The sequence below is a fragment of the Oncorhynchus tshawytscha genome, linkage group LG04 (genome assembly GCF_018296145.1).
Source record: "Oncorhynchus tshawytscha isolate Ot180627B linkage group LG04, Otsh_v2.0, whole genome shotgun sequence".
NCBI classification, from domain to species: domain Eukaryota; kingdom Metazoa; phylum Chordata; class Actinopteri; order Salmoniformes; family Salmonidae; genus Oncorhynchus; species Oncorhynchus tshawytscha.
Genome location: NC_056432.1, coordinates 36,953,740 through 37,024,692, shown reverse-complemented (window position 1 = coordinate 37,024,692; position 70,953 = coordinate 36,953,740). Strand labels below are relative to the sequence as shown.

At 43.9% G+C, this 70,953-nt stretch overlaps 4 protein-coding genes across 17 annotated transcripts in view; all 4 read right to left on the bottom strand.

Annotated features, from left to right (window-relative positions):
• LOC112248652 (low molecular weight neuronal intermediate filament-like) overlaps positions 1-6,022 on the bottom strand; it is a 6,571-nt gene extending 549 nt beyond the window's left edge. Inside the window, exons 1-4 of the mRNA XM_024417863.2 lie at positions 5,139-6,022; positions 3,243-3,566; positions 2,855-2,979; positions 1-2,552 (exon numbers count right to left, since the gene is read on the bottom strand). The exon at positions 1-2,552 is cut by the window's left edge and continues 549 nt beyond it. Coding sequence (XP_024273631.1) covers positions 2,195-2,552; positions 2,855-2,979; positions 3,243-3,566; positions 5,139-5,882 — 1,551 coding nt within the window. The 5' untranslated portion in view covers positions 5,883-6,022 and the 3' untranslated portion in view covers positions 1-2,194. The remainder of the gene's footprint in view (positions 2,553-2,854; positions 2,980-3,242; positions 3,567-5,138) is intronic.
• Positions 6,023-14,837: 8,815 nt separating this feature from the next.
• On the bottom strand, positions 14,838-37,649 carry LOC112248651 (max dimerization protein 1-like). Its single transcript, XM_024417862.2, has 6 exons — positions 36,803-37,649; positions 35,981-36,080; positions 28,807-28,836; positions 22,503-22,617; positions 18,878-19,037; positions 14,838-18,596 (listed from the first exon to the last, which is right to left on the bottom strand). The coding sequence occupies exons 1-6, from the start codon at positions 36,867-36,869 to the stop codon at positions 18,391-18,393; spliced, it is 678 nt and encodes a 225-aa protein (XP_024273630.1). The 5' UTR covers positions 36,870-37,649; the 3' UTR covers positions 14,838-18,390.
• A 3,274-nt stretch (positions 37,650-40,923) lies between these two features.
• Positions 40,924-44,241, bottom strand: LOC112249700 (U4/U6.U5 small nuclear ribonucleoprotein 27 kDa protein-like). Of its 4 annotated transcripts, none has more exons than XR_006083227.1 (5): positions 44,024-44,241; positions 43,688-43,767; positions 42,654-42,733; positions 41,730-41,829; positions 40,924-41,299 (listed from the first exon to the last, which is right to left on the bottom strand). XR_006083227.1 is itself a non-coding variant. In XM_024419478.2 (4 exons), the coding sequence occupies exons 1-4, from the start codon at positions 44,058-44,060 to the stop codon at positions 41,235-41,237; spliced, it is 282 nt and encodes a 93-aa protein (XP_024275246.1). In that variant the 5' UTR covers positions 44,061-44,237; the 3' UTR covers positions 40,924-41,234. The 4 variants fall into 4 exon arrangements, 1 of the variants encoding a protein (XP_024275246.1); XR_002953390.2 differs by having other exon boundaries at positions 43,587-43,767; positions 44,024-44,234; XR_006083226.1 differs by having other exon boundaries at positions 43,688-44,234.
• A 2,049-nt stretch (positions 44,242-46,290) lies between these two features.
• On the bottom strand, positions 46,291-70,566 carry add2 (adducin 2 (beta)). Of its 11 annotated transcripts, none has more exons than XM_042320692.1 (17): positions 70,174-70,566; positions 68,124-68,301; positions 58,738-58,949; positions 57,659-57,806; positions 57,257-57,408; positions 54,525-54,605; positions 54,041-54,190; positions 53,650-53,793; positions 53,278-53,376; positions 52,716-52,892; positions 52,058-52,303; positions 50,859-50,966; positions 50,654-50,740; positions 50,262-50,330; positions 49,892-50,018; positions 48,954-49,040; positions 47,011-47,429 (listed from the first exon to the last, which is right to left on the bottom strand). In XM_042320692.1, exons 3-17 carry the CDS (start codon positions 58,900-58,902, stop codon positions 47,152-47,154), a joined length of 2,118 nt encoding a protein of 705 aa, XP_042176626.1. In that variant the 5' UTR covers positions 58,903-58,949; positions 68,124-68,301; positions 70,174-70,566; the 3' UTR covers positions 47,011-47,151. The 11 variants fall into 11 exon arrangements, with proteins under 11 accessions (XP_042176629.1, XP_042176626.1, XP_042176625.1 ...); XM_042320698.1 differs by lacking the exon at positions 68,124-68,301 and adding an exon at positions 48,458-48,495 and having other exon boundaries at positions 47,291-47,429; XM_042320699.1 differs by lacking the exon at positions 68,124-68,301 and adding an exon at positions 48,462-48,495 and having other exon boundaries at positions 47,400-47,429.
• Between the last annotated feature and the right edge of the window lie 387 nt (positions 70,567-70,953).

The following is a 70,953-nucleotide window of genomic DNA, read 5'->3' as shown; positions in this document are numbered from 1 at the left end:
TACAGTATAGGATTCTAGAGTACATTCCATTTTACTACAGTATAGGATTCTAGAGTACATTCCATTTTACTACAGTATAGGATTCTAGAGTACATTCCATTTTACTACAGTATAGGATTCTAGAGTACATTCCATTTTACTACAGTATAGGATTCTAGAGTACATTCCATTTGGGGTTTTCCGTGTATTTTTCTTTCCCTAAACATACTTCCTGCAACACTTTTCCTTTTATCACTAGAAATCATAAATGTCTCCTTCTTTAACATTTTCACTCATTCTTTATAACCTTACATATCTATGCAGTCACTCACTGTATCCTGACCCACAGATAGTCCTGATATCGATAGCTTAGCACCTTGATGGAAGCTAGCCTGCCATATAACTTACAGTATGCTATTATGGTCCCTCTCGTGCAGCTACGATATGTCTGCCTAGAGTGTCCTGTGTACATACTGTTGCTGTCCATCTCAGACTGTGGTAGTGGGGGGGGGTATGGTGATAATAGCCCTTATCTGTGGCGCAGCACCATGTGACCACCCATGACCCCAGTGGCGTCTGCACCGTCTGCCACTTGGTCCTGCAGTCCACATGAGGCTGCTTAGGGGAGGATGGCTCATAAGGACTGGAATTGAGTGAATGGAATGTTATCAACCACATGGAAACCATGTGTTTGGTGTGTTTGATACCATTCCATTCCAGCCATTACTATGAGACCGTACTCCCCAATTAAGGTGCCACCGGCCGGCCGCCTGTGATGCAGTCAGAGTGCAGGGCTGTCTCTCACTCATTGTCACCTCCAGCTGTCCTTCACAGCAGCCACAGGCCTGTTAACTGTCTGGAGCAGAGCACACTGCTAAAGGCAAACACAGGCTGCATCCCGATGGGCTCTGATCAAAAGTAGTGCAGAAAATACGGAATAGGGTACCATTTGGGACTTAACAACACACACTCTACCACTCAAACCACCAGCCAGAAGGTCGTAGGGTACAGAGCAGTAAACGACCGCAGATAGTAAACAAACAAGACTTAGGCTGCTCTGGGGAAAGGAAGGGACTAGGAGAGACATTTACCTCAGGTTTAGAGAGAGTTATCTTACTTTGAGGGTATATCCATTCAGTGACAAATGAATCAATCAAGAGAGGGTATCTCAACATCAAATATAAGGGTATAGTGTGATAAATAGCAGCATTTTAAAACTCTACATTTCTCAGTCCTGAATGTTGTCCTTCTGAATACAGAAGAGGTGCTGCACAATGCACAATCTCCTACCTTTGAAATTAGAACCCTCCCAAATAAACGCTATGATTTCATGTACTTTGTTTGAGAATCCATGCTGTCATTTTGCCGTGCTATGACATTCGCAGTGACAGAGAGAGGGGGGAAGGTGAGTGGGGAAATATAGACTTTTCTGGTGATGAAAAGTGATGGAAAAGAAAGTAGCTCAATGGACAGAGCATTCCATATCTTTCTCCTGTGAATGAAAAAGAGAGGAGGGAGGAGCATTCAGTGTGCCAGTTGATATCTTCAGCTCAGAATATGGCATGGCACCCATGGGCATGATCTTTACGTATTTCTTCAAAAAGCACCTTAAATGTTGGACTGGTAAAAGTTGGTAAAGCTCTATGCTCTAGACCTTTGTGCATATAGTCGACATAGTCTGTGTGCTACTACCAGTATCCTACTATTACCTTCAAGATTACAATAGAATTGCTCTTAATAACCACATCTCATATCCTTAATGGCACATAAAGACGGGACCTTACTGGGCGATATCATCCCTGACTTCTTAATCTGACATCATACTTGCTTTAAGGCATTCTCTTTTGCTGACTGACTGGCTTAATGCTGTAACGTTGACCACCTTCCCTCTGCTCCCTGTGGTAACCATCATCTATGGAGTAAAACCGTGACATAGAATACTGAGAAAATGTAGCTGCAGGTTTATCTTCTGGCAGGGTAATGCACCTCTCTGCGTTGTCTGTCTTTCTGTTTTCCACCACACAGCTGATTATTGATACCCAGAGAGCGAGAGGAGAAGGTACGTGTGTGTGAGGCATCTGGCGTGAGTACGGTAAGTGTGTGTGCGTGTGTGTCCTTGTGAATCAGAAATGAGGTGACAGGGAAGGGATCCATATGAGTGAATGAGTGGACTGTAGTAGGGCGAAAGGCATTGATGATCAATGACACAAGCAGTTTAGCTCTTGGTGCTCTTGCTGGGAGCACCCCCCTTCTCTTCCTTCTTCTTCTGAATGTCATCCTCCTCTTCCTCATCTTCCTCCTCATCTCCCTCTCCATTCTCCACCGCATTCTCATCTCCATTCCCCTCTCCATCCCCTCCCTCCTCTCCTTCCTCCTCGTTCTCCTCTTCCTCCTTCTCTTCCTCATCCTCCTCCTTCTCTGGTTCCTCAGGCCTGGCTCCCCTCATCCTGTAAGGGGCGGAGGAACCCAGGGCATAGGAGCGGCTGGACGAATAGGAGAAGCCAGAGTAACCTGACTGCAAGATATTTCCGCCAACTGTACTCAGACGGCACTCTTCACCTTCCAGCAGCTTCCTGAAGAGGGGGATGAAGATGGAGAGATGGAGATAAAGAGAAAGTCAGTTTACAAACATTTATTAAATCCTATTGCTGTGCTGACGAGGTGTTCAAATGTTTAGAAAAGGGGGGGAAGAGAGTCAGTTTACAAATGTAACAAATTCCAACCTTTCATACTTTTCGAAGCACTGCTGACTTGGAATTCAAATATTGAAAAGGTGTTTAGAGTACAGGAAAGGCACTGTGGTTTGGATCAACGATATGCTGAATGCGGACTTAACTTTATCAGACATATAGACTCAGACTAGGTGATGACTAACCTGTAAGCAGCGATCTCAATGTCCAGGGCCATCTTGACATTCAACAGGTCCTGGTACTCACGCAAGTGACGGGACATCTCCCCCTTGGTGCTGCGGAGGGCAGACTCAAGCTCCTGGATGGTCTCCTGCAGGCAGATTAACATCAGGATGTGTTACTAATGATAAATACCTCACTATGTTCATTTCCTAATACCTCACAACGTACATTTCCTAATACCTTTTTACATCTGTTGTGCTACAGTGCAATTGAAATGACATCACACATACCATCTGTGATATACACCTGTTACTTAGGAGGGGATAATTCTATAGAATCCATAGGGTAAAGCCTGTACTGTAGCAATTACTGTGGTATACAGTAATAGCCAGCCTGTCCTACTTCATGTACCTGCATCTCTCCCATCTCGTTGCTATGGCGGTCCTCCAGCTCAGCCATCTGCCTCTCCAGGGCCTCGTTGTGGCCCCTAAGAGCCTCGATCTCCAGGCTGCGGGCCTGCACCTGCCTGCGATACTCATTTAGCTCCTCCCTGCTATGCTTCGCCTGGTCTTGGTTGCGGGAGGCCGCCTCGTTCACACTGGCAAACTTAGAGCGGTACCACTCCTCGGCCTGGTTCTGATTCTTGGCTGACAGGACCTCGTACTGGGCACGGATGTCCTTCAGGGCCACGGCCAGGTCGGGTTTATCATCCCTCATGTCCATCTCCACTGAAACCTGGGACCAGGTAGGGACAGAAGGGAGTTAGGGTTGGGTATGGTTACCAGGTGTGAAGAGAATGCTTCAATGGCTACATATATACATATTTGTAGTGTAGCGGAGATTCAGATATGATAATATTTCGCTTTAGTATTCGTTATTATATTAATATTTTTATGTTCGTATTAATGCTAATTTATGTGAAGTAGGCTATTATAATAAATCCAAACCAAAATTGTTGCAACATCCATTTTTTTTCCATTTTTTTTTTTTTTTTTACTAAATATAGTAAAAGGTTTGATAATCACTATTGAAATCTATGTCAAACCACACAGACCATCATGGGCTTATAGTAGACACATGGGAGCTATGAGCCCTGGGCTAATGTGATCTATCCAGTGAGGTAAAATACTGAGGGCTGATGTATTGAGCCCTGAGTCAGGGCTCTGTGCACCACCATGGGTGTTGCTTTCAATCGCTTCCATGGCAATCATATCTCGAGCAGGGCAATAGAAAACCCCTGGAGAAAACAAACACTTAATTATCTTTCCAATAATGAAGATTCTCTGTTGCATCAATTGATATTAAATTGTAGATAAGACTTATTTTTTATTTAGTGAAAAGCATTTAGAGTACTATCACCTTATCCAATGATCTATCCAAAATGCCACTGCCTTCTAAAACACTGTAAGCTACAATAGTGTTGTTTAATTGTTACCTTGATGAATGATTATATTTTAATGAACCTTGTGTGTGACAACATGAATCAGTACCATGTTGACAATCTTGTAAATAACAACAGCTAGGCTATGTGCCAGCAGTAATCAACCTATCGAAATCGTCCTGTAAAATGTTTTTACAAAGTGTGATCGTGATAGTTGATCATCGTGATAGTTGACCCCCTACATGCTAGGTCGACCACACCTGCTAGGTCGACCACACCTAGATAATGCGCTACTATTTCTCTGCATCATCAGTGGGAGCGCTAGCATCCCTATCAACTCATATGCTCTCCCTCTCTCTCCTACCTCTCGATCTCCCTCCTATTCCCTATTTTTAGCACACTGGCTCTTGCTTTAGACTGTATAACACTTTCAGACTATGCACAGCATCGATTTTCAGTAACCATTACACCATTTCAATTATATTTTATAGTTATACAACTTCCCTCATAGTTTATATATAGTTAGTGTCCTATGTCAATGCTAGGTTTGAATTGACAGAAGAGAGGGAGTACTGCATGGTGCTGTTTTACGCAGAACCGCAGTGCCGTAAAATTTACTGCCACTTATCGCAGTGCGCAGTGTTCACTGGCTTCAGCACCAAGGACAGCGCATGTGCTGTGAATGAACTTTGACTCAGTGAATGTGGATCCACAGTTAGATAGCCATATGATAACAAGCTATGAACAGTGTTAGTTATTTGGCACTGGTTATCACCATAAATGATAAAAGTTATCATCAAAACATACATTGCCTAACTTTTCCCTTCGTGTTTATTTGGTAGGCTATTTGGTGGCGGCGAGATGGGGAGATGAGGGTGACAAGTGACAACTGATGGGGGTCATGAAGGGTGATGTGATGTTGGCACCTGTGTGGCTTGCAGGGAAGCCTGCAGCTCTTGCTGCTCCTCTTCGTGCACTTTCCTGAGGAAGGCGATCTCATCCAGCAGTGACTCGACTTTCTTCTCCAGCTCGAGTCGGGACATCGTGGCGTCATCCACGTCCTTACGGTAGCTCTTCAAGGTGCCCTCCGCCTCCTCGCGGAGCCTCGTCTCCTCGTCCAGCTTCTCCTTCACGCGGTCCAGCATCTCGTTCATCTGCACGCAGTCTAGGTGCATCTGGCTCTTTTCGTGCGTCAGCTCCTCGACCCGCGCCCTCAACTCCCGGATCTCCTGCTCGTACAAGTCGTGCAGACGGGAGGGCTCTGTGTGGCGCTGGCGCAGTAGAGTCACCTCGGCTTCCAGAACCTTGTTCTGTTGCTCCAGGTTGTGGACCTTCTCAATGAAGGAGACGAAGCGGTCGTTCAAGCCCTGGAGCTGCTCCTTCTCGTTGGTGCGGATGATTTTCATCTCGTTGGTGACGGCCGTGGACTGGGTCAAGTCCATGGAGTCGGGCATGGAGGAGTGGAAGTTGCGCCCGGCACCCGCCTTGCGGTAGCCGGAGGATGTGACCATGGATGGGGAGCCATAGTTGCGGTGTGAGCCGCTGGAGCGGTATCCGCCGGACAGGCGAGAGGGGCTGCTGCCCACCGACATGCGGCCGGAGCTCCGGGGCGCATCCCCGAAGATCTTCCGATAGGAACTGCTGGAGTAGACGTCTCCGGAGTAACTCATGTTTCCAGGTGGAGAAGTGGAAATCTAGTCTGACCTTTGCTGCTTGCGGAGTCCCTTCTCACTGCCCGGTGTGAGAGTGTGTGGGAGAGAGAAAGAGAGAGGAAGTGAGATACGAGTGATGCCTGGCAAAGACAGGTGCTTTTATAGTGATGAAACTCGAGCATCATTTGACGCAGGGGCAGGAGCAGGGTAAGGGAAACCTGCAAGCTCCTGCAAAAAGAGCTATTCTCAGGGGAACACGAATTCAACTTGTAAGTATTTCAGGCTAATCCATGCTGCACAGACAAGCCAAGATAGACCTTTGGTCAATGCGAGAGCATAAAATGATAACTTGTAGGGGACATGTAAATAGTTATTTTTAATAAGACCAAAAGGCTAGGTCTACTAATATCCTGATGATAATGATTGTACCAATTAAAGCGAAAAATTACTTTTCTATTAAATGTTGATACTGAGGCCAACGTAGGACATAATAGGCCAAACTGTTTCCGATGAAGTATTGTGAAACTTCCCATGCAGGTTATCCAATCCTAGTAAACACTGTCATTACAGTTTTGCCGTGCTGTCCCAGCAGTCCAGGCATGGGATCGATGCATGTTAACTGTGTGCCAGGACTGAGTATGTATAAACGGTACTGCTGTATTGCAGTCTGCAGCCATGCACTTTTCGTGGCCGACCACCGCAGTGTCAGAATACAGGAAAAGACACAGACACAAAGGCCTGTTTGCATGACTCCCCAATGCCCACACATCATATTAAATAAATGCAAGTCACTTAATAGCCTAACACCTATTATCAAGTTTAGCCTAAACTATATTGAAAACACAAGCCTGTGAAATGGGTCAGTCCTGCAGACATTTTCCAGAATCACAAAGCACTTTTGGGGGATGATTCAGCATATGAGAGAGGATTATTGATGGTGCAGCGCTGTCTTCTTCTCGCGCGATGACTCGACCTGCTGGATCTGGCCTTGGCCCTGATCCAGGTTACCGACCACTCCATTTAGAGGGTAAAACACACGCACCCAGAGCTGTCGGGACTGCAGAATGCATAGCTCAATAGCTATCTTATCCCATATAGTAAACATTCAACACATTTTTAATTTGCATTTCCAATCACTTTGACATTGTTTAAGTATTCATGAAGCTAACACATTCTAAACTAGTTGTTTAGTCACTTTTAATGTTGATGGGGTAGCCTAGCCCTTGAAGATTTATGAGATATTGATATCTTGAACTATATGCTATTATAAGATTGCAGCAGATTGTAACTTGGGCAAGGGCATGTCATGATGGTCAAGTTATTCCTAATCAAATTTAATCATGTCACTGAGGCTTTACATATGGAACCACAAATGCACCAATAGGGAGTAATCATGGTTATTATCTGAACAGAAAATAAAATACTGTTGAAAAAATAAAAAATAAACATATTTACACTGTAGATGCCTTGTTTACCATGATGTAATACAAATGTTAAAGTCGATGCAATGCATTTTCAAACGTCCCATTTTAACCACTAGAGGGCAGAATATTCTTAGTAATGTGCAACATCTCCACTTGGCTTTGAGAGATGCCAGGCCAAGTAAACAATGGGATAACCTCATCTCTACTTCTACACTGACCAATCACCATCAGCAGCTAGACAGGCTGTCTGTCCTGAGATCTTCCTTCATAAGAAAAAATGATTGTCCTTTTCTTTCTTTCATACCATTCACTCTTTCACTCACAACTGTCTCTTCATAGACATCGCATTGTTTGCTTATGGCATGTATTTGAATCCTCTCTCTGTTTTATAGCAGGTAACTCTCAGCTCATATGCTCCCAGACATAATCACCAGACTTCAACCAAAGTCACCTTGACATCCCGAACACAGTGTCACCCACATGTACAGACATGTACATTCAGCACTCCCACATAGTTCCAGCCTACACCTCCTCTATCAAAAACACCTTTTATTATTTGCGTGTGAGACATACACACATCCCACACCCCAACTATACCAGTGGAGGCTGCTGAGGGGAGGACGGCTTACAATAATGGCTGGAATGGAGTAAATGAAATGGCATCAAACACTCGGAGACAATGTGTTTGATGTATTTGATACCATTCTACTAACTCCGCTCCAGCCATTACCACCAGCCCGTCCTCCCCAATGAAGGTGCCACCAACCGCCTGTGCTACACACACCCTGCCGCCACCTCACCAGCGAGCTCAGGCCAGCCATTTCCAGCAGCTCCAACAGCAGGCGGTAACAAAAGGCCCATTGAGACAGGAGACGACTGGGAGTGACTCAGCAGCAAATGACAGGTAGAGGTATCACCTCTTTCTCGGCCAACGTTTGTATCGTCCAGTCTTCCTTTCTCCTGCTCCAGTTCAGCAAGTCAGTGAACCTCGAAATGGGAACATTTGTTGTACTGAAAGAGAGAAACTGAAAACAACTCACTCCTGTCAAGGTGTAAAGGTGTAAATCTATGAGATTTGTAAATGAAATGTGTGATTCACATGCATTCACTTTGCAGTCTGCAGTTCCTTTCCCGTTGGGACAAATATCATCTTTGAAAAGCAGTACCACTTTGAGAGCAATTTCCTTTGAATGCTGCAGTATTGATCTACAATGTCTGTAGTATCTCCATGCTTAGGCTCTCACTCAAAAGGCTACTTTAAAACGTTCCTATCCCAGGTGCTTTGATTTGCCAGGTGCTCATGAAGTAGCTGTACCAAGACCAACTGTATGTTACTGACCAGTAACCATTCTGTTCATATTTTTTTCTTCCTGAAAAACAACTGATCCTGTCGTATGTGCACTACCTCGTCTCTCTTGTCCCAAGAGACCCTCCTCCCAATGCAGACTATCAGCTCCATCTGTCAACAAGACCCCTCATTCACAGCACGGCTACTACCTTACCTACATGTTTTCTCAGTGTAGGGATGGGATTGTCAGTCACGTCCTCTGTCTCGCTTAACACATCCTTTATATTCTACGATACGTAATAACTATGAGACAGAAGGGTCCTTCTACCAATTCGGCAACATTTGTATTTCACTTTTTTAAAACGTAATTTTAACATTCTGTCATAAAGAACATGTTCAACTACATAAAAACACGTTTTCACATCTCAAGAGGTGAAATAACAATGTAAATTGTCCGATGGCAATTTTCATGAATTGTTCAGCAGTCTAATGGCTTTGGGGTAGAAATTGTTGAGGAGCCTTTTTGTCCTAGACTTGGCGCTCCGGTACCGCTTGCCGTGCAGTAACAGAGAAAACAGTCTATATCTTGGGTGACTGGAGTCTCTGACAATTTTATCTGGCTTTCCTCTGAGACCGCCTATTATATAGGTCCTGGATGGCAGGAAGCTTGGCCCTCGGCCGTTCGCACTACCCCCTTTAGCGCCTTATGGTCAGATACCGAGCAGTTGCCATACCAGGTGGTGATGCAACCGGTCAGGATGATCTCAATGGTGTAGCTGTAGAACTTTTTGAGGAACTGGGGGCCCATGCCAAATCTTTTCAGTCTCCTGAGGGGGAAAAGATTTTGTCGTGCCCTCTTCAAGACTGTCTTTGTATGTTTGGACCATGATAGTTTGTTGGTGATGTGGACACCAAGGAACTTGAAACTCTCGACCCGCTCCACTACAGCCCCGTCGATGTTATTGGGGGCCTGTTCGGCCCACCTTATTCTATAGTCCACGATCAGCTCCTTTGTCTTGCTCACATTGAGGGAGAGGTTGTTGTCCTGGCACCACATTGCCAGTTCTCTGACCTCATCCCTATAGGCCGTCTTATCGTTGTCAATGGTCAGGCCTACCACGGTTGTCTCATCGGCAAACTTAATGGTGGTGTTGGAGTCGTGTTTGGCCACGCAGTCGTGGGTGAACAGGGATTACAGGAGGGGACTAAGTACACACCCCTGAGGGGCCCCAGTGTTAAGGATCCGTGTGGCAGATGTTTTGTTGCCTACTCTTACCACCGGCGGCGGCCCACCACCGGCGGCGGCCCATGTGATTGAGATTACGTCATCTGTGGATCTGTTGGGGCGGTATGCGAATTGGAGTGGGTCTAGGGTGTCCGGGAGGATGCTGTTGATGTAAGCCATGACCAGCCTTTCAAAGCACTTCATGGCTACCGATGTGAGTGCCATGGGGCGGTAATCATTTAGCCAGGTTACCTTAGGGTTCTTCGGCACAGGGACTATGGTGGTCTGCTTGAAACATGTTGGTATTACAGACTCAGACAAGGAGAGGTTGAAAATGTCAGTGAAGACACTTGCCAGTTGGTCTGCGCATACTCGGAGTACACGTCCTGGTAATCCGTCTGGCCCTGCGGCCTTGTGAATGTTGACCTGTTTAAAAGGTCTTACTCACATCGGCTGCGGAGAGCGTGATCACACAGTCGTCCAGAACAGCTGATTCTCTCAAGCATGTTTTAGTGTTACTTGCCTCGAAGCGAGCATAGAAGTTACTTAGCTCGTCTGGTAGGCTCGTGTCACTGGGCAGCTCTCAGCTGTGCTTCCCTTTGTCGTCTGTAATAGTTTGCAAGCCCTCCCACATTCGATGAGCGTCGGAGCCGGTAGAGTACGATTCGATCTTAGCCCTGTACGCTTTGCCTGTTTGATGGTTTGTCGGAGGGCATACCAGGATTTAGCATATCCTTCATCTGATCACTTTTTTATAGACTGAGTCACTGGTGCGTCCTGCTTTAAGCAGGAATCAGGAGGATAGAATTATGGTCAGATTTGCCAAATGGATGGCGAGGGAGAGCTTTGTACACGTCTCTGTGTGTGGAGTAAAGGTGGTTGCACATTTAACATGCTGATAGAAATGATGTAAAACAGATTTGTTTCCCTGCATTAAAGTCCCCGGCCACTAGGAGCGCCGTCTCTGGATGAGCGTTTTTCTGTTTGCTTCTGGCGGTATACAGCACATTGAGTGTGGTTTTAGTGCCAGCATTGGTCTGTGGTGGTATATAGACAGCTATGAAAAATACAGATGAAAACTCTCTAGGTAGATAATGTGGTCTACCTCAGGCGAGCAAAACCTTGAGACTTCCTTAGATATTGTGCACCAGCTGTTGTTTACATATATGCATAGGCCCCCGTACCGTATCTTACCAGAGGCTGCTGTTCTATCCTGCCGATAGAGTGTTTAACCCGCCAGCTGTATGTTCTTAATGTTGTTGTTCAGCCACGACTCAGGGGAACATAAGATATTACAGTTTTTAATGTCCCGTTCATAGGATATACGTGCTTTCAGTTCGTCCCATTTATTTTTATTTTCCAGTGATTGAACGTTAGCTAGCAGGATGGAAGGCAAAGCCAGATTAGCTATTCGTCGCCTGATCCTCACAAGGCACCCTGAGGCATTCTGCAAAATGTCCTTTTCCAGCGAATGACGGGGATCTGGGCCTGGTCGGGTGTCTGTAGTATCTCCCTCCGGCTCATTGAAGAAAAACTCTTTGTATAATCTGAGGTGAATAATCGCAGTTCTGATGTCTAGAAGCTCTTTTCGGTCATAAGAGACTGTAGCAGCAACATTATGTACAAAACAAGTTACGAACAATGTGACGTCATACCCAAGAAGACTCGAAGCTGTAATCGCTGCCAAAGGTGCTTCAAGAAAGTGCTGAGTAAATGGTCTGAATACTTATGTAAATGTGTTATTTCAGTTTATTTTTATAAATATGCAATGAAAAATGAAACTGTTTTTGATTTGTTATTATGGGGTATTGTGTGTAGTTTGATGAGGGTTTGGATGCTACAGAGGTTGGCACATTGACGTTAACAACTTCAGATGAGTCCCGTTTTTGTGAGAATACCAATTTTTGGGATGTCTCATGGTCTGACAAACAACTGTAGCTCGGCCACCTCCCAACGCAGATGTGGAAGGCCGCCATAAGCGGATGCGGTGGATTGAGTTGCAGGAAGTGGAAATGTGTCTAATAAGCTATAAGTTTGTTAATGAATATTTATATTTTGTGTTTTTAAGTTATCATTTCAGTTTTACTTGGTGTTATCACTGTTACACAATCTGAACAATTTTGATGGGGCTTTTTTACATGAATTAGATTGACGCACCGATGCATCAATAGACTCTAGGGAGTTACATCAGCCATAAATATCCTAGTGACATGAGGAATGGAAGCTTGTGCCAAAGTGCAAAAGTTTTCCGACCACAAAACACCAGAAAACTGCCAAAAAGAATAGAACCAACTCACCTGCTTTTACACTATGATTTGACTATCAGATGTTCAACGTTTCTTTTGAAGTAAATATTTAAAATGGAATAGTTTCAACATATTAAAAGAGTTCAGTTCACATAAGTGTCCCTCATTTTAAGGCCAACAGATGTACACTGAGTGTACAAAAGAATAAGAACACCTGCTCTTTCCATGACATAGACTTACCAGGTGAAATCTATGATCCCTTATTGATATCGCTTGTTAAATCCACTTCAATCAGTGTGGATGAAGGGGAGGAGATTTTTAAGCCTTGGTTCGGGTATGTATGCAACTGAGGGGTGAATGGGCAAGTCAAAAGATGTAAGTGCCTTTGAACGGGGTATGGCAGTAAGTGCACTGTGCACAGGTTTGTGTCAAGAACTGCAACGCTGCTTGGTTTTTTACACTCAACAGTTTCCCGTCTGTATCAAGAATGGTCCGCCACTCAAAGGACATCCAGCCAACTTGACACAACTGTGGGAATCATTGGCGTCAACATGGGGCCAGCATCCCTGTGGAATGCTTTCGACACCTTGTCGAGTCCATGCGACGAATTGAGGCTGTTCTGAGGGCAAGTCATCTTCAGAAATTACTTTGAGAAAGTGGGTTAAAATCTTCCTAGAAGTCACAGACGGAGCACAGACGGACAGGCCAAAATGCTGAATTTTGGCACTATAGCAAGTCTTTATTCATATTAAAAATCAGATTGATTGAATTCCACGTGGTCTATATGGCACTTCATTTAATATAACAGGCTTTAAAAATTCAATATTGGTGGACAATTTTTACTTAAAATATAAAAGGGCATTCCATTTGTGGAACGACCCAGAATTCTGTCTGTCTGTATGTATTTTTTTGCTGTAAATTAGGCCATTTGATCTCACAGAGAGAATACTTCCGAAATGCAGCTACCGATTTTGTTTCATATGCCAGTGTTTACATTTGAATAAGAGGGTGCGATCTGGCATGACTGTTGTGTGAGTCTCTAAACATATTAGGGATAATGCCGAAAGCAAGCATCTGCAGTGGTGATTCAAAGTACATAAATGATAGAGTCGTGTTCTCAATGTTTATTTCCCAAGGGCATGTTGCAATTGTATTGCAAAGTGTTATTCGGGCCCAGGTGTGTGTGTGTGTGTGTGTGTGTGTGCGTGCGCAAAGGTTGTGGTTCGTTGGGTCTGCAGGGTTGGGATAAACTGATGGATTTGCCTAATTTGACAGCCAGGGGGATGGAGGGGTCACAGGGACTCAGATCCCACTGACAGAATATAGACACACACATATTTGTCATGGCATGCACACACGTCAATGATAAAGCCATCTTTGTACACTCGTCATCAATACACTGACACGATAGTGGACCTGCAAACCAGTAACAGATGCAAGTAGAGAGTAGGCTATTCCAGCTATTGCAGCAATGACAAAGACAACACTATATCAGGTAGCGTAGTGTTGTGGGAAAGCATTTAGGGTCAGAACTGCAATGCAAAACATGTACACCCCATGAGACAATGACACGGGTGGCATTCAAAGACTGTCCATTCATGTCTTTTGTTTGGAGTCTATATTATATTCAAGGTTTCCTTGACAGTTGTTTTTACCCCCCCCCGTCCTCCCACCTACTGGGAGGGTAGACTCACTCCCCTTTAAGAATATCCCCTGTAGACTCCCTCCCCTTCAAGAATATCCCCTGTAGACTCACTCCCCTTCCAAGAATATCCCATGTAAACTCACCCCCTTCAAGAATATCCCCTGTAGACTCACTCCCCTTCAAGAATATCCCCTGTAGACTCACTCCCCTTCAAGAATATCCCATGTAAAAGCGATTTAGTCATGCGGGCATACATTTTATGAATAGCTGATCCCGGGAATCAAACCCACTACCGTGGCATTACAAGAACCTTGCTCTACCAACGAGCTACAAAGGACCTCCACTTCAGATTTCCTTTGGCCAGTAGGTTATAAGCAGTGAGCATCTCATAGACTGACCTGGACACATATTATTCCAGTCTGAAATAGATCCTGGAAGAATAACTCATTTCAGTCACCAGGGAGGAGAAGGGTCAAAAGGCGTGCTGGAATCATATCAGAGGGTGTAAGAACAGTAATCCATAGTGGAATATCCACACTGCACTCTCCATCTTCCTCCCGCTGAGTTGGCAGCCAGACAAGGACAGACTGCATCACAAAGGTGCCAAAATATAGAAATTGCTTTGCGATGTGTCATTTGTGACTATGTGCAAGTGTGTGTGCGTACCAGTGTGTGTGCTTTAGCAGTGAGCAAAAGGACGACAGACTTGAGAGGAAGGATGCCGATCAAGGTTCCATGACTCCCTCCTCTCCTCCCTCCATCTCCTGGTTATTAAACAGCTGCAGACTTATCTGGTCATACCAGGGATTTAGGCAGGAGATTACTGTCAGAAACAAGTTATTCTGCCTGCCAGAGCTAGCTTTGATTACCTCCCAAGATGATGGCTTTGTTTTCCTGTCTGACATCATTCCACATTGAAAAGGTCTCATCAAACCCAAGCTGATTATTGCTACTATATCCACATTAGATTTACATTACATTTTGGTCCTTTAGCAGACACCCTTTTCCAGAGTAACTTACAGCCCCGAGTATTCAATTAAAGGTAAGACAGACATATCTGCTATCAGCATAATCATAGATAAATACATATTTCAAATCATCAGACCAAGTCATAAATACAAAAACAAAGAAAGTAGCTAGGTAAACAAGGTTGGGAGATGTTTTATTCCTTTCATATCACTGGCAAATATAAATTACTGCTCCACATTTCCCCATTTTTTCTCTCTCCGAAAAGTTTAAGTGCTTTCTTTTAAAGTCAATATTCAAATTCCCCAATTCTAAAATGGAAGTGCACAAAACGTCAACCTTTTTAATAGTTGAACCAACCCTTAAGCCATCGTTTTTCTGACGTGCGTGTATGACGTGTGTGCGCGTATGAGGGAGAGCAACACACCCGAGACAGTTACAATGAAAATAATGACATTTGTAATAACACGTCTATTACTTACATTATATACATTCATATATATAATATACTTTACTATGGTTCTCTTACAGTTGTCTGTTTTAAGGCTTAAGCCACTTCGTACGAACCTAACCCAAATATACACACATTTTGTTTTTTTTGAATTCCTAGGGTGATATCCCATATAGCTTACACAGGACTACACAGAAGCCAACTGCAGTGATCTGCTTGTTCTTTAAGAATCCACACCTGCTCAAGGCAGATGCTGAAGCACCAAGGGTGTTAAAAGAGTGTAATACGGGGAGGTAGGAGAGCTGCAGCTATACTGTACAAACAGCCCAGTCTGCTCCCTCAGGCTCCCTCTGCACCATGGTGGCTGGCCAACAGCATGTGGGAGGAAGGGGGGGGAACCACCATAGAAATGAATCAGGATCTCTTCTCAATGGGAGCCACATTCACACACGAGGAGTGGAAGACACAGAAAACAGGCCATGGACTGAGGGAAAGAGAAGTGTGTGGCCCCCGAATAACAGACAATGCTTAGGTTAAAGTGATGCGACAGAGGTTTCGTATATTTTCAAACAGTAGTTTTGAAAGTAGCACTCAAGACAAAACGGGTCCCAGAAAATTGTGCACGTCATCCTTTTTTCCCCTTCTCAATTCGTATGTTATGAATTCCAATTTATACAATATGTTATGAATTTGTAAGTGCTTAAGATCCCATTCGAACTTTTAATAATACATGGTCTTCTTTGAAGAGGTGGAATAAAAAAAAAAAAACTTGTAAACAACTAAAAACATCCATATAAGTGCCATTTTTATCCCCCATTCAAAACAACCCTCCCTCTCCTAAACCCTTATAGTTTCTCTCTGAAGACAGTGACGGGACATACACACACCTGCCCCATAACACCAGTCTCAGCCGGGGGCTCAATTCACAACAATCCCCTTCTGGCATGGCTACATCGTTCCTCTCCTTTTGGATACCTTTTTTTTAAGTGACACAGAAGTGCAGCATTCCACACACACGACACTAAACAACCCTAATCCTATATTTTTTTTGTCTGTGTATCGACCGTCTTCCCATTCTAACGAGATTCTGCATGTGACAGGTTCCAGGTTCGCCATTGTGCTGCAACAGTGCAGGAGATAGATTACAGGCTAGTCAACTACATCCAACCGCGACTGCAATCCTCTCCAGTTTATCCCCCAGGTTATTGAACCCACCATTTCCTCCTCTCGCTACACTATGTTATAATCTCTTGGGTCAAGGAGCCATTTTGTTTCAGGCTCTCAGGCACAAAGGGTGAAACCCCACTGTAGCTTCCCACCGTCACGGCAATGCCAAAGCACCAACACCAGCTCCTCTTAAATTATATACATTTTTATATTCAATTTTTTAAAATTATTATATTCATTTAAATTATTTTCCTATTGACAGAGGATGTTTATTATTATTTAAAAATATAAATCAACCACGAAACTATTTCATTCATTTCTAGGAGCACCGTGCCAATTTCTGAAAGGACACAAAAGTCTATAGGCACAAAAGACAGTTCTAAAAAGCTATGGATTGACTATGCTGTGCAAACCAACCACACATAGAAAACCTCACAAGAATAACATAACTAAAGCGATAACTAATTAAATAGATATTTATATATTTAGATATAATATAAATATTTTTTATTCAATATACATAGAGCTCTTTCTGTGTCAACTATTTACATAAACATGACTACATTTTGCTAAAATAATAAATAGCTCTATCGGCCAGGCAGATATTTAGTGTACAGTAACCTTTCTGCTCTTTCCTTTTCAGAGGTGAACTAATTCAATCGACGTTGACTTTCCTTGTTCTGTGTTTTGACTGAAAGGCAAAGCAAGTCAGCAAATCTGTTGTGTTCTGCTTGTGGGTAACCTGAAGCTGATAGCTAGATCCTTCCTGTCATTAAAACTGCAAAACGCTCTCCCTCATAAATATGGGCGAAGGTAATTCTCTACTAACACACCTTACTTTCTCTCTAACATGGAATGTGCTTTAATCTCTTTACTGGTTTATTTCAACAGTTAATGTACTGTCTGTCTGTGCGACTTCCCTTCAGACACATTTAAGTGATTACCACTGGCTACAGTGCGTGACCAGCAGCAACAGACACGTACATTAAAACACAAGCTAGACGCCACCGTCATCAGAGAGAGGAAGGTACAAGTTGTCTTAACCCCAATCACCCCACCCCTTAATCTCATGCTGCACATTGTTCCTCACAAGGTTTTTTTTTCCTACCCCCACCCCCATAAGAGCCATAAACATGGAGGTATGTATCCGGCCGCTAAGCCTGGTAGAGAAGAGAGGGATGGATGTATTGCTGCCGACCACAACAACGAAGAGGTTGTGGAACATGGATGACGTCACAGCCGTGCTTAGCGTCGTAGAACTCCCAGTGAGGCTTCACGTGGAAAGTGCAGGTAGACGATTATTTACCATAAAGACTTACTGAAAGACTACACCTGATAACATTACTACAATAGCTGCAGTGTAGATTGTTTAAAATGACCACGTCACAGCTCTTTGACCAAGACCATCCATTCCTGTACTCCGTTCCAAAATACCATGCTGTGATTGGTCAGCTGGTTAGTCAGGTGGCACAGCTCTGCTGTCTGTACGACCACCACCTATGGACGGGCCAGTCTCATGGGAGAAATGGGCGAGATGGGATTTAGAGCTGGGGGTCGAGAGGGGTTCTCATCATGACTGGATTTGCTTCAGATGGCTTCTGAACAAGAGAGAGGCAGTGGGGTGTAGGTGTGGTGTTGTAATCACATTCTCTAGCTGTCTTAAGTTTTCGGACGCTGGAAGGGGGACACTGCATGGATGTGAAAAGTCAGTCACCTCTACTTGGCTCTTGCACTGAAACAGACAGCAGAGCAGGAAGGAAGGACAGAAGGAAGGGGGCAGGCTGGTGGACACAAAGGGACGGACGGAGTGTCTTATCTTCCTAATCCCACTCATCAAAAAGCTCTGATTGGGCAGTGCCACAGACTGATCCTCCATTTTGGTTGGCCGATGGACAGTTGAGATAGGACGGTGGGTGTGTCTAAGAGGTGTTGCATTGGGGGTTTCAGGGGGGGAAAGAGGTGGAATACAGTTGGAAAGGAGGAGGGGGCTTGGTCAGAACAGGCCAGTCCTGCTGGGAGTGAGGTCTGATTGGCAGAGACTGGTTGGAGGGCGGGAGTTAACTGGACGACAGAGGGACGGGATTGGATGGGGTCAGAGGTTGAGGACTGTGCTCTTATAGGCTGCAGCCCAGCTGCTCGGCCTTTTCCTGAGTGTTTTGGTTCTGCATGCGCAGGCGCAGGCTGGCGCTGGAGTATCCCTCGTCACTGCAGCTGCTACGCAGGCTGCCCCGCTCATCAGAGTCACTGACACTGCTGGTGCTCCACTCCAGATCCCCCAGCAGGTAGTCAGTCCCCTCCACATCCACATCCAGCTCCTCCTCTGCAACACAGGTCAATATTATGCAGGTGCCACAATCAGCCCAATGCGTTCTCTACTGAGCTCATATTCAAATTCAATAACTTTGGTTAACATAAAGCCCCATCACTAAAGAAGGGCGAAATGGACACCGTTACATTGTATTAGTGTGCTTTGATGTAAAAACATGAAACTTTGACAAATGAAGAAAAAAACAAAAACATGTTATACTGAAAACCTCCACAAAGCATTAATGATCCCAGTTCAGTTTGTAATGTAGGAGAGGGATTCCCTTGTGTGCTCACCCTGGTCTGAGTCAGGATTGTCAGAGGAGACAATGGATCCTGTGCTGTCCATGCGTGTTCTCTCCACCCCCAGCTGCTCCAGACGCCGTTGCAGGTGCCTCTGCTCTCTCTGCAGCTGGTCTAAGGTATGCTGGGCTCTCCGCTCGCTCTCCTCCAACCTCTACAGCAGAGACACATACAGCAATAGACACTGGCCCTCACTTTGTGTGTGCGCTCTTGTGACAGCTGGCTTTTGCCCTCCTGCAACCTCTGACCTCGGTATGTACAGTGCCTTCAGAAAGTATTCGTACCCCTTGACTTATTCCACATTCTGTTGTGTCAGAGACAGTTTCTCTCTCTCTCACCCATCTACACAATGCCTCATACTAATGACAAAGTGAAAAAATGTTAAGACATTTTTGCTAATGTTTGAAAATTAAACAAATCTCATTTACATAAGTATTCACATTGATGAGTCATGTTGTAGAAACACCTTTTGCAGTGATTACAATACTTATGATGGTATAAAAAGTCAGCCATTTTGGTCAGGGAAGTTGGTCAACCATGGTTTGCCAGTAGGTCGATAAGATAAGGTAAAACAATGCATTTGAAGAATTTATCTGCACTCCATTTGTTAGCTAGCCAGACAGTTTGAGGAATGAGCCCATTCATTTTTTCAAATTAACTGCCAATATACCATTCAAACGATGCAGCCAATCCACAGCCATACACTAGCAGAAATCAGTTGATGTGTTACGGTTTTCTTGCGTCGAAAGAGAGTCGGACCAAAATGCAGCGTGGTTAATTCGATACATGTTTAATACACGAAAAAAACCACGAACAATACAAAAACAAGAAACGTAACGCGAAAACCTATACAGCCTAAACTGGTGCAAACTAACACAGAGACAGGAACAATCACCCACGAAACACTCAAAGAATATGGCTGCCTAAATATGGTTCCCAATCAGAGACAACGATAATCACCTGCCTCTAATTGAGAACCAATTCAGACAGCCATAGACTATGCTAGAAAACCCCACTAAGCCACAATCCCAAAACCTACGAAAAACCCCAATACAAAAACACACCACAAAATAAACCCATGTCACACCCTGACCTGGCCAAATAAATAAAGAAAACACAAAATACTAAGACCAGGGCGTGACAGAACCCCCCCCCCCAAGGTGCGGACTCCCGGCCGCACACCTAAACCCATAGGGGAGGGTCCGGGTGGGCGTCTGTCCACGGTGGCGGCTCCGGCTCGGGACGTGGACCCCACTCCAACCAAGTCTTAGTCCCCCTGTAACGTGTCCTTTGATTGGCGACCCTCGCCGCCGACCTTGGCCTAATAACACTCACCAAGGACCCCACTGGACTGAGGGGAAGCTCGGCACTGAGGGGAAGCTCGGCACTGAGGGGAAGCTCGGCACTGAGGGGAAGCCCAGGCAGGTAGTTGGCTCTGGCATATCCTGGCTAGCTGGTGGTTCTGGCAGATCCTGGCTGACTGGCGGATCCTGGCTGACTGGCGGATCTGGAAGATCCTGGCTGACTGGCGGCTCTAGCTGCTCTGGCTGCTCCATGCAGACTGGCAGTTCTGGCTGCTCCATGCAGACTGGCAGTTCTGGCTGCTCCATGCAGACTGGCAGCTCTGGCTGCTCCATGCAGATTAGCAGCTCTGGCAGCGCTAAACAGGCAGGAGACTCCGGCAGCGCTGGAGAGGAGGAAGGCTCTGATAGCGCTAGACAGGCGGGAGACTCCGGCAGCGCTGAACAGGCGAGGCGCACTGAAGGCCTGGTGCTGGCACTGGTGGTACTGGGCCGAGAACACGTACAGGAAGCCTGGTGCGGGGAGCTGCCACCGGAGGACTGGTGTGTGGAGGTGGCACTGGATAGACCGGACCGTGCAGGCGCACAGGAGCTCTTGCGCACCGAGCCTGCCCAACCTTACCTGGCTCGATGCCCACTCTAGCCCGGCCAATACGAGGAGCTGGTATGTACCGCACCGGGCTATGCACCCGCACTGGAGACACCGTGCGCTCCACAGCATAACACGGTGCCTGCCCGGTCTCTTTAGCCCCCCGGTAAGCACAGGAAGTTTGCGCAGGTCTCCTACCTGGCGTAGCCATACTCCCTGTGAGCCCCCCCAATAAATTTTTGGGGCCGACTCTCGGGCTTCCATCCGCGTCGCCGTGCTGCCTCTTCATACCAGCGCCTCTCCGCTTTCGCCGCCTCCAGTTCTTCTTTGGGGCGTCAATATTCACCAGGCTGTGTCCAGGGTCCTTTTCCGTCCAATATCTCCTCCCAAGTCCAGAAGTCCTGTGATCGCTGCTCCTCACGATAAACAGGGGAGTTGGCTCAGGTCTGAACCCTGACTCTGCCACACTCTCCCTGAGCCCCCCCCCCAAGAAATATTTGGGGCTGACTCTCGGGCTTCCTTGCCAACCGTGTTCCCTCGTATCGCCGGCTCCTCTCTCCGGCTGCCTCTGCTCTCCTAAGTGCCTCCACCTGTTCCCATGGGAGGCGATCTCTTCCAGCCAGTATCTCCTCCCAAGTGTAACAACCCTTGCCATCCAAAACGTCTTCCCATGTCCATTCCTCCTTTCGCTGCTCCTGCTGCCGCTGCCTGTCACCACGCCGCTTGGTCCTGTTGTGGTGGGTGATTCTGTTACAGTTTTCTTGCGTCGAAAGAGAGTCGGACCAAAATGCAGCGTGGTTAATTCGATACATGTTTAATACACGAAAAAAACCACGAACAATACAAAAACAAGAAACGTAACGCGAAAACCTATACAGCCTAAAATGGTGCAAACTAACACAGAGACAGGAACAATCATCCACGAAACACAAAGAATATGGCTGCCTAAATATGGTTCCCAATCAGAGACAACGATAATCACCTGCCTCTAATTGAGAACCAATTCAGACAGCCATAGACTATGCTAGAAAACCCCACTAAGCCACAATTCCAAAACCTACGAAAAACCCACGAAAAACCCCAATACAAAAACACACCACAAAATAAACCCATGTCACACCCTGACCTGGCCAAATAAATAAAGAAAACACAAAATACTAAGACCAGGGCGTGACATGATGAGATGATATCTATACTTGTCCGAGTCCTAACACAATGGAGACATTTATGGTCTATTCACATATTTTAGAGGCTATTTATACAGAAACTTTGTATAAAACCTGCATGAACCATGATTTGACAATAATTTTTTAAAATTGACAATAATTCTATTAAACAATTTCTGATATATGATATGCCTTTTATTTTCCTACATAAGTCAAATCAGGATTATGCCTCTACTGCCATTCATTCCAATTAGATTGGTTTGGATTTCTCCCGGACCAACATGGCTGCCATTTACACCCCTTTCTGGAACTAAGGGTTTATTATATAGCTCCCTCTAGTAATTTAATAGGGTCTCCATGGTAACAGATTTCTTTCTATTTTAGTCAACTCTGTGGCTGTAACCACGCCAAACGTTGCCATGATAGTAAAAAGGGAGTTGGCTGAGGCAGAAACAAAGTGGCACCGTTTATTACCCTCTTCCAATGGTAGAATAAATTGCCCTCTTGAAACTGTAAACACTTTAAACTGATTTCTCATTACTTCTCCGCCCACCATCACCCACCACAATGTGTTTCTTGGCCCTCATCAGCAGGCTGAGCGTGGTATGCCTGTTGGAGTCTGGTCCCAATGGAACGAGGGATTTCAGTCGCTCTAAACACAGCCGTAGGTGTGCGCGTCTGGAGAGAAAGAGAGAGATGCATCATTTCATCAGCTCCCTATAAAAAAGGCCCAGTGCCGCCTAAATTCAGTTTTTCCCTGTGCTTTGTATCATATTCTGCAACAGCTGATGAAACTAACACAGGAAAAGTGAGAGAGAAAAAAAATGTTATTTCCTGAGTGTATTTTCAACCAGGCAATCCTGGTGATGTCACCAGCCCACAAATTGGTTAATATAGCTCTGCAAATAACAGCTAGCTTTCAGTTCCCCACTCAGACCACTCCCAGCTAAATTCTTGAGAAATAGTTTGAAAATGTTAATGGAAAACTAAGAATTGTTACGCAGAAATATGATATTGATATGAAAATGATCGCATTGGGCCTTTAAACCCCTCAGACGTCATTGGTCACCTCATATGGTGTCAGATCTCTAGCTCCCTGTAGCTCTCCTGCAGTCATTTCACCCCTGAAAGAGATCACTTTCATCCACAAACACTTGTCTGCCTAGGGCCTGCACCTGCCCGGTGATCACAACATTTACATTAAGCTGCCCGAGATCTCTTTATTATCCCCCCTCGGCTTGGCAGCTGAAGGGGAGTAGTGGGTGTTGATGGGTGACCACATGACCCCCGTTACACATCACACCTCCAACTGGAGGCTGCTACATGCACACAGGCAGACAAGGGGCATGACCTCACTATTTACTGCAGGCGTGTATAGCGATCTTAAGATGAATGCTCTGGATAAGACTGTATGCCAAATGACTAAAATGTGCATACCAAAGGCCAACGCATGAGTGGGGATAAGTTCAATTGAAAACGAAATGTGGGATAGTTGAGAACATCTGAAATGCTATTTGTAGCTCAAGGCTAGGAATATGAAGAATATTTAGTACTGGGAGTACTCCAGAGAGATGATATAGTATGTGTTTATCCATTCCAACTGCAGTGTGAATGACTAAAGAATATTCTAAAGTTCATTGGAGAGAGACACACACACACACACAGCCAACATGACACACACAGCCAACACACACAGTGTAGATAAACAAGTACATAAGAGTGGGACATATCCAGGTGTGTTCCTCTGCTAGCCTAAAGCTTAGCTTAATATGAACTATTCCAAAGGGCAGGAAACTGGCATGACATAATGTGACAGAGTCCGAGCAGGAGCTCTGTTGTGATAGAATCAGGATGTACAGGGAGGCTAATGTTTGTTAAACAATGTCAACTGACGGGAGGGCAGTGTCATGCATGTTACGGTAAGCACTAAGCCGGTGTTATGTGGTCTGACTAGAGTTACAAAGCTACTGGTAATTAACTAAAGTTACCAGAATCTTCAGTAGTTTTGGAAATTAGCAGAATCTATCGTAACTTAGACTTGAATAATGTTTTTTCAATTTTTATACCCGTGTCCATATTGTCCATGAGTTTCTAGTAGATAGACCATATGGTTCAAGGGGAACTTGCCTAATTAATAAAAAAAAAAGCATCTAATCAAGAATGGCATTATTTTAATTTACCTCTGCAACTCTTTTTTTGACCACAACTGCCATCAGTTTGACACCAAAACAGTAACAGTGCGAAAATGAAAAAGACATTTCATGTTGAAACTCAATAAACACCAATGATATTTAGTAAGTTGATTTATATTTAGTTAAATGTTTTACATCTTTGTCAAATTTTTATATCACCGTATTTCATTATTCCATACATTTTTAAATGTGATAAGGTCAGAGATATCACAGGTGTCTGCAATTTTCGGAAGTACCCAAAGGAGCCACTAGATGTCTTGTGATAGATGACATAAAATCCTTGAAAGATAGCAAAATTCTGGTAGTTTACTGGTAAACTTAGAAAGTTTATATAACCCCTCTTTTCAACACTAGGTGTGACTGAATGGCAGGACTGTAAGGGTGTGGTAGGAAGGACACAAAAACCAGGCTATTCCAGGGATGTATACACTTGCAACGTATCAATGGGGTGACTGTTTATGGGTCTGTGTTCATGTAGCCTATATTTCTGTGAGCCTGTACCTTAGCCTTTTGACAAATCCCAGCAACAACATCAAGCGTTGAAGTCCAGACCAGGGTTTCCGTTTGGAAAATGTGGCCCCGGACAACGTGACCGGGAAGATTTGAATTTAATAACGGCCATTTGAGAAATTTACCAGACTCGTATGCATTGGGTGTGAAACCCATTAGGGCATCCACCCACTGTGCTCAGAATGACAGGAATCACATTTTAGATTATGGTAATTCATCTGAACAGAGCATGCAACTCCTGTAATAAAACAGCCAATAAGAAATCATTTTCAAAACATTTGCCAAAATGCAATTTGCGGGAAATGTGTGACAGAGATTCAATTCTCTGTTAGGAACAAAGGGTGAATCTAAAGATGCAACCACTAGGATGGGTCGCTAATATGACTAGGATTGTGCCTTTGGCTTCTGGACAACGAAAGAAAGTTGATATGAAAACCAATAGAAAAGGAGAGAAATGGCATATGAGGAAGGTCTTTCATAGTCTGCTCGCGTGGCAAAAGGCCTAGCTGATTATTGAGTTGCGACTGACAGTGAAAAGCATATAAAATATATGTTGTGTGAATTGATTGCCCTTAATTTTCATAAATTCCACACGTCACCAATAGTAAATGTACCGTTGATCCCCCGTCATTTGGTTTTATTCATGTCTGTATCACTAATTCGACCTACAGTTATTTACCGTTCTCATTCTCGGAGTGGAAACGTTGTTTGCCTGCAACACTTGAGAGAAACAAGTTTGTTTATTTCATAACCATCAGTTATGACTTTTTTCACTGTCTTTTGTCTCGAGTGCTCCATGTGAGCAATGACCAAGGGCCTGGTTTATCGGTCTTAATGTTGAGGGAGCGTGCGCGCCCAAGCACGCATAGAACCAGCCTACCTGGCCTGCTGCGCATAAAATGTAAGAAAATGCCCATTTGGGGCTGTTTGACTTCTGACTGTTAACTCAACACGTCCACCTCTGATAAGCTGAACTTGTGTTACGTTTTTCCTTCACCTCACACAATAAGTCAGCAAAGTCTGGATGATAGCCTACTGTGAGGAACTAGTAGGATATTTGAAAAGTCTTTCCAACAATCACCAAGTCTCGGTGTGCAAGAGCAAAATATCATCATCATCAGATAATCCCATATATCCTGTGGAAACGTAATTAAAATACCGTTTCGTTACGCAATAACAGCCGTCTGTCCCAAACTCACTGCCACATAAAACTGGGGGCCCGAATAGACTAGTTGATACAATGTTGCACTTCACTAGTATAGCTCAAGTCAAGACAGAGAAAAAGGCAGGCAGACGGCTGTAAAGAGATGAATGTAATTGAAAGAAACAGAATTTTCACCAGTATAATTTCTATTGTTTTTAATGTGTCAGTTTTAAAGTATTTTTACTTATTTGAAAATGGAAGCTCATTTAGGCTATTTAGCCGCCAATGACTCACGGTGTATCAATGTGTCCATATGGCAGAAGCTGGTGCGCTCGCATTAGTAGAATTTTGACTTTTATATTTGAGGATTTTTATGATTAACCCCATGACGATTTTGAAAAACAAAAACGTTATTGAAACGTTATTGCCTGCCTACCTTTTTCTCAGTCAATTTAGCCGGCAACAGTTGGATTTTTTAACATTTTTACAAAAGCCGGCCATTACCGGCTAACGGAAACCCTTGTCCAGACATTTCAGTGTTGTGTAATATATAGACCAGAGACAAGACCATGCACGGGCAACTCCCTCCGCTCCAACCAACATGATCTCTTACACGGGCAACCAGGCCTCCTGAACGCAGGCCTTCCACTTGCCCTGCGGCCTGTAAATCATCCTCCTGTACCGTCTCTGACCTCAGGCTAATTGCCCCAGGCAGAGGGATGAGGACAGTAATGCAATCCATACATTCCATTTCTATGGGGATGAGTTTGCACGCACAAGGTGTGGTGGAGAGAGGAGTGAGGTTACACAGATGGCCAGCTCCAGCAGGTAGACTCCGCTACGGAACTCACTGCAACAGAGGACATGGGACCGAGGCAGGGTGGTAGAAGTGTAGGTGGGGGGATTCATTTGAGCAAACATAGGAGTAGAAAACATTGAGCCCATCTAGACACACACAACGACTGACAGGCGGATCAAGTCTCACCATCCTCTGGCTGGCAGTGTGTTTGTGTTTCATCATTGGCCAAACAAAAATGTTGCCTTGCAATAACTGCCATCTTGTGTGTTGGAATAAGGGGCCATGCAGGTTATAATTTGTAGAATATTTGTCATACCCGTTGTCAGTGGTGTGAGGGGTATAACGGTACACGTATTCATACCGAACCATTCGGTACGAGGACCTTGGTTCGGTTCGCACTGAAAAAATAAAACGAATATTTACAGCAAAAACACTAGGCCTACGCTTCGAGTGAATCTGAGCTTTCGTTAAAACAACTAGAGCCTACGCGCACGTTGGAAATCAACATTTCAATCTTAAATTGCCGCATTTCAAAACTGTACTTTTGTGAGGCGCAGCTGGGAACTAGTTCTATACAATGGTGAGGTCAAGAAGCCAGAATTGGAGGATCCTCCATCATCGTTTAAATCTCGCTTGGGAAACGGCTTCCCAGTAGATTACAACGATGCTGGACAGAGAGTTGTGGATAAAACATTAACAGTATGTCGCCGCGCTTTACGAGAACAGCCTACGCAGCTGCCAACACCTCGAACATGTTGTCACATTTACCCAGACATCACCACAGTAGACCGAAACGCAAAGAAACAACATCGTCTCCCCTCTGCAGCCCTTGGCAGCTGATTCTGACTGGGCCAAAGAAATTACAAGAGCGATAGATTAAACATTTTTTACAGTCTTTGGTTTATTGACACAGAATCGGTTGGTTTCAGTCAGCACCTCGCAAAAGTACTCGAGCATCCATCTTGCACTCATTTCAGCAAACATGTAGTAGCCACTCTATATAAAGAAAGCCAAAGCTTCAATGAACTGACCAATGCACTCTGTGTTGCGCTTTCTTAACAGTGACCGCCCATCACATTACCCACAGAGGGGAGATGTACTGTGCTAAAGACAAGCCCCCACTGACAGAGGCAGTGTCATGGTGCGTTCATAACCAAGATGGAAGCGGGAATTTACCACATACAGCTGGGGGGGGGGAGATCCACTTGAACGGCCCTCCAACTGGTAATTACTAGTGGGAAACTCGTCTAGCATCATGAGCACCCACACGGTGACCTTGGACTTCACCTACTAAGTAAATGGCCTCTATAACAGCATTTTCACCAGTTAAAATGTAACAAAACATTTATAAATAAGGAATCTATTAATGTAGTTTTTGAAATCTATAAATGTGTTTACAGGCATGATAGCTGTACCTTTAGTTTATGGTTGACGCAGTTTGTCGGCCATTAGCCAACTCTGCATTTCTCAACAAGTTCAAATCACATGAACAGGTCAAACTGGTATTTACGACTTCACAACTGGTAAATTCCTACCTCCCACATGGTTACAAACACAAAATCAAGAGAGGAAACTTGAGGCCCAACATAACAATAGTCACAACAGACAATGGCAGGAACATTGTGTATGCTGAACATTGTGAATGGCATTTCATTTTCCTGCTGTACCGAAACAGAACCAAACATTGACCCCAAAACCAAAATACGAACCTAACCATGGGCTTTGGTGAACTGTTACACACCTAGGAGGGATACATTGATAGAGGCAATAGGCAGCAGGAGTGAGATGGCTGCCTTCCTTCCAGTTAAGGGAATGTGTACAGGCTTATAAAGCCTGAGAATCACACACACTCATGCTGTGCTGCTGTTCCCAGGCCTAAGCTCCAGAGCCATGCATTATTCAGTCAGTCTGCCTGCGCACTGAGTCATTAGCCCTGGTTGAACCAGAACACCACTCAAACCCTGCCTAGAACACCAGAGGGACAGGGACACCTCCAGGGAGAGACTATGGAAACAGGGAGACTCCAGGGAAAGCCAGGTAGAGGTCAAAGAGAGACCAGGGATGAGGCCTGTAAGTCCCTTTTTGGATAAGCTGCATTCTGCACTGTTCATTTCACTCTCATTACTCCTTTCTAGCCATGTGGGACTGAGGAGAGATTCAATGTCTAACAGGGTGGTCTGACAGAGCTAAGAGAGAGACAGTGATGTGGGGATTCAACATACCTGTTTTTCTCCATCTCGTTGTGTGTAGATCTGTGAACAGACAGACAGACAGAGGTTAGAAAGTGTCCTTACACATCATCACACAGTAGATTCAGCGTGCTTCAGTAAAGTGCTTTAATAATAGACGATCCCTCTCGGTTCGCAACCACTGCAGTCAACCAGGGAGTTATTGCAGAGAGGGAGAGGCTTGTGTTGTGTGGGAGTTTAAGAAGTGCCAAAAAGCACAGGGAAGTTAAACTCTACAAAATGAGAAAAGGCAAGGATATATATATACACACACACACACACACACACACACACACAGTGGGGCAAAAAAGTATTTAGTCAGCCACCAATTGTGCAAGTTCTCCCACTTAAAAAGATGAGAGGCCTGTAATTTTCATCATAGGTACACTTCAACTATGACAGACAAAATGAGAAAAAAATCCAGAAAAATCACATTGTAGGATTTTTAATGAATTTATTTGCATATAGAGTGAGTAAAGGGTGAAAAGAGAGTAGCGGTTGGAAGAGGGACAGAGAGAGAGAAAGAAAGGGACAGAGACGATTTAAAGGTCATGTAGTGATTGTGTATTGGTGGCCACCTTGCCTCCTACATTGCAGTGTAAACTGCATTGTTCACCAACAGCCTATGGTCCTACCAGCTCTACCGGAATGAGGCCTGTAGTCCCTTGTAGGATAAGGGCACACAGACACGCACCCCTCTCTCCAAGCTCCACACAGGGCAAGGAAGCTGGCCAGGTCTCTTTTTCATAAAGAATCTGCTAATGGGGTGAGAGGGAAAGGGCACTAGGCAGAGGGACAGGAGCAAAGTCCTCTTCTCTCCACTACACAGGAACTCCCCAACCTCCAGTCCCAAAATAGACCAACCTGCACTCTGCAAGCTGACTGCTGTCAGCACCCCGACAGCCTTGGACCCCCTACGAAAGATCAACCACGCACTACAGACAACACAAATACGAGTGCTTGCTTGCCCCAGCCAGAGAGTACAGTTCATATGACAGCACAGTAGAGCTGACTGGTAAAGAAGACTAGGATTTGGATATGAATAGGGCTACCAGTGTAACCCATTTCCCATGTGACGGGGGGCGGGAGAGGCATGCCACTGCCAGAGACCTTTCCTCTCCTCTGTCAGGTCGTATTACTGTACAGGACAAGGCCACCTCCCCCTTCTACTCTAGGTGCTGTCTACCTGGCATGCTGTACATGAGGAGCCCATGCATTACCGTACGGTTATAAAATAGAACAAATCATTACAGACCTATTGACTTGAATGGGGATTAACAATCTAGTGATTCTGTGTGTACAGTACAGCACTCATATGATCAATGTAATAAGCAATGAATTAGACTACACAGTATTCGAGCTATGTAGTACTACACACATTGGAAGAGCTTTAGAATAAGGATAAACATGGCTGCATTGTTGTCATTAGCTATATATAGTCTAATCAGTCAGTGTTTCCCCTGGGTTCTCCTAAGGCGGAGAGCTAAGGACATCCTGGGCAAAATGTCCAAGAGGCCATAACACCAGTATGATAAGATGATTAGATAGATATTAAACATCTTCCTCTCCATTACTTCATAATAGAGTGTAATAAACAGGTCTAGAGTCTAGTCCACCAACACAATAGCATGTCAGGCCTGTTTCTGTGTGCACAGGGAGCAGGGGAGAGAAAGAAGTAAGAGAGGAGGAGAGGACCATTTCTGTAATGGAGGAACTGAAGCAGCATTGACTGCCAAGAGTGAACAGTAGAACAAAAGGGGAAAGAGGGGAGCGAGAAAAAAGGAGAGAGAAGAGTACATTCATAAAAAGTGCCAGCATTTACATTGTTACCTAGCAACGCACTACTACTACTTTTACAGATCCACTGCCCAGCCATGCAATTTATAAAACTTGATCGCCACTGTAAGAAGCATTTAGACCAGGGATGGGCAACTAGCAGAACTCAGTCAAGCCCTCATTGATTGTTAGTCAATCTCACTCAGATATATTAAAACCTGCAAACATCAGGGCCACCCGAGTGGCGCAGCGGTCTAAGACACTGCAGTGCTTGAGGCGTCACTACAGAGACGGTTTTTATCCCGGGCTGTGTCGTGGCTGGCCGTGACCGGGAGACCGATGAGGCAATGCACAACTGGCCCAGCGTTGTCCGGGATAGGGGAGGGTTTGGCCAGCCGGGATGTTCTTGTCCCATCGCGCTCTAGTGACTCCTGTGGCAGGCGCATGCACACTGACACTGTCACCAGTTGTACGGCGTTTCCTCCGACACATTGGTGCGGCTGGCTTCCGGGTTAAGCGAGCAGTGTGTCAAAAAGCAGTGCAGCTTGGCAGGGTCGTGTACCGGAGGACGTATGGCTCTCGACCTTTGCCTCTCCCGAGTCCATATGGGAGTTGCAGCGATGGGACAAGACTAATTACCAATAGGATTTCCCAAAAATTGGGGAGAAAGGGGGTAAAGAATTATAAAATAAAATAAATAAAACTGCTAACATTTCTCTCCATCCTATGGAAAATGTTGTAGAAGTGCGGGAAATTAGTTAGAGCAAATGTCCCTCTCTGGAAAAATGTGTAGAATTGCACAGTAAACCCGCTCTAGAGGGAGACTGCTCAAATGTGTTGATCGCAATGTGGTTTGGTGGTGGGGGGGGTTTACACACCTCAAACACAGCAAATAGATGGCTGAACAAGACAGATCCTGAGGTGGGCGGGGCATAAACATCTAATAAAATTGCATTTGTCACATGCACCGAATACTACAAATGTAGACCTTACAGTGAAGTGCTTACTTACAAGTCCTAACCAACAACACAGTTAAAAAATAAAAATAAATAATAATTCAAAAGCAGCAGTAAAATAACAATAGCGAGGCTATATACAGGGCTACAGAGTCAATGCACGGGGGCACCGGTTAGTCGAGGTAATATGTACATTTAGGTAGAACTATTAAAGTGGCTATGCATAGATAATAACAGAGTAGCAGCAGTGTAAAGGGGAAGGCAATGCAAATAGTCTGGGTAGCCATTTGATTAGATGTTCAGGAGGTTTATGGCTTGGGGTAGAAGCTGTTAAGAAGCCTTTTGGACCTAGACTCCAGTACCGCTTGCCACGCGGTAGTAGAGAGAACAGTCTATGACTAGGCTGGCTGGAATCTGACAATTTGACAATCTGACAAGGCCTTCCTCTGATACTGCATGGTATAGAGGTCCTGGATGGCAGGAAGCTGGGCTGCACGCACAACCCTCTGTAGTAGCTTGCGTTCGAAGGCCAAGCAGTTGCCATACCAGCCAGGGATGCAACCAGTCAGGATGCTCTCGATGGTGCAGCTGTAGAACCTTTTGAGGATCTGAGGACCCATGCCAAATCTTTTCAGTCTCCTGAGGTGGAATAGGTTTTGTCGTGCCCTATTCAGGACTGTCTTGGTGTACTTGGACCATGTTAGTTTTTGGTGATGTGGACACCAAGGAACTTGAAGCTCTCAACCTGCTCCACCACAGCCCCGTCGATGAGAATGGGGGCGTGCTCAGTCCTCCTTTTTCTTCACGTTGAGGGAGAGGTTGTCATGGCACCACACAGCCAGGTCTCTGACCTCCTCCCTATTGGCTGGCTTGTCGTCGTCAGTGATCAGGCCAACCACTGCTGTGTCATCGGCAAACTTATGATGAAGTCGTGCCTGGCCGTAAGGTCATGAGTGAACAGGGAGTACAGGAGGGGACTGAGCACGCACACCTGAGGAGCCTGCGTCTTGTGGATCAGTGTGGCGGATGTGCTGTTACCTACCCTTACCAACTGGGGGCAGCCCATCAGGAAGTTCAGGATCCAGTTGCAGAAGGTGGTGTTTAGTCCCAGGGTCATTAGCTTAGTGATGAGCTTTGAGGGCACTATGGTGTTGAACACTGAGCTGTAGTCAATAAATAGCATTCTTACATACGTGTTAATTTTGTACAGGTGTGTGTTACGTTCCCCAGTTTCTGTGTTGAAGTTTGTGTATTTGAGTGTGTTTCAGGAGATGGCTTCCTGAAATCCCCCAGCAGCTGATTGGTAGACTCCACGATTAATTGGAGAGATGACCCCGCCCCCTCATCAGGTGTGGAGTGCAATAGAGATTGCATCATCTGTGGATCAGTTAGGGCAGTACGCAAATTGGAGTGGGTCTAGGGTTTCTGGGATAGTGGTGTTGATGTGAGCCATTACCAGCCTTTCAAAGCACTTCATGCAAACAGATGAGTGCCACAGGTCGATAGTCATTTAGGCAGGTTACCTTGGTGGTCTTGGGCACAGGGACTATTGTAGTCGGCTTGAAACGTGTTGGTATTACAGACTCAGTGAAGAAACTTGCCAGTTGGTCAAAGCGTGCTTGGAGTACACGTCCTGGTAATCCGTCTGGCCCTGCGGCCTTGTGAATGTTGACATGTTTAAAAAGGGCTTACTCACATCGGCTGCGGAGAGCGTGATCACACAGTCGTCCGGAACAGCTGATGCTCTCATGCATGTTTCAGTGTTACTTGCCTCGAAGCGAGCATAGAAGTAATTTGGTTCATCTGGTGGCTTGTGTCACTGGGAAGCTCTTGGCTGGGCTTCCCTTTGTAGTCTGTAATAGTTTGCAAGCCCTGTCAAATCCGACGAGCGTTCAGAGACGGTGTAATACGATTGGATCTTAGTCCTGTATTGACGCTTTGCCAGTTTGATGGTTCATTGGAGGGCATACCAGGATTTCTTATAAGCTTCCGGGTTAGAGTCCCACTCCTTGAAAGCGGCAGCTCTACCCTTTAGCTCAGTGCGAATGTTGCCTGTAATCCATGGCTTCTTGTTGGGGTATGTACGTACAGTCACTGTGTGGACGACGTCGTCGATGCACTTATTGAAAGCCAGTGACTGATGTGGTGTACTCCTCAATGCCATCGGAAGAGTCCCGGAACATATTCCAATCTGTGCTAGCAAAACAGACCTGGAGCTTAGCACCCGCTTCATCTGACCACTTTTTTAATTTTTCCTTTATTTAACCAGGCAAGTCAGTTAAGAACAAATTCTTATTTTCAATGACGGCCTAGGAACAGCGGGTTAACTGCCCGTTCAGGGGCAGAATGACAGATTTGTACCTTGTCAGCTCGGGGGTTTGAACCTTCCGGTTACTAGTCCAACGCTCTAACCACTAGGCTACCCTGCCCGCCCCCCGAGTTACTGGCGCTTCCTGCTTTAATTTTTGCTTGTAAGCAGGAATCAGGAGGATAGAATTATGGTCAGATATGCCAAATGGAGGGCTAGGGGGAGCTTTGTACGTGTCTGTTTGTGGAGTAAAGGTGGTCTAGAGTTTAACATGCTGGTGGAAATTTGGTATAAACGGATTTGTGTTTCCCTGCATAGTCCCCGGCCACTAAGTGCGCCGCCACTGGATGAGCGTTTTCCTGTTTGCTTATTGCGGTACACAGCTCATTGAGTGTGGTCTTACTGCCAGCATCGGTCTGTGGTGGTATGTAGACAGCTACGAAAAATACAGATACTCTCTAGGTAGATAGTGTGGTCTACAGCTTATCATGAGATACCCAGGCGAGCAAAACCTCAAGACTACCTTAGATGTCGTGCACCAGCTGTTGTTTACAAATATACATAGACCACCACCCCTTGTCATACCACCACCCCTTGTCATACCAGAGGCTGCTGTTCTATCCTGCCGATACAGTAAAACCCACTAGCTGTATGTTGTTCATGTCGTTCATCCATGACTCGGTGAAACATAAGAAATTACATTTTTTAATGTCCCATTGGATATTAAATCTTGCTTGTAGGTCATTGATTTTATTTTCCAATAATTGCATGTTTTCCAATAGAATGGATGGCAGCGGGGGTTTACTAGCTCGCCTACGAATTCTCAGACGGGAGCCCGATCTCCGCCCCCTTTTTGTCTGTCTTCTCTTCACGCAAATGATGTGGATTTGGGCCTGTTCCCAGGAAAGCAGTATATCCTTCACGTCGGACTCGTTAAAGGAAAAAGGTTCTACCAGTTTGTGGTGAGTAATCACTGTTTTGATGTTCAGAAGTTATTTTTGGTCATAAGAGACAGTAGCAGCAACATTATGTACAAAATAAGTTTAAAAAAATAAGTTAAACGCAAAAATAAATAAATTTGAACAAAATAACATTGGTTGGTTAGGAGCACGTAAAATGTCAGTCATCCTCTCCGACGCCATTCTACTTTGCTACAGTCATTAGAATTTAACATGAACATTTGACTAGTGCTAAAACTACCTATGTAGCCTAATATCTAATATGAATCAGGTTCCTATTACAACAGACTGAGGCATAAATAGATCCATGCGACCCCTCCTTACTAGTTTAGATTTAATATCCAGTTATCTCGAGTTACTGCCTCGCCCGGCCACCCAGCCATACTGCTTAATCTTTGTCAGGGTTAGGTAGGAGACTGCCGTAGGAGGATGTTTCTTCATAGCTAGGTGTCTTGGTAAGCTGGATAACAACAGACAGCTGGCCAGGCGAGGGTATCCTGTCCTTCCAGGAGAAGAGCTGTTGATCATGGTGAACTGCTTGACTGCTGCAGTCTGTCCTCGGACACCCTGATCAACCTCAATCTGCTTGGATTCCCCACTACTGCATGTTGCTACTTGCTTAACTCTGCCTAATTCTGATTGATGTTTTTCCTGTCTGGGATACTGCAAGGGCAAAATGCTATTAAAAATGCTCAAAGCAAACTTACAGGCACAAACACACTCAGACACAAACTCAAAGCATCAGTTTTATAGAGTTTCAGAAGGACTGGGTTGTTATAGATTATGATAATACAGTTAAAGATTATCATTGGCTGTAAACAGACCAATTGAGAGCATAACATTAAAGATCAGAACACAATCCCAATGGACAGCAAAGAAACAACTCAACAGAGCCCCTGCAAGTTGGTAAAGTCGAGTTGTTTTTGTCAGTGCTGCATGCCTACACCGTGCCACCACGCCTATATGACATTCACTACATGAGTGAATGTAGGACGAGGGGGGCTCTGCCTGCACATGGATGAATAACACATCATGATGAGGGGGTGCTTCAAAACTGGACCACACAAACTGCTTGTTTTCTGAAAAACTGATCTTGCCATTACAGCTGAATCATTGAGGGGGTCTACAGTACACAGGGGATTATACACTACTGTTAGTCAAAGGACTACCTGCTATTGGAGTTCTTCTTGCTTTTATTTTTCCGTTTCAAGCTGTCCTTCTCTTTGCTGCTGGTGAACGGTAACATGGAGGCATAGCCATGTTCTGCTTCTGCAAATAAATGAGCAGGATACAAGTCAATCACATCATTATAATTCTCAACAGTGCAAGGAATGCATTCAATGCAGCCATACACATTCCAATGAAAATTGATGAGGGACAGAAACGTTAGATGAGGGAATACTGTATTTTTGCCTAGGTAAGATGAGACAATTTGTACAAAATATCGATTTATTTTAATTTTTCCCCTTCAGCCAATGATGTCATCTGAACTAGAGTAAACCCTACCAAGCTACCCAGCAAACCACAACAGAGAAGTGAAGGGGTTGCTTGGAGAGAACATCAAGATCAAATCCAATGAAGCAAGCAGGAACCCTTACCGTGTGAATGTGGAAAAAAAATGTTTTGTTATAAAATACGGTCATTTTTGCATTTCAGTAAGATTGCAAACACTATACTTTTAAAAAAGTGTCTAGATAAATACCCTGGTAGTGTCGACTAATTATTGCTGTACATTTGTTGTTGCTGTTAACGTATTGCTGCCAGCTTCCCCTATTTGTCGATGTAGCCTAGTTACAATGCAATTACTTAGCTATGCATTCTTGTATAATATGTGGTCTGCAATAATAATCAATACATTATTTATAGCTAATCAACCTGACAAATGGATTATAACAGGTGCGTCCACCAGCAATGCAATTGAGGCACCGTAGTACTAACGCAATCATTCATTTAAAAAAAATTAAGAATGCAAAATGTTATCACTACTGTACCTCTTTCTCTGCGATCAAGGTATTCTGCTGCTTCGATCAACATCTGCACCATTTCGATCGCCGCCATTTTCAACAATAGCACCGAAAAAAAGATGACAATTCGGGACTGAATTTGGATACACAACTACTTCTGTGGGTTAACGTTAACTACTTCACGTTCAATTACGTTTTTTTGGTAATGATTAAAATAAGCAAGATATATACTATCTCCCACAAGGCAATTTATCGATAACAGAAGTCAGTTATCGCTGTGATACTGCTCTGATCAGCTTGATAGCTTATTTATTGGCTAAGTTGTTTTTGTCAAATTCGCTTGACTGATGCTGGCTCGCGGTTACAATCGCTGTCAGTGATGGCAAGCTAACGTAAATGCTAGCCAACGTTCGTGGAAGTCACCAACAAAAATCTTGCAGGCAGAATTAGTGTTGAACCAAACGTCACGCCTTGTTGTTGACAAAGTAAAAATGACAACCGGTAGATAGTTAGTTATTAGCAGATGGCTTTCAAAAACAAAGTACGTTTAAACTTAGCCGCACAGGGGGGGAAAAGTATAGCTTTCTTCCTAGCGTGTGAATCTAACGAAATGTGAAATCAGGTCTATTCGAAATTTCGAACCAGTGAATGTAGCTAGCTATCCAACGTCAAAACAGCCTTGTCGAATTCAAATACTGTAGTAACAAGCTGGCTAGTTATGCTGCTCGGTCTCGAGCTGCAAAGGATGACACAAAAAAATAAGTTAACAAAATATTTGAAAAGAGCGGCTAGCCAACCTGCTACCTTGCAACAGTGTTGATCAGACCGCAATTATATTGGTAAACTAACTCCTGTATTTTTTGCCAAAAAGCTTCTGTGAGCTGCGATGCGATTGGGTACCATAAATAGTAAATGCATTTCTTATTGGACCTAGCCACTGTCGCTTCAACCAATAGGGCTAGCACATACCCCGAGTCATATGCGACTGGTCAACATGTTTCGCCATTTTGGCTCAATCATATCCTAGGGGGAAATCGCAATTGCATTCTCCTCCTTCTCAAAAGAGAAGGTAAGAGCGATCTCTGACTTGCTCATGCAATGGGTTATGAGGAGAGAGGACGCGAGGGGTATTTAATTGAGATTCTCCCCCACTAGTCTAGCATTGTTACAATACATGATCCACAATGGAGTCTTGTTTCGCTAATGTTGGCACCAATAAGTGTTTTAGCGTTCCACCATTGGTTGTTCTCACCGAGGCTGGTCACGATTTATCAACAACTCGCACGAGCTGCGGTGGCAACACCCCTTTTTCTGCGAAAGACCACGCCCCGTGGACATGCTGCTTTCGCTGTGTACATCGGTGATTGGTTTCTCAGTGTTGTTTGCCGGATATCAAGATCAGTGGTTGGCCGAATTCACATGCTGTTCCACTATTGGTCTGTCTCGTTTAGTGACAGTTACCTTTGTTTTCCTGATGCGATAATATGGACCGCAGAAGTAATTAAGCATTTTTAACCATACAAATTACTGGGCTTGACAATCTGGACCCCCTATTTCTGAAACTATCCGCCGCCATTGTCGCAACCCCTATTACCAGCCTGTTCAACCTCTCTTTCATATCGTCTGAGATCCCCAAGGATTGGAAAGCTGCCGCAGTCATCCCCCTCTTCAAAGGGGGAGACACCCTGGACCCAAACTGTTACAGACCTATATCCATCCTGCCCTGCCTATCTAAGGTCTTCGAAAGCCAAGTCAACAAACAGGTCACTGACCATCTCGAATCCCACCGTACCTTCTCCGCTGTGCAATCTGGCTTCCGAGCCGGTCACGGGTGCACCTCAGCCACACTCAAGGTACTAAACGATATCATAACCGCCATCGATAAAAGACAGTACTGTGCAGCCGTCTTCATCGACCTTGCCAAGGCTTTCGACTCTGTCAATCACCATATTCTCATCGGCAGACTCAGTAGCCTCGGTTTTTCGGATGACTGCCTTGCCTGGTTCACCAATTACTTTGCAGACAGAGTTCAGTGTGTCAAATCGGAGGGCATGCTGTCCGGTCCTCTGGCAGTCTCTATGGGGGTGCCACAGGGTTCAATTCTCGGGCCGACTCTTTTCTCTGTGTATATCAATGATGTTGCTCTTGCTGCGGGCGATTCCCTGATCCACCTCTACGCAGACGACACCATTCTATATACTTTCGGCCCGTCATTGGACACTGTGCTATCTAACCTCCAAACAAGCTTCAATGCCATACAACACTCCTTCCGTGGCCTCCAACTCCTCTTAAACGCTAGTAAAACCAAATGCATGCTTTTCAACCGATCGCTGCCTGCACCCGCATGCCCGACTAGCATCACCACCCTGGATGGTTCCGACCTTGAATATGTGGACATCTATAAGTACCTAGGTGTCTGGCTAGACTGCAAACTCTCCTTCCAGACTCATATCAAACACCTCCAATCAAAAATCAAATCAAGAGTCGGCTTTCTATTCCGCAACAAAGCCTCCTTCACTCACGCCGCCAAGCTTACCCTAGTAAAACTGACTATCCTACCAATCCTCGACTTTGGCGATGTCATCTACAAAATGGCTTCCAACACTCTACTCAGCAAACTGGATGCAGTATATCACAGTGCCATCCGTTTTGTCACTAAAGCACCTTATACCACCCACCACTGCGACTTGTATGCTCTAGTCGGCTGGCCCTCGCTACATATTCGTCGCCAGACCCACTGGCTCCAGGTCATCTACAAGTCCATGCTAGGTAAAGCTCCGCCTTATCTCAGTTCACTGGTCACGATGGCAACACCCATCCGTAGCACGCGCTCCAGCAGGTGTATCTCACTGATCATCCCTAAAGCCAACACCTCATTTGGCCGCCTTTCGTTCCAGTACTCTGCTGCCTGTGACTGGAACGAATTGCAAAAATCGCTGAAGTTGGAGACTTTTATCTCCCTCACCAACTTCAAACATCAGCTATCTGAGCAGCTAACCGATCGCTGCAGCTGTACATAGTCTATTGGTAAATAGCCCACCCATTTTCACCTACCTCATCCCCATACTGTTTTTATTTATTTACTTTTCTGCTCTTTTGCACACCAATATCTCTACCTGTACATGACCATCTGATCATATATCACTCCAGTGTTAATCTGCAAAATTGTAACTATTCGTCTACCTCCTCATGCCTTTTGCACACATTGTACATTGTATATAGACTCCCCCTTTGTTTTCTACTGTGTTATTGACTTGTTAATTTGTTTATTCCATGTGTAACTCTGTGTTGTCTGCTCACACTGCTATGCTTTATCTTGGCCAGGTCGCAGTTGTAAATGAGAACTTGTTCTCAACTAGCCTACCTGGTTAAATAAAGGTGAAATAAAAAAAATAAAAAAATAAATAAAAACAATTGAATTCTAGAAAGCTTGACAGTGGAGAGCCGATCTTAATTCAATTTGCATTTAGGTTAGAACACCTTTTACCACTTGGAAATCTCCAAATATGCTTGAAAACTAGATTGGTAGATTGATTCATAGCAGGTTATGCAATTGGCATACTAGCTATGAGGGAAAAAGCCAGCGTTGAATTGCATATGTTGCGGCAAGACTGCACAAAATATATTATGTGCATGCTTGACAGGACCATAATTGATGATCTTCTGGGAAGATTAAGTTGAGATATTCCATCAGAGTCAGACCAAAATGCCCAGAATCAAATCTATTTCATTCGAACGCAATTGTTCTTGTATGCGAGAAAGATTAAGACAGACAAACAAGAACTTTGGCCATGCAAGGTAGATGACATGGGAGGCATTCACTAGGAACCAAACGGAATGAAACCATTATTATAGCAGTGAACGAAAAAAAAACATCAGACCTTCCAGCGCTGAAAACTAACCCACATATCGATCTAATATTTATATATTTCTTGATTCCATTTTTTTTTTACTTTTAGGTTTGTGTGTATTGTTTTTAGATACTACTGTATTGTTGGAGCTAGGAACACAAGAATTTCGCTCCACCCACAATAACGTCTGCTAAACATTTGTATGTGACCAATAACATTCGATTTGGTTTGATTAGAGCACTACATTTCAACAATTTGTTTGCTTACATGAATCATAAATATGAGAAGGGGCCATGATCTGAATTTAAGTTTTTAATCTGAATCAAAAACACCTTAAAATGCATTATGAAACACATATTAACCCAGGCATGTTGTTAACAAGGCTCATTCTTAAAATAAATAAACAAAACTGATATTACAGAAACATTTACTTATTCAGTCGCATGAGTATTTGCAGAATGTATATGCCGTGCAGGGAGTCAATAAATAAAACAGGAACAGACTATACCATTTTTTTAATTTTTACTTTATCACCAAAACACACAGTGTCACAGTAAAGAGAGACCACAAGGCTAGTACATTTTAGGTAACATCAATGAGTCTGTTGTTTATCCTACTTCAAGCAATGACGTCCAGAGGTCTGTTGAATCCACCTTTTCTGTTCGTGTACTGCCTGAAAAGAGAGGAGCAAACGTTACATCACTGCTACCCTTGCAGCACTTGTACATTACATCATCATCCACCAATAGGAGAGACGATCTGTCTGCATAGAAACACCTGCAGAAGTGATTGGCTCCAGTGAGAATGAGCACTGTTCAGACTGCTCAATATCAGCCAGGACCTTGTGTCTTGAAGTTGCAACTGTTGATTTATAAACAAACCATGCTATTTGGCGAATACATCAACAAGATATGCTTAATTACAGGTGGCCAGAATGTGATGGAAAATAAAGAATAGCCAAACATGAAGGACTAGATACTGAATATGCAGTCCCACTCATATGCAATATTATGAATACTAGATGCAGTCTATATTATAGCATTTACACAAATACTTGCGGGCAGTTTTGAATGTTATTTGTAAAATGATAAACCACATAACACCTCTTGTAGTTTCTAAAGACAATGAATCAGCATGTCTGTATTTCCTCTTCTGGGACACATTGATAGCATGTGCATTGACTGCACCATCGGTCTTCCTTCCCTGTTGGCAAAGACAGCCACATTAACACATCCCACTTGGAAGTAGGTCAAGGTATCATCCAAAAACAAGCGATTGCCACCATTGAATGAATAGTGAACAATCACGACTTAAATTGTTTCAAATGAAAACATGTTCTCGCAATAAAAACTGCTACACACAAATGGAGACCTACCCTTTGGATAAGAATCATAGCCTTAGCAGATTCCCCTAGTCTTATAAACTGTGAAGTGTCACACATTCTTTATAATCACTATTATTACCATATGGTTCTTAGATCTGTGATTGTTGTTGGTGAAGAGCACTGTACAATCAGTTTGGTTTATGAGCCTGAGCAAACTGTGCCACCCTGTGGAGAATTGGACTATTTGGGCACTTACCTGCCTACAGCAGTGGTTCTCAAATTTCTCCTCCGGGACCGTCACACATTTAATAATTTTATGGTCGGGTGTAATGATGACGCTGATCGTGTTGCAAAACGTTTCGTCTGTAGCGAAAACCGTTAACTCCAAATGGAACACGCGCAAAAAGTGTTTCTATTGGACAAATGCAGTTCGATCCCTCCCCGTTTTGTTTGCTCCGTTTGCTTCTTAAAACGGTAAAAGGTTACCGTAATGAATACACCCCTGAAGTAGCATACTTGATTCACTTATCAAGGGTTAGGTGTTAGTTGATAACTCAAATACGTGGAACAGCTAGGGGTCACCAAGGAGAGGTTTGAGAACCAGAGGCCTACGGTATAATACAAATAATATAATATCTAAAGATATCTTTGACAAGCCTAACCAGGAACCTCTAGGTTTGAGACAAGTCGACAGAATCCTTACTTTTGTGGTGTCAAAGTTGCCGAAGCCCATAATCTTCATCATCTCAATCTCCTCTTTGGTCTTGCCCTGCATGTCTTCCTCTGTAAACAATACACACATTTTGACACTAAGCAGGATTCCATCCAACCTTTTTATGCGAGTAAAGTACGTTGGATTAAAAAAAATGTCCTGATGGAAACAGCAAATATGTCCATAAACATTATAAATTGACAAACCATGCCAGACAAGGTTGGATCTTTATGTGTCTGTAAAATTAATTATGCAAGAAATGGCAGTGGAAATTATTTTATGTGCAAATATTGAAATAAGCATCCTTTCTAAGTCCCACGATGATAGTCTATGTTATGTGATCCTCCCACTATGAACTTTCAAGGGTAGTGAAAGCGTAGTGATGAGTTTGATGCTTCTTTCCAATAAATATCGAGCTTTTTATTTTGGTGACATGGATGCTTGCCTGCTGTTTGACAAATAAAAATTATATTTTGTCCATAATAATCTCATCATGTAGTAGGCTATACCCATACTGTATCATTAAATTGTTGGCTAGAGTGCTAGAGTGCACGTGCCAATATTATTTTTAGTTACATTTTTAGCTCTACTGATTATTTTGTAACGGAAACCATGAGAATGGCTTACCAAGAAGAAACATGACTAATTCGAGGTAAAAGGGAGTTGGAGAACTCAACAAAAAAGAGCAGAGTGATTTATTTTTGCTCACTTTAATCTACTGTACATGATGCGAACTGGTGAACCATTTTTAACTTGTCTTTTTTAAAATTGATTCGGTACATGGGAATTTAACCGCAAACGTTATTATGTGCCCTACGTTATCACGCACAAGTACATGTTTTAATATTCTCATTGAAATCTGTCGCCAATTGATTGGAAACCTAGCTAGTGACATGCAACAATAGTATTTATCCATATCCTCACATAAGGGGTACGTCCCAAATGGCCGACTTCACCATTTGAAACGCATCCAAGTTCATAGCAAATAAACCACCCGAGATCTGATGCTCCTTAATCCGTTTAACCTTGGAATCCTTTTGATCATCATCACGCCTGTCCTTCTGCCTGGAGGGAGCCAGGGGAAAAGCGTAGTCTGCGAAGAGACCTAAAGAAAAGAGACAGCGATAGCTAGAGGACAGGCTATCTAGGCAGAGATCCTATTCTATATCATCTTCTTGATGTGTACACTAATCATTTCCCCTAATGGACTGGTTTAAGAAATATTATGGAAGCTGCGAATACCCTCCAGCCCATTCTAACACCAACGCAACGCTTTTAAATTCTTGAGGATTAGGTGAACAAGTGCACATTTTGGGGAGAAGCATAGGGAATCGGAATGCTTATTCGTTGCTAAAGCAAACCTCGTTTTGGTGGGGATCGGCTTCTACTTCTGCCCATTTTAGTGCCTTCTTGTGAAGGTCTTCAAACAATAAACAAATTCAAAACCTCGACCATTTAACAGATCTCTTCCATTTGATTTCAGTAACCCCGAGTCCGCAGATGAAAAATACAGGGCAGGAAAAACGGAAGCCCTCAACACAGAAAGCTATCTTGACTGCCCCCTAGTGGGTGGAATCGATATGAACGAAAATTGTATGTGGATTTCGGTAATTCATTTCTATTTCTATTTCTTATTTTTCTTCTTCTTTGGGATTGTTTTGGCTGATCGCATCCAACTTTTATGGTGTATACACACTGCCACCTACTGTACTGGTGTGGGAGGCCAGTCACGGCCTAACTAAATTATATTATATTCATTCTTCCTGTTCCTCTAAGAAAGTGAAATAGAGCCCTAGACATCACTTCCCTCCCCCCACTACACCACCCAAACCCCATCCAGCTTCTCTAAACCTTTCACACAATCTCTCATTATCTACGTCATACAGTTCACAAAATATCAACACATGCTCCTCCACTAAACACGCATCACACAGTTCTGTTTCTTGTCTCCCTATCATCCACAGCGTGACATTCAAACCTGCGTGCCCAAACCATAGTCTACTCCACATAACTTCCTCTGCCCTACATCCCACCTCTTCCTTTACTGATCGGTGCACGCAATCAAATTGCCTCCCCTTACTACTAGCATCCCACTCCCTTTGCCAAAGATCTAACCCATTTCCCAGATCAAGGACTTGACTGGCGGCCCAGCGGGACCTGAATATCTATCCCCTCTCTCCGCATAGCACTCTTAGCCACCACATCGGCCTTCTCATTACCCTCCACACCCACATGGGCGGGAACCCAGCAAAAGCTTACCATCACTCCCATCCTCTCCAATCCCACTAACCTCACCATCATCTACACAAACAAGTCTCCCCAATCCGACCTGCTCGTCTTCACTACTCAACATTGCAGCCGAATCAGAGCAGATCACCACTCCGAGTGGTTTCACCTCCTCCACCCATCTCAAACCTATCTGGGATGTACACCCACCCTACCACTGACTGGATTCTTTTAACCATCTATATCCTTAAAAACGACTATCTATAGCTCTCCACACACAGTCTGACGTCCTCAGCCCATTCTCTCCTGCCGTCAATCATGTCCACATCTACACTTGGTTTCGGAAACAGCCGCAGAGGAATGGTCCCCAATGCAATTGCGGGCCCTATCTCTCTCTCACCCTGTCTATATTCTACCACCTTCTGCCTGATTGCTTACCCACTCCTCGCTCCCAGCATTCCCCAGTTGCCGTGACCGCAGGATGTCCTTCTGAACTCCCTTTCAACCTCCCCCAGTATGCTAATGCCAGTTTGTCCCACCTTATCCTCAGTGGGAGTTCCCCACTATCCACCTGCAATGCCTCAACAGGTGTCGTCCTGAAGTACACACAGTATACAACAGTGTTTGTCTATTTGACCTCCAATCATATCCTGCCACTGCCCTCATGAGGTTCAGTGCCTTCCCTACACTTTATTTAAAGATACTCAACATGTCTCTTCCACGTAAGCCTCTCATCAAACCCCATACCTAAATACTTCAACTTAGACATCCTACCAATATCCTGGCCGTATATTTGCAGCGTAACATCTTTAACATTCCAACGTATTCTTCTTTTTCTTCTTTGGTATTATGGTGGTCCGCAAACAAATGTTTTAGTTGCATGCCGCCGCCTACTGTATTGGCTGCATATCAGCCTACTATTCTGTAGTATGAATTCATTACACTGTGGAAAAAATTGCCCTACCAACTAACCCTACACCCATTAAAACATCATCACTTTTCCACTACTTTGGCCCTATCGGATCCTGCACCAGGCCAGCAGCCTGGGAGGACGGGACAGTCTCATTTAAAACACCTTGTAACTCTCCTGCAGTAAAATATCGTACACCCAAGTACTTCTCTGTAGCTGCCACCGTAATATCTATCATCCGTGAATTACGTTCTATTCATATGGTACATTTGACAACCATGGCCATGGAGGCAAAAAAAAGAAGAAAAAAACGTATTGAAGCACGTTATTCCTATCACACGTGAGATCATGTCTTGATAAGGTATATCTAACCAAGATGAATTATAAAAAAGTTAGGCAAGGTATATCAGAATGGCAACTTTACAGTACCTGAATCTCACATGATTAAGTGCAGTTGCTAGTGTAACGAACAACAGATCAAACCAAACTGGATTGAAATCAACTTTGATCTTTAATGACTGGTACATTTTAACCTTGCAACTTTTCACTTTACATTCTAATACGAAATAATACATTAAAAAACAACTAATATCACACATCAGCATTTTGATAACAGCTACTGATCATAAAAATAATTACAGCTGTAGAGGTATTTTGTACACATATTTCAAAGAAAAATTTGGGGAAGAGTGGAATGTTTAGTACCTTTTAGTTTGGCATCAGTTTGCAACATCAAGCAACACGTTTCTTCCACAATGCTTAGATCATATCCTTGCTTGGTATTAGTGGCATTTATAGCTGTCAGCTTAATGTTGGGCACTTTCTTTTTTTTTGTGCATTTATTTTCTTATTCGTCCCTGCTGTCTATGACTTGAATAGTTAGTTTAATTGGAACAAGACTTCTGCAAAAAAAAAAAAAGAGCACGTTATTATACCTGCATAATTCTACATGTACTGCACCTGTGCTCGTATGTACATACCTGTCACCTTCGTCTGACTATTAAAAACGAATAAACATGACCAGGCCAAGGGGTGCCTATGAGGATACTTCAATGCAACATTGGTTTATATACACACGTGTCAAGTGTGTTACTTCTTATAATAAATAGGGAGTGCATAATTCAGGTGGTGTTGTTGATTCTATTTCATTTAGAATGATTGTGGATTGTTTCAAGATCATTTGAGAGTTGTACAGAAACAATATTGCCTCCCCCCAAATAATTAGAATTACTTCTAGACGTGATGAGTGACTGAGCTATACATACAGGAGACTTGAGTGCGTGTTAGTGTGTTTGCCTCCGTGTATATGGCTAGAAGTGGAGGGTGCGTGTCAGAATCATTTTACATGTCCCCTCAAGTTTCAGCTTTCTCTTTCTGCTCTTTCTTCTTGCTTTTCTTTAGGAACGAGGGGGCCTTGAACTTCTTTTTCTTCTTCGAGGGGGACTTGGAGGGGGATCCCTCAGGGGTGTTGCTGGGCGGTTTAGCGGGTGGGGCAGCAGGGGTGGTGGAGGGGGGTGTAGAAGTGTCATTGGTAGACAAAGCCTTCATCCCTTTCTCCAGCTCCTCCGTGGTCTGCTTCTCCTCCTCTCCTTTCCCGTTCTGCACTGCTGTGGAGTCTTTCTTTGTCTCATCTTGATCATTTATTATTGGAGTAAAACAAAGCAAAGGAAAAAAAACTATCAGAGTAAATAGATTGTTTTTGTGTTCGCTGCATGGAACAGTAGGGGAGAGTGGAGTAAGTCCATAGTATGCGGGAAGTACACAGAAAATATACAACCCCCACCATCGATATAGCCGTCTGTAGAGCATGCAAAAAAACATCTTTCCTACATATATTTCAGGATGTTGTGTATCCCTGGAAATAAGCAGAATTCATGTAAAAACACAGCTTGCCCCCCAAAAAAGTGATACGGGTATGGGGTAAGTTGAGCTGCAGGACAGGGTACGTTAAGCCACCTTCTGCCCTGATTTAAATATTACCGCTACCTTTTTAAAACTCTGTCTTTATTTCCCCCAAATCAACACAATCCCTGTTTGTCTTTAAATCATTTTAAGCATATTTTAACACAGGCTTAACACCTAATAAACACTTTGTGCTGTTTAAAAACACTTTTAAATAGGCCAGGCCCTGTTGTTACCTCATATCCCAGCGATAATGTCTTGCATTACGCCTGGGAAGAAAACACTTACATTTGCTCAACTTGCTATTAACTTACCCCATGCCCACTGGCTCAACTAAACCCAAGGGAAACATTTTGAATATATGCACTTTGCTCGGACATGTTTAAGACCTCATATTGAAGCTTATAGAGACCCCAACTGATGTATAACAATCTTAAAAGGATCTACTTTGGTTTAGATGCAAGCATCATGGAACGTCTGACACAATAAATTCATTAGACTTGCTTACCACTTTTTCCATGTGGTTTCTTCCTTCACAGACTCCATGAAATGATGACCTCTTTCTAAATATTTGGTCAAATTATTTTTGGGGTATGGTTTCCAAGAAAAAAGGGTGGCTCAACTTACCCTTTTGGCTCAACTTACCCCTCTCTACCCTTCACTGCAGACATGTCATGTCATTGCAGTTGTGCCCAACAAAACATGCTCGGTTAATGAGAGTGCAACCATGTCTTACAGTTTGTTTCTCAGTACTTACTTACTATTGAGACAAGATCTCAGTACCAGAGGGGTGCCCTATGAGTCAGTATAGAGGAGCATAGACAAAGACGAACACAGAGACAGAAGGAGAGAGGTACATACAGTAGTTGTGAAGACAGATGGGCGTCACAAGACGGCGCTGAAATGTGACACATTTACAACAACAACAAACATCCCCCCCCCCACACACACACACACATCACTCAGCCACTGAGCTTATTGTACAGTATTCTCCTACTTGAGATCCATGCACGTAACTCCATACATTGATATCAATGCATGTTTAATGCGAACATCAATGCATGTTACATATCTCAAGTTAGGATTTAAATATTTAGGGAAATATTCAATGATGGTGAGCGCAACAGGGGTTGTGGAGACAATAGTACAGGGTCCCACATATGGTCATGTAGGAATTTGAGCGGTCCTTCTCCCCTGTATGCAAGGCAAGCAGAGACAGCTGTGTGTGTTCAGCACTGCAGGCCGAATCTCACCTGAGGGTGGGGGATTGCAGGGGGTAGGGTTGTTGGTGGGGGGGGTAGCTGGGAGAGACTCCTTCTCGTTCTCCACCTCCTCCCCTACTGACGCACAGAACGACAGACAGACACAGGAGAACAGCGCATAGAGCTAATTCTAGTAAGCCGCGTGCAAGAGTTGTGAGGCAGAGTGAGAAGTGAATTAGGAATTGGTGAAAGAAAGGCACATTAACTGTACAGTCTGAGGTTTCATTGCTGTGAGTATAGCGAGCCTTGCCTGGCTACCCAAACTCGTTGCTCCTGGTCCAATTCTACACCACGCCCACGGACGTTAGTCTCTTCTCCGCAATGAGCCTGGATCTGAGTACCTCCCCAAAGATTTATAGAAGGCAAACACATTCTAACCGTTCTGATTCTTGTCAGAAAACAATGGGTTGGGCCAGAGCCAGAGCCATAACACACATGGGTAAATATTCTGATTGGTTAGAGATGAACCAATCGCTGATGATTTTGTACAACACCCCTCATTTTGACGTCACCACAAACGACTTCAACGACAGCAGTCTCAGACTGAAGTATGTAGCGAACATAGCGGAACAATAAGTTTGAGTCATAAGGCAATAGCGAGCCAGTAGTAAGACACATTTAGAGTGAGGGATAGTGTAAGGCAACATTTCGAGAGCTTGGGACTATAAGGTTCTATCTGCAAAAAAACTATTCTGAGATAATTGGCTTTAAAGTTCCCGAACCCTCATTGGTTTGAATGGTGTCAGCAATTTTTTTAAATATTTTATTATTTTGAACTTAACAACATTAATTGGGATATTTAGAGAACTATACACACTGTAGGTAGCGAACATTGAACAGAACAAAGCTATGTAGCTTTTCAGATAGAAACCAATAGTCCAAGCTCTGGATTCAGTGTGAGGGATAGCTTTTGGGAGCAGTGCACTTACCATCCGTTTGACCTCCTGCTTTCCTCTGCACCTCCTTGCGGTACTCCTCCAGCTCCTTGTCTGTCAGCTGGTTAAACGGGTTGGGGGTCTCTGCCTCAAGTGTCGCAAGTTCTGCCGGGTCTGGAGACTAGGATGAAAAGGAGAAGGAAAGGATATTACAATTGTTTTGGTTTTGATAATCACTGTCGACCCAAGAGGCTTCCCATCTCAGTTCAATTTCACACTCAAATGATTCGTTCCCAGGAAAGTTGAACATTGCAATATCTTCCAAGTCTTCTTTGCGTTTGCTCTAAGAAGAGCGCCTTGGTTTAATCGTCTTCATGGTTCATGATTCCCTCTCTCTCTCAGACTATCTTATTTATTTGTTTACCTTTACTTTGATGCTTTTGTTGACTGAGAGCACACTCTTTTTTACAGCAACATGCAGCTTTTTCTGGACCTGGGGAAGATTAGCAGGGTGGAGGATGAGGGTTTAAATGAATGAATGAATGAATGAATGGACTTTACAATGAGAAACAGGGGAGAACGGATGATTAGTGGGGATGGTTAGGTGGCCAAAGTAGCTTCTGCAGCTGGGTTAGGAATCGTATTTAACCAAGACAACAGGGTAAACAACCCATCTCTTGCGACAAGACCATAGGGCCTCAGTTTAACACCTAAGACAGAAATACCGTACATCAAATGAAAATGTAAAAAGCAAGAATTCATACATACTCCAGCACTAGTAGGCACATCACTGTAGACCTAGTACTTGAGCCTTACCAGTGGACTACCGTCCGTTATGACACCGGCTAGTACTTGGGACTGGGGTCCTGCTGTCTTCATGTCCTGACGGTTCTGCTGCCGGATCTGGAGATACACAACAAGAACCCGAAAGGCTGAAAACCCAACACCAAACCATCTGATCCCTGTAATACATCCATACTGTGACGTCATCGCTCACTGGGAGCAGTTAAGGCAGACGTACCTTATTTCGTGTTTCCAGCACCTCTTGAGGGTTGGTAAAAAGAGGAACAAACTGATTTGAGTTCTCAATCTTGATGGCTCCTTGTTGCATCTCCTCTGTCTTCAGCCACTGAAGAAAGAGAGATGAGTGTTGAGGGTCAGGAGTTCGGCTGCATGACCCATCCCATAAACATTGCTTCAAATGCTTTTGCCCCATCAACACGTTTGTGCTTTCAATGACACTTTCTGGGGACAAAGTTGATCTAATATATGACAGTGTGTGAGCGAGAGAGAGAGAAAGGCATTGGGCTGGGCAATGTGCCTTTCTCGAATGACATCCTCCTAATATTCTATGGAATCCAGTGAAGAATATTTGCACCATGGTCATTTCACTCTGAATGCATGTTTAACTGGAATCAAGACGCAGCAATAACCATTATTTTAAACCAGGGTGTTATACAGTGTTGTTGTCATTCTGAGTGCAGTGTTATTATTATCACGTGTTCTCAGACAGAGAAACACCCCTGCAGTGACTTTCTTTTCCACCACCAGAGGGCAGATAGAACTGCAGTAATCAACACCAGTACTGGGCTTTCCCCTGCAATGCAGAGGACAGGGGAAAGAGAGGTTGGGAGGTACAGGAGAGAGAGAGAGACAGGGAGAGTGAGAGCTAGTCTCCTCCCCCTGCCTGATGTAAGAAGGTCTCTGCCTGGCTGGTATTGTTCTGTCTGAAAGGACTCCATTGCTGGAGTACTCTATAACAATCTCTCTCCCTGAGGTACTATAGCAAACACCCTGTTTTAAACACCTTTTCACGCACACACATAAAGGTTGCATCTGCATCCATTAATTAGCCACACACACACATAGCCTTGAATGGCTGTTCAATTCAATTGCATTAGTGGAAATTCTAATATAATAGATATTTAAAATAAAAGCAACAATGTTGAGGGAACATTGCCCTCAGATACTTACTGTGGTGTGCTGGTGTCCGAGGCTTGCCCTCAGATACTTACTGTGGTGTGCTGGTGTCCGAGGCTGGCCCTCAGATACTTACTGTGGTGCACTGGTGTCCGGGGCTGGCCCTCAGATACTTACTATGGTGCACTGGTGTCCGAGGCTGGCCCTCAGATACTTACTGTGGTGCGCTGGTGTCCGGGGCTGGCCCTCAGATACTTACTATGGTGCACTGGTGTCCGAGGCTGGCCCTCAGATACTTACTGTGGTGCGCTGGTGTCCGGGGCTGGCTTGGTCTTGGTTCACCCTCAGGTAGGAGTTGGGGGTGTTGAGCCAGCGGGTCTTCTCCAGTTGCTGCCGCTGGGCGTAGGGGTGCTGGCGGGGTAACGGGTGCACTCCCTCCTCCTCAAACTGGAAGGAGTGGACTGTGGCAGGGACCTCCACCTCCCTCCGTGTCCGAGAGCGCTCCAGCAGCACGGGAAAGCGGTAGGCGTAGCCAGTACGGTAACCCTGGAGGGTGGGGAGAGGGAGGTTTATAGGAAGGTTTTTGTCTTATTGATGTATTGTAAATGTCCAATGTCCAGGGGTAAAAGTGATCCATGTGATCCACATCCTGGAGGGTTAAATAGGGAAGACCTGTGTCTGGAGCCCTCTTAGTCTCTGCACATTCTATGTACTGTTTATCCAGTATTGTGTGTGGTGGATGTTAATGGATTCGTGCAGGGGGGGACACGTGACCTGTTTGATAAGATCCAGTGCAGTGCATGTCATAAACAGCATTTTACCTGCCCTAATGACTGTCCCCATTCCACAAAATTGACAATGCTTGTATCATTGTAAAGCAGTACTCTACATTGAATCGTTCCACTAAATTGAAAATACTTCTAGCATTGTAAATGTGCTTTCTGTCTTTTGATCTCACCAGGTTATCCAGAGTCCTCATGAGAGCCTCAAACTCGTGCTCCCCGAGTCGACTCTTGGTCAGGGGGCCGAAGGTGGATCCGGCCCAGCCCACGGTGCCTGCAGCGTTGGGTTTGTGGGTGGAGCGGTCCAGCATGATCAGGTTCTGCTCTCCTCCAGCACTGCACAATGCTGACACCTGTCAGCACAACACAGGATTGCAGCAGTGTGTTATGCTTTGTGTTTTGCAAGCATACAGTTACAGTACTGCACATACAACAGTCACAGTACAAGGGTACTAAGGCAAGGACAAGCATTCAGGAGTGAAACTGTCAAAGCTGTGCATGTGTGTGCTGTTACTCTCTCTCGTACACACACATACACAGACATTGAGCTATGAGTCTGGCAGTTCTCTCAATCTCCTTCACCCTCTCCCTCTGTCTTTCTCTCTCACACACACACAGTCACTGAGCTATGAGTTTGGGAGTCTTCCTTCTCTCTCCCAGTGTGGTTGTCAGAGTTGTGCCTCAAGCCTTTGGCAGGAGGGAGCAGCAGAAGCGATGTCAGTATGTGTGTCTCTGTACCTGGATCTGACAGGCAGCCTGTATGTGGTAGATGGTGTAGAAAGCCTCCTCCACTGACTCCCCCAGGGCCACGATGCCATGGTTTCGAAGCAACAGCACCTGGGAATAAAGATAGACTTCAGCAAGAGAAAAAACGTAGTAAAACCCTCTTTTGCCTCAGAGTACACTCTTATTTTTGTTCATTATCTCTCATTTCCTCCTCTTTCTTCGGCCCTGTCATTGCAATTGTTATTGTTTAACAAATATATTGAGTAAAAGTAACTAATGTTTTCACTATTTATGGTGCCATTGTTTTCTCAAGCAGCAAATTAGCAGTAGCAGGACAATCACAAGCCTGTTCCGTTAACCCTTGCACTGCCATAATGTTTTCACCTTGCAGGTGGGCCCGAGACTCTTCTGAAGCTCCACCCGGTCCTCCTCGTTCTCCATCAGCCCATTGTAGTCATAGGACGCCACCTCACCCACCAGCAGAGCCTCGTGGGACAGTGGCAGCAGGCCACACTTCATGGCGGACACCTGCACACACAGATAACTATAAGTCACATTCTGGAATGAAGGATTTGACATGTTTTTTTCAACACTGGTCATCATTAAAGGTGAATAATGTCTATATCTTATACTAAAAAGTATAATCTCTAGTTCTACCTAGTCCTAAAACTCTATTATTTTAGAAAAAACATGTGAGACTTTGTGAATATATGTTAATGATAGTTCTGAGTGTGCCCTGTCCCCTAGGCAGGGCCCCAGTGTATGTGTGACTCACGGCGGCAGTGGCAGGGGTGTGGAGGTGCACCAGACAGCGTACGTCTGGCCGGGTAGAATAGATGGCTGAGTGGAGGCTGAAGGAATCCAGGTCTACCCCCAGGGTGGTGCTGCCCCTCTCCACCACCTCCCCAAGGATATTCACCTTCGCCTGGGAGGACAACAACGCAGAGCAACACTAGCATTAGAGCTCAGTGTCACATTCATTTATATTTGTGTAATGCTTATTGCAATGCGTATTGGTTATTATAATGTTCAACTGTTATTAAGCCCTTGTTGAAGGAGTTCTGTGATAACAGGGGCAAGTTAAACTAAGCATGAGTGAGATGACTGAATAGTTAGTGCTTACGTGTATCGGCCAGTATAAAAGTACCGTTTACGTTAGCAGCTAAACTCAAATGTGGATCAGGCTATTTACATAATAACCCACAGCAAGTAGAGAGGTCCGCTTTATGACTGTGGAGCAGAATTAGTAGTGAACTCACCAGGCTAGAGGCAGTGACCTCACCATAGGCCAGGCCATTGGGCAGAACCAGGAAGTGCTCCTGTTCCTTACTGACACGCAGCTGACAGGAGACAACACACACACACACAGCTCTGTCAGATACCAAACTTTACGAACAGGGATAGAGAAAAAGAAGGGATGGATAGAATGCAAACAGAGCGAGAATAAGGACAAAGGTAAAAAATTAAAAAAATTAAAAAACAAAGATAGAGTGAGAGAAAGTAAAGGTAAAAACTGAGATGTTGTCCTTTTAAAATGAGTTACACAACGGCATAATCAAGTATCTGCTCCAAACTTTCAAAACCTGCATACAATTTTACTCTCATTGATAGGGCTGTGGCGGTCAGCCGGTGATTGTCAAGCAAATAACTGGCCGGTCTCACGGTAATTGACAGTTCATTAACATAAACACATTTAGCATCTCCTGGCTTCCACGCATAGGTCTGGTGATGCAGAGCTTTAAAACAACTACATTTTAGAAAGTCTAATAAATCAATTTTATATAGCCTACACCACATACAGCCTTCACAATAAATCCATTATTTATTTTAGACAGATCTAAAGAAGCATGATATGAAGAAAATGTAGTCTATTTGAGAAGAACAGAATAGCATAGTTTGAGTTGTCCTTATGTTAGGTCCTGATCTGGCTATACCATATGGCTGTGGGCTACACTAGTTCATTTAGCAGACAAGATTTGCTTAGAATTCCATACCATTATTTTATAGTATGAAGAATACAATTGAACAAAGCTGAATAAAACAGAAAGGATATTTTCTCCAAACGATTTGAGGGAGTGTGCATTCTGTGTTGAGCGGTTAACAAAGAAATACGTACTCCTATCTGCTTAATTTAGAGTTATAAATGTAATGTTAGTTGTTCTACAAACATTGGGCTATATTTTTGATTTTTAATACATTGTAAGGCTGCATGATACGACTCTAATGATGATATGAAAAAAGTTACTTGAAAAGGCATGAGCTCTGCTTTGTGTTGTGTGCAGGCTGTACACACTGCATCAGTCTCTCATTCACAATTTGACAAGCACTTGATAATGCCTAGAATTCCACGGCGGCATCCCCTTTGTGTGGCCGTAATACCCCCTAAAAAAAATAGTGGCCATTGTGCCCTTCTCCCTGAGTACTGCATGCTCCATCACATGATCGGGTCTTTCGGACAGGCTACAAGTGAAGACAGACACATCAGGGATGCAACTGCACACTTCATTATCCAATTCCGAGGTGCATATTGAAGATATTGGAAGAACTGTCCACATTTACTTTTTGTCAGCCAACAAGATGAGTAGGCCTAACGAACCACAAAAGCACTAGCCTGTCAGTCTACCATCCCCCATAGTACAAAAGTCGACCTAATCTATTCTGTGCAAGAAATAAATATTCCAAACATAGTCTGGGACAGTTGTGGGACGCGATTGATTTTTATGCAATGTGGCAGATCAGAACATTTATCTTAAAATATTGATAAACTATTAGGCTATTTCTTCACATTATAAGGGCAGCAATGAGCTCATGGTAGTAGGCTATAAGCGAAAATGTTCCATTAGCAGGAAAACACCATTATCAAAAGTAATCGCAAATGCAACTATGCACATAATGCTTTTATTATAAAAGGTGCATTTTTATGGTGAAAATTATCTTCCCCAAACATGAAACTCACGCGCTGCTTATGTATACCAGTTAGGCTCTACATCCCTTGTAAAGTGGATTAATGTCCTTAATTTGAAGAAGTTATTTGGCCACTTTAGTTGTGATACAAACCTTATTAAAACATATAAGCCTATGGAATAGGCTACATGAGGTGTGTGACTACGATTAGAAAAAGTTGCAAAAAAAGGGCATTGTTTCTTATGCTGGGCATCATTCACAACTGATAATATATACTAAGTGATAGGCTAATATTGTCACCCATCAGACTATTCTTGATTTAATCTTGTCTTTACATATACTAAATAATATATGTGTGAAATTTGTTTTGATTTAGAATGGACCATTATGATGGACCATTATGATGCACCTGTATCGAAACAGAGGCAGCGGGAATAAATACATGTCATCTATGCACTTAAATAGCGAATGGAGGACGCTTTTCCCCGTGGTTTATTTTCATGCCAGCCTGGTAGGCTATACTCCTGTTGTAAAGATAAGCAATGTGCTTAATATTAGGAAAGTTGAGAAATACATATAGTAGGCCTAGCCTATAGAAAGCTGATGGGATCCTCCTATTTTTATTAGCGGCCATCACTCTGTTTTCTCCCGCAATTACATAGGCTATAGAAATGCTCCGCAACATGAGCTCTCATGAAGTGTTTGATTAGATCTTCGATTACATTTGCGTTGATGTCAGAGTGATTTGAGGGACAATAGAGTGCTGAGTACCAGGCAGTTAGCAAGTTTGGTAGGCTAATAATGACCGTCAGTAGCATCAGAGCTTTGAGAAGCCTAATTACCGGCACTAAATGGTCATGTGGAATTTGACTGCCTTCATGACTGGTGACCGCCGGTGTGGCGTTAATACGGTCACCGCAACAGCCATACTCATGGACATTGTAATGGTAATGATGTTACTAAAACCATCTCTTAGAACAGTAGTGCTTTTTGCATTGTCAAAATAGGGCTCTAAAAGAACGAAGCAAAAGAATGATAGAGAGAAAGAAACACAGAAAGAGAGTGTCAGCCAGGCAAGTCTACTCACGGTGAGGCAGGTGTGGCTGAGCTGGGCCCAGCCGTAAAGGTCCAGAAGGCGGTGGACACTGGCCAGTTTACAACGCATCAGCCTCTCTCCCTTCACCATGCCGCTGGGCTCCAAGCCATGCAGGTCGTTGATGGGCGTCACCATCATCATGCCTACACAGAGAGAGAAGTCAATAGCAGATCACCGAACATTATCTTGTGTGTGGTTTTTTTTATCTGTTGGTGAGGCGATTCAGGGAGTTACTTGTCTGTATCTTGATGTTAGAAATCGATTGCAAAATTGCCCTATTTGGCTCAATGTCTGGGTGACGTCTATTTTAACAGGAGTATGTCTATGAGTATGTTTGTGTGTGAATGTGTCTATGTGCGTGCGCATGTATGCGCGCGTGTACCTGTACAGTACCTGTACTGGAGGGGGAGGCGGACAGGGCGGCAGGTGAGCCATGAGAGGCCATGTAATCAGCTAGCTGCCTCAGAGCCCAGAGGTTGGAGCTGCTGCCTCCCTTCTTCATCTGTTCCTGGATCAGAACATCCAGCTCCTCACGGAACGACTGCACACACACACACACACACACACACACACACACACACACACACACACACACACACACACACACACACACACACACACACACACACACACACACACACACACACACACACACACACACACACACACACACACACACACACACAGTCTTAGTCTGCTAGTCTGCATGCTGCTAAAATGCACACACAATTAGCCTGAGGGCTAAAACACTCACCCAAACACACTCACAAATACTGCATAGAGCAGCATAGTTCCTAGAGCACATCAAATGTTCACAATAAAAGGCTTTTAAACCGCATCATCTAATGCATTTCTCTCTCGCCATTCATTAGCACTGCCCGCTGCTACTGCCTATCTTCACAACTCCAGGCCTCCTTTTTGTGTCCCTCCCACACACACACGTGCACACAGGCACGGCACCTGCACACACACACACACACACACACACACACACACACACACACACACACACACACACACACACACACACACACACACACACACACACACACACACACACACACTATGGCAAAGGCTCCCGTATGCAGCTGTCAAGTGGTGATTCAGAGCAGATTAAATCTGAGCTGTGGAGATAATCATATCTTTGGAGATCTAATGAGGGGGAAGGGAGAGTGGAGGGCAGAGAGATTGGACACAGGGTGTACATGAAAGGGTGGAACGACGAGGGGGAGGTCAGGGTAGAGTGAGTAAGGGATGTCCATAATGCAAAACTGAAGTGGGACTTTTTAAAACCGCTCCTTGAAAGGTTATGTGCATATGCACAAACAGACACGTGTGTGCGCTCACACAGACCCAAACAGACTGGACGCACACACACACACACACACACACACACACACACACACACACACACACACACACACACACACACACACACACACACACACACACACACACAGTGTTCTACTCACCGGGCTCTGCAGGAGGCTGGAGACGCGTTTCTTGTGTTGGGGCCCAGAGGAGCCAGGTGTAGAGTGCTGTGGAGACACAAGAGCCTCAAGGACCCCATCACTAGGGACCCCATCACTGGAGCTCTGCTGCACAGGCGTGCCCTTAGGGGTGGGCGTGGTGCTCATCTTCTACTGCTTACAAAGGGGTGTCACAGGACGTGGGGTGGGGAGAGCTGGGAAGAGGAAAAGAAGATAAATTAATTTATGTTTCAAATAGATAGATATACATTTAGAAAATATAATTTTAAGTCATGCTAGTGACGCACACACTCTTAATTTATGCAACAATAAATACAGTGCATGAATGGACTGTATTTTTTGTTGTTTTTATTGTAATCTACTGTAGGTACCAAGCCTCAACTTTCAACATAGACACAGGAGTTTACCTCCCACCCCAAAACCAGGGATGAGATATTCCACAGAGTAAAGCCTGTGTGGGATGTTGGCTAGCGGAACCAATAGGAAGTGGAGAAATGCAGCATTAGCAGTAAGAGCTCAGACAGCAACATTACAATGCCCGCCAGCAGGAAGTCAACTCAATCATAGAGGGCCAGTAATGGGAGAACCAGTAAAGACTTACCGTAAAGGTTTTCAAAAAGAGCCAACCAACCCTCCCCCAGTGAACATACACATTTCTGCTAACAGCAGATAAGACCACAAACACGCCCTCTCTCCTGTGCTATCTGAAACCACTCTGATTAGCCACATGCACAGTGCCTTCAGAAAGCATTCAGACCACTTTTTCCACATTTTGTTACATTACAGCCTTTTTCTAAAATTGCTTAAATAAAATAATTTATGAGGTATTTAGAAATTTCTTACAAATAAAACACAGAAATACCTTATTTACATAAGTATTCAGACCATTTGCTATGAGACTCGAAACTGATTTCAGGTTCATCCTGTTTCCATTTATTATCCTTGAGATGTTTCTACAACTTGGACTACACCTGTGGTAAATTCAATTGATTGGACATGATTTGGAAAGGCACACACCTGTCTATATAAGGTCTCACAGTTGAGAGTGCACATCAGAACAAAAATCAAGCCATGTTGTCGAAGGAATTGTCCGTAGAGCTCCGAGATAGGATTGTGTAGAGGCACAGATGTGGGGAAGGGTACCAAAAAAAAATCTGCAGCATTGAAGATCCCCAAGAACACAGTGGCTTCCATTATTCTTAATGGAAAAAGTTTGGAACCACCAAGACTCTTCAAGGAGCTGGCTGCCCGACCAAATTGAGCAATCGGGGAGAAGGGCCTTGGTCAGGGAGTAGACCTAGAGCCGATGGTCACTGACATAGCTCTAGAGTTCCTCTGTGGAGATGGGAGAACCTTCCAGAAGGATAACCATCCCTGCTGCACTCCACCAATCAGGTCTTTATGGTAGAGTGGCCAGGCAGAAGCCACTCCTCAGTAAAAGGCACCTGACAGCCCACTTGGAGTTTGCCAAATGTCCCCTAAAGACTCTCAGACCATGAGAAACAAGATTCTCTGGTCTAATGAAACCAAGATTGAACTATTTGGCCTGAATGCCAAGCGTCATGTCTGGAGGAAACCTGGCACCATCCCTAAGGTGAAGCATGGTGGTGGCAGCACTATGATGTGGGGATGTTTTTCAGCAGCAGGGATTGCGAAACTAGTCAGGATCGAGGGAAAGATTAACAGAGCAAAGTACAGAGAGATCCTTGATGAAAATCTGCACCAGAGCGCTCAGGACCTCAGACTGGGGCAAAGGTTCATCTTCCAACAGAACAATGACCCTAAGCACACAGCCAAGACAACGCAGGAGTGGCTTCGGGACAAGTCTCTGAACGTCCTTGAGTGGCCCAGCCATAGCCCGGACTCAACCCAATCGAATATCTCTGGAGAGACGTGAAAATAGTTGTGCAGTGACGCACCCCATCCAACCTGACAGGGCTTGAGAAGAACTGCAGAGAAGAATACAGGTGTGCCAAGCTTGTAGCGTCATACCCAAGAAGACTCAATGCTGCACCAAAGGTGCTTCAACAAAGTACTGAGTAAAGGGTCTGAATACGTATGTAAATGTGATATTTCAGTAGTTTTTTCAAATAAATTATCAAAACTTTCTAAGAACCTGTTTTTGCTTTATTATTGTGAGGAATTATGATTGATGAGGAAAAAATATATTTCACGTGAAAATAACGTGAAAATAACATGCCTGGTATTGTAAACATCTCAAGAATAGGCAAGCATGGTGATGAACTCAGATGCTAAATGCATATTTAACCAAACATACAAATCTATGTACATTTCTCTGAATTATGAAAATATATATTTTGGTTGAACTATCCCTTTAAATAGTCAATGGTGAATTTCAGGATATGCACTTTGTGTTGGTAAATTTTCCCAAGCTCCCAAACTGTTTTGACCCATAATCTGTAAACATTCTACTACTATCTAAATCAGTGGCGGCTCCTCAGAGGAGGAACAGAATCCCCATCCTCCTCAGTGAATTTCATAAAAATAAAATAGTGAAACATTTAAAATGTTTCCCTTTTTAGCTAAAACTATACTAAATACATTCACGTCACCAGATAACTAATTAAAACACACTGTTTTACAATGAAGGTCTACAGTAGCCTCAACAATCCTCTTTTGGGAAGCACCATGGTGTAGCTGGAGGACAGCTAGCTTCCGTCTACGGAATCCATATCCGTCTTCCTCTGGGTACATTGACCTAGAAGACTCATGGTTCTCACCCCCTTCTATAGACTTACACAGTAACTATGACAACTTCTGGAGGACATCCTCCAACCTATCAGAGCTCCTGCAGCATGAACTGGCATGTTGTCCACCCAATCAAAGGATCCGAGAATTAATCTAGTATTGAAAGCTACAGCTAGCTAGCACTGCAGAGCATAAAATGTGGTGAGTAGTTGACTCAAAGAGAGAAAGACAATAGTTGAACAGTTTTAAACAAATTAATTTATTCAAAAGTGTAGAAGCAAGAGAGAGAGAGAGAGAGAGAGAGAGAGAGATTTCCTTGTATTTCTTCCACTTTACTTACTTAGGTAATTAATGCAGCTAGCCAGTTTAGCCTACTCACACCCAGCTCAAACAGCGAGGGATTCTATGTTAGCTAGCAAGCTATGGCTATCCAACACTTGAACTCTTCCAAGTCAAGGTAAGCTTTTGGTTTGACTAATTTATTGCCACCGGGGGCTCGCCAGTGTAACTGCTAAACTGCTTACTGACTGTACACTGTACTGCATGATTGTAGCGGGTTTACTAACGTGTTAGTTCTATTAGCTTTGTTGACTATGACGCTACTTTAGCTAATATGGTGACAAAAATGTAGGCTGTTTTTAACAGTTAGCGGTTATGATATGGTTTGGGATAGAAAGTCTTTTTTGCCTGGTCACAGACATCTGATGTGTTGTGCATTGAAATCCACAAGCAAAGGGAAAAGGTGAGAGGAAGAGAGCATGTAGATGCAAGAAGGAATACAATGTGGCTGCTATGAGAGTGAACTGTGTTTACGTGTGATCAAGGTTGTATTCTGTTGAAAAACGTTTCTGAAATGGAAGCAAACGGAGCGAAACGGGGATAAACATACCTGCCCGAGAAAGTCTTGTTTGCAACTTTAGGACTAATGATTACACCCTAGATCAGCTAGATGCAGGCAAGAGTGTGAAAGGCAGTATTGAATGTGTCACTGTCTGTCCTTGTGTCACTGTCTTTCACCTCAAATGTTTCTCTCGACGTGTGCACCTATGTTGTAAACTTTCATTCATAGGCTAGGTTGTAGCAACCTCATGATGGGTATATAGAAAATTGAAGCATCATGTAGTAGGCTAAACCTATCAATGTTACATTGAACTGGGTGAATGGAATATGAATGACAGCCATCCAATTTGCTGTAATAGAAATAAGGCCATGCTCATAAAAAAATAATCGCCCTCCCTCATCTTAAACTGCACCGACCGCCACTGATCTAAATGCACTCTTAATTCCTCCTCCCTAATGCATTAAATCTACTCCCAAATACCAAGTCACTCCCACCACCAGACCTAATAGTATGGATGAACTGCTGCCCACAACCTGTCATTTGAAGGAATTTCTTCTGTGGTGTTACAAACTTTAATTAACCTTGGTACACAGAAAGCATTGCGCATTATCACAGAAAAATCTTAATTATGTGTACTGTAACACCACATTCAGGTTGATTTTTCATCAGTTTTAATTCAGGTTACTTATTTATTTGCCTAAGCTTTCCATCCATTCCCTCTTTCACTTCAGCAGTGATAAATTCATGAACTTATTTGACGAAAAGATCATGATCATTAGAAAGCAAATTACAGACTCCTCTTTAAATCTGCATATTCCTCAAAAGCTCTGTTGTCTTGAGTCTGCACAACACTGCCAGGACCTAGGATCAAGGGAGACACTCAAATGTTTTTAATACTATATCTCTTGACACATTGATGAAAATAATCATGGCCTCTAAACCTTCAAGCTGCATACGGACCCTATTTCAACTAAACTACTGAAAGGGCTGCTTCCTTTGCTTGGCCCTCCGATGTTGAACATATTAAACGGCTCTCTATCCATCGGATGTGTACCAAACTCACAAAAAGTGGCAGTAATAAAGCCTCTCTTGAAAAAGCCAAACCTGGACCGAGAAAATATAAAAAACTATCGGCCTATATCAAATCTCCCATTCCTCTCAAAATGTTTTGAAAAAGCTGCCTTCCTAAAGACAAACAATGTTTACGAAATGCTTCAGTCTGGTTTTAGACCCCATCATAGTACTGAGACTGCACTTGTGAAGGTGGTAAATTACCTTTTAATGGCAACAGACCGAGGCTCTGCATCTGTCCTCGTGCTCCTAGACCTTAGTGCTGCTTTTGATACCATCGATCACCACATTCATTTGGAAAGATTGGAACACCAAATTGGTCTACACGGACAAGTTCTGGCCTGGTTTAGATCTTATCTGTCGGAAAGATATGAGTTTGTCTGTAGATGATTTGTTCTCTGACAAATCAACTGTAAATTTCAGTGTTCCTCAAGGCTCCGTTTTAGGACCACTATTGTTTTCACTATATATTTTACCTCTAGGTGATGTCATTCGGAAACATAATGTTAACTTTCACTGCTATGCGGATGACACACAGCTGTACATTTCGATGAAACATGGTGAAGCCCCAAAATTGCCCTCCCTAGAAGCCTGTGTTCCAGACATAAGGAAGTGGATGGCGACAAATGTTCTGCTTTTAAACTTGGATAAAACAGAGATGCAAGTTCTAGGTCCCAAGAAACAAAGAGATCTTCTGTTGACGCTGACAATTAATCTTGTTGGTTTTACAGTCGTCTCAAATAAAACTGTGAAGGACCTCTGCGTTACTCTGGACGCTGATCTCTCTTTTGACGAACATATCAATACTGTTTCAAGGATAGCTTTTTTCCATCTACATAACATTGCAAAAATCAGAAACTTTCTGCCCAAAAATGATGCAGAAAAATGTATCCATGCTTTTGTCACTTCTAGGTTAGACTACTGCAATGCTCTACTTTCCGGCTACCTTGGATAAAGCACGAAATAAACTTCAGTTAGTGCTAAACACGGCTGCTAGAATCTTGACTAGAACCCAAAAATGTGATCATATTACTCCAGTGATAGCCTCTCTACACTGGCTTCCTGTTAAGGCAAGGGCTGATTTCCAGGTTTTACTGCTAACCTACAAAGCATTACACGGGCTTGCTCCAACCTATCTTTCCAATTTGGTCCTGCCGTACATACCTACACATACGCTATGGTCACAAGATGCAGGCCTCCTTACTGTCCCAGGAATTTCTAAGCAAACAGCTGGAGGCAGGGCTTTCTCCTATAGAGCTCCATTTTTTATGGAATGGTCTGCCTATCCATGTGAGAGACACAGACTCAGTCTCAACCTTTAAGTCTTTATTGAAGACTCATCTCTTCAGTGGGTCCTATGATTGAGTGTAGTATGGCCCAGAAGTGTGAAGGTGAACAGAAAGGCACTGGAGCAACGAACCGCCATTGCTGCCTCTGCCTGGCCGGTTCCCCTCTCTCCACTGGGATTCTCTGCCTCAAACCCTATTACAGGGGCTGAGTCACTGGCTTACTGGTGATCTTCCATGCCGTCCCTAGGAGGGGTATGTCACTTGAGTGGGTTGAGTCACCAACATGATCTTCCTGTCCGGGTTGGCATCCCCCTTGTGTTTGTGCCTTGGGGGAGATCTTCGTGGGCTATACTCGGCCTTGTCTCAGGATGGTAAGTTGGTGGTTGAAGATATCCCTCTAGTGGTGTGGGGGCTGTGCTTTGGCAAAGTGGGTGGGGTTATATCCTGCCTGTTTGGCCTTGTCCGTGGGTATTGTCGGACGGGGCCACAGTGTCTCCCGACCCCTCCTGTCTCAGCCGACAGTATTCATGCTGCAATAGTTTATGTGTCGGGGGGCTAGGGTCAGTCTGTTATATCTGGAGTATTTATCCTGTCTTATCCGGTGTCCTGTGTGAATTTTACTATGCTCTCTCTATTTCTCTCTCTTTTCTCTCTCTCTCTCTCTCTCTCTCACTTTCATTATCCCTCTCCCTCTCTCTCTCTCTCTCCCTCTCTCACTTCCATTTTCACACTTTCATTCTCTCACTTTCATTCTCTCTCTCTCTCTCTCTCTCTCTCTCACTTTCATTCTCTCTCTCTATATATATATTTTCAGTATGCTCTCTCTTTTCTCTCTCTGTCTCTCTCTCTCTCACTTTCATTCTCTCTCTCTCTTTCTCACTTTCATTCTCTCTCTCTCTCATTTACATTCTCACATTTTCAATTCTCACATTTTCATTCTCACTTTCATTCTCTCACTTTCATTCATTCTCTCTCTCTCTCTCTCTCTCTCTCTCTCAGAGGACCTGAGCACAAGGACCATGCCTCAGGACCACATGGCCTGATGACTCCTTGCTGTCCCCAGTCCACGTGGTTGTGCTGCTGCTCCAGTTTCAACTGTTCTGCCTGCGACTATGGAACCCTACCTGTCCCAGACCTACTGTTTTCAAGAACTACCTGTTGCACCCTCTACAACCACTGTGATTATTATTATTGGACCCTGCTGGTCATCTATGAACATTTGAACATCTTGGCCATGTTCTGTTATAATCTCCACCTGGCACAGCCAGAAGAGGACTGGCTACCCCTCGCAGCCTGGTTCCTCTCTAGGTTTCTTCCTAGGTTCCGGCCTTTCTAGGGAGTTTTTTCTAGCCACCGTGCTTCTACACCTGCATTGCTTGCTGTTTGGGGTTTTTGGCTGGGTTTCTGGACAGCACTTTGTGACATCAGCTGATGTAAGTAGGGCTTTATAAATACATTTGATTGATTGATATAAACATACTAATTTCTGTTGCCTCTGCCCTGGCAGGTTCCAGTTCATGCTGTGCTGTGCTGTGGTGTGGTTGTGAGTGTGACTGCATCCCAAATGGCACCCTATTCCCTATATAGTATTCCACACTTGACCAGAGCCAACCGGGTCCTCAGGACAAATATACTGCTCCTCCACCACTACTTCCTCCTCCTGCAGCTCCCCAGCCTCGTCACCTGAGCTCCAGGAAAATCCGGAGGAAAGAGAAGGAGAGGGGAGCTCTGACAGGGGAGCTCTGACTGCTAGTTATATGATGAGCCTCTGCCAGTCCAAATTAGGCGCTGGGCATGTGGAAACCACATTTAATGTGCATGTGTGCAAATATTTATTGATCTGTGTAAATGCACCGGCCTCTTTCACTGGATTGATATGGCAGCCAGGCCTTTCTCCTGACTCCTGCATCTCCTGAGCTGGAGAACCAGTTAGAGGAAAGAGGGGGTGAATAGGAGTGTAGTCCCAGATTGATTTCTCTGGCCAGGCTTTCATTAGGTTAATGAGAGAAAGTGCAGTTAGTGGATACAAACTAATTATGGAACTACTTTGGAAAAAGTCAGCATTGATTCTGTCTTGTTTATCCATGCTAACCCACTTTCATCTCAGCCAGTTGTCACTACCTAGCTAACTTAAACAAATATATCTGGGTGAAGATACAGTGTCTTTGTCATTGGCATTTTAGATATAAACCCCCTTTTCATGTCAAGTTCTAAAAATAACAGAAAACTCAGTGTTGATATCTTCCTGGATATTCAAGCATAATTACATGCATAATAATGAGATCATCTTTCATAAATGAACAGGCCAAATTGCGTTGGATTGCTTTAATCAAAGTTCCTCTTGAGCATTATTGGTAGGGATGTTAACGTTTTAAATTAACCCTTGTATAATATTAGTCGTCTCTTCTGTGCTCCGGTCCTCATTATTTAGTCAGATTATTTAACTTTTTACTGCAGTGGGCTAAATCAGGGTCATACAGAATGTTTCTTAGTAGTATTAAACAAATATACTTTGAAAGAAAAGTACAGACCTCACACACATGGTTATGGGCTTTAAAAAAAGATAAGAGTTTAAATGTATATGATTTTGAGTTTGCATCCCAATATTACACTTTCTATATCACTGAAGACTGAAATATAACGAAACCATTTGTAATAGAAACACCTGATTGTCAGTGGGTTTTTGAAATAATGTTTATTAATTATGAAATGATGAACGATTGTTTGTATGCTGTTCTTTGTATGCCATTTTAATATTTGATAATTAACCAATGATATTAGGCCACTCTTGGCCATGATTACAGACACCTGTGTCTTTTGACACTACATAAACGAGTCATCTCGCAGTGTTTGTGATTATACCCTGATGAAGACAGCTTGGCTGTCGAAAAGTTGGTAATTAAATTTTGCATCTGAGCTCCTAGAGTGTGCGGCTCTCTTTTATTTTTATTTACATGTTCTGCTATATCAGCTGGGTAGATTTCTAAACTGGACAGGATGCTGGAAAATCATTGCAGAAAATCTGTCAAACCATCAGCATCTAAACACGCGAAACATGCCCTGAGATTAGAGCAAGGCTTCTGAAAGAATGTAATTATGGTTTTCATTTATAGTTATCGACAATTATGCTCAAACTTGTGAACTATACACAATCAATGATGAGTGGGCATTCTTCTGAACCAATGGCTGTCATGCACTCCCTAGGTTGGAACAACACATTGAGGAGGATGAAGGATGTTAACTGGAAAGAAATATCAAAATGCACACTCAACAATAGAAAATCTATGAAAAATAGACAAACAGGCAGCTTTAAAGTTCAGCAGAAAAACTGGGAACTTGAGAATGCATTTTCATGACATGTTTTCAACAGGACATGGAGCCTAGATAAAACGTAGTCTAAAAAGATACAAAGACAGCTGGAGTTGAACCAAGGACAGGACCAGGAAGGGTCTGTCTACCTTAAGCACTTTCCTGGATTCGGTAAATGGGGACAGTGCATCTCTCCAGACAGCAATGTCTCCACTGTCTCCTCTCTCCTGCATCTTATCTCCCTTCCTCTTCAGCCATTAGGTCTCCATACATTATTGATTTTCTGACTTACTTCTGACTTACTTCATACCGATAATGTCTTCGTATCTGGAACATAAAAGATATTCCACATAAGCTTGTGTGTAGTTTATCTGTACACTTAGGCTACAATTGAACCGATTCCATTGCGAATAGCTGCATGAAACTATGTAGGCTAATTCCATGGAGTTAAGAACATGCAATGAGCTCACTCCACAGCTAGCTCGAAATGTCGCCAATGGAGCTGTCGAATTAGACATGTTTCTGACGTTCAATCGGTTCGTAGTTTGTCAAGGAAGGCGGTCACGTGTGTTTGTGAGCAGAGGACCACTAGTCCACTAGGGGCAGTGGAGCTATATTGTTAGAAGCACACGGACTTCGGTTTCACCTTCCAATGAATGATGATGCAGTGAAATAGACTCCATTTAGTAATGTAACCTGTGGCGTCCCACTAAGGATAGATACACCGGCATATTATACATTGAGACTATCAGAGTTCCTAGAAACTAATCCTCAACAGTCTCCATGATGTGGCTGGTTCACCAGAGACCAGATTTCTCTCAGAGTATAAAGGGCTTGTGCCATGAACAAATGCTGGGTGCTTGTCTTATCTACATACACACACCCATTACTCCACAGATAAAAGTCTACCCCTCCACTGTGAGAGAGAAATATCAAATCAAATCAAATGTATTTATTTAGCCCTCCTTACATCCGCTGGTACCTCAAAGTGGGCGGCAGGGTAGCCTAGTGGTTAGAGCATTGGACTAGTAATCGGAAGGTTGCAAGTTCAAACCCCCGAGCTGATAAGGTCTGAATGACAAATCTGTCGTTCTGCCCCTAAACAGGCAGTTAACCCACTGTTCCTATTGAAAATAAGAATTTGTAGGTCTTGTCAGCGTGGGGATTTGATCCAGGAAGCTTTTGGTTACTGGCCCAACACTCTAACCACTAGGTCTGTTCAAAACAAATTATCATCTGACGAGAGCAATGCTTTGGGGAGGTGAAAGTGGATTTAAGTGACTCCTTAAAAAATAGGCCTAGCCTCCCCATTTTGTTCAGTTCCTCCATAGCAGCATCCCCTGCACGGCTGCCTAGCAACCAGACGAGCAGCGCTGCAACATCAGCTCCCACTGTGCGACTGATGTTTCAGCCCTGCCTGGCAGGAGGATCTAAACTGATGGCCACCCGCAATATGCCGAGCTATGTTGTGGTGTTACCAAGAGGTGAGCGGAGACGCCACTTTTTGTCCTCAAGAATCCATTATAGCCTGGCTACACAGGCCCCAATTTGCATAATAAAAAGCGAAATGACCAATCCCCTAAAATTACAAATAAAGGGCGCACCCATGCAAGACGGTCCCTCCTCGTGACATAATCCAATTCCCTTTATGCGGTTTGACGTTGGAAAATAAGAGCATCTGCCATGCATGGGCTATGTCAACTCGAATATAACAGAACCACCGTGTAATACGTTTAAAGCCAAAAGAAACGAATTTCTAACATCGAAAAGAATAGATAGGCTATACTATTCTGACGAAGAATGTCCATAAATCATAGGCATCCATGTCTGCTGCGGCAGAACAGATTGCTGGTGATGATTAGCAGACCAATAAAAATGTAGGCCATAGTAGGCAGCACAGCTGGGAGAAAAAGGTGGATCAGCTAGGCTTTTGAAATTATATTATAGGGAATTATAAATGTTATTAATTTCAGGTTGGAGATGGTTTTATTTTCTACATCACTCCCATCAGTGTTATGGCAGGCATGCATCACACATTATAGTATAGGCTTACATGTAATTGCGGAGCAATGTCACCAAATGAAAGGTGTGTATCGGCAAATGGATTATCACGAATATGTTGATACGTTAAATTACTCAAAACGAATTTACATCAAAGGAAAAAACATTCAGGTATCTTAAGTTATGTTGAGCGCTTACCTCAGTGCATTTTCCGCGCCTTGTCCTTTGTGGGTGCGCGTCACACCCTCTGTCGTAGGAATTAAAACCCAAGTAACACTATCTGCAGGAATTCAAATGCAACGCTAATGTTTACAAGTGCTTGGTGATTCCGCTATGTCTGCCTCTACCGTGGCCGTTGGTATATATCCCCGTTGTTTTTCATCGTTGAGCGCGCCTGGACCTGCCCATCGCTAAGCCTGCCCACACTCCAACACCCTGACCTCCGTAAATATCTTCTGCACGATCCGACACCGCCTGCACTCCACAAAATTCTACAGCAATTTATTTGATTTGATATAACTTTTTGTGAGAAAACTTCACCTTGGAATTCAATGAAAATATGGTGCACACCACAATGGTGTTAGTTTTATTTTTGTCCTATGGCAGCATGGAATTGTAATATTGTAAAAACATTGAAGCTGTGAACACGAATGACATCAAACTGGCGCCACCTTGTGCTCGAGGTTGAAAATAAGGACTCAAAGGAAAAACAAACAAAGACCATTAGGGCCTACCCTTCATAGGCATGGCATTTAGAGGCAGAAGCTATAGGCCTGGCATTTAGAGGCAGAAGCTATAGGCCTGGCATTTAGAGGCAGAAGCTATAGGCCTGGCATTTAGAGGCAGAAGCTATAGGCCTGGCATTTAGAGGCAGAAGCTATAGGCCTGGCATTTAGAGGCAGAAGCTATAGGCCTGGCATTTAGAGGCAGAAGCTATAGGCCTGGCATTTAGAGGCAGAAGCTATAGGCCTGGCATTT

What these genes read in the sequence shown, in the direction of transcription:
- LOC112249700 (XM_024419478.2), bottom strand. Translation starts at nt 44,060, where the DNA reads ATGGGCAGAAGTAGAAGCCGATCCCCACCAAAACGAG. An exon ending in CCGATCCCCACCAAAACGAG is followed by an intron (nt 42,734 to 44,023) that starts GTTTGCTTTAGC and finishes TATTGTTTACAG; the next exon opens with AGGAAGACATGCAGGGCAAG. An exon ending in GTCTTTAGAAACTACAAGAG is followed by an intron (nt 41,300 to 41,729) that starts GTGTTATGTGGT and finishes CTCTCTTTTCAG; the next exon opens with GCAGTACACGAACAGAAAAG.
- LOC112248651 (XM_024417862.2), bottom strand. Translation starts at nt 36,869, where the DNA reads ATGGCGGCGATCGAAATGGTGCAGATGTTGATCGAAGCAGCAGAATAC. An exon ending in CCTTGATCGCAGAGAAAGAG is followed by an intron (nt 36,081 to 36,802) that starts GTACAGTAGTGA and finishes ATTTATTTGCAG; the next exon opens with AAGCAGAACATGGCTATGCC. An exon ending in CAATCCTGACTCAGACCAGG is followed by an intron (nt 18,597 to 18,877) that starts GTGAGCACACAA and finishes CCTGTGTTGCAG; the next exon opens with AGGAGGAGCTGGATGTGGAT.
- add2 (XM_042320692.1), bottom strand. Translation starts at nt 58,902, where the DNA reads ATGAGCACCACGCCCACCCCTAAGGGCACGCCTGTGCAGCAGAGCTCC. An exon ending in TGAGGACTCTGGATAACCTG is followed by an intron (nt 52,304 to 52,715) that starts GTGAGATCAAAA and finishes CCCACCCTCCAG; the next exon opens with GGTTACCGTACTGGCTACGC. An exon ending in CCGGACACCAGCGCACCACA is followed by an intron (nt 50,967 to 52,057) that starts GTAAGTATCTGA and finishes CTCTTTCTTCAG; the next exon opens with TGGCTGAAGACAGAGGAGAT.